This window comes from Ischnura elegans, chromosome 13 (assembly GCF_921293095.1).
Source record: "Ischnura elegans chromosome 13, ioIscEleg1.1, whole genome shotgun sequence".
In the NCBI taxonomy this organism is placed as follows: domain Eukaryota; kingdom Metazoa; phylum Arthropoda; class Insecta; order Odonata; family Coenagrionidae; genus Ischnura; species Ischnura elegans.
Genome location: NC_060258.1, coordinates 18,738,780 through 18,810,868, shown reverse-complemented (window position 1 = coordinate 18,810,868; position 72,089 = coordinate 18,738,780). Strand labels below are relative to the sequence as shown.

General features: G+C 36.8%; 1 protein-coding gene and 2 long non-coding RNA genes across 5 annotated transcripts; 2 read left to right on the top strand and 1 right to left on the bottom strand.

The window, feature by feature from the left end:
* Positions 1-17,671: 17,671 nt before the first annotated feature.
* LOC124170445 lies at positions 17,672-23,236 on the bottom strand. 3 transcript variants are annotated; one of them, XR_006867458.1, is made up of 3 exons: positions 23,001-23,236; positions 20,420-20,608; positions 17,672-18,337 (listed from the first exon to the last, which is right to left on the bottom strand). It is a non-coding gene; the product is annotated as an uncharacterized LOC124170445 (long non-coding RNA). The 3 variants fall into 3 exon arrangements; XR_006867460.1 differs by lacking the exon at positions 23,001-23,236 and adding an exon at positions 22,775-22,978; XR_006867459.1 differs by lacking the exon at positions 23,001-23,236 and adding an exon at positions 20,709-22,319.
* Positions 23,237-24,371: 1,135 nt separating this feature from the next.
* LOC124170446 lies at positions 24,372-25,185 on the top strand. Its single transcript, XR_006867461.1, has 2 exons — positions 24,372-24,447; positions 25,142-25,185. It is a non-coding gene; the product is annotated as an uncharacterized LOC124170446 (long non-coding RNA).
* Positions 25,186-31,925: 6,740 nt separating this feature from the next.
* LOC124170442 lies at positions 31,926-55,120 on the top strand. Its single transcript, XM_046549168.1, has 4 exons — positions 31,926-32,072; positions 33,128-33,209; positions 52,214-53,668; positions 54,663-55,120. The coding sequence occupies exons 3-4, from the start codon at positions 52,385-52,387 to the stop codon at positions 54,666-54,668; spliced, it is 1,290 nt and encodes a 429-aa protein (XP_046405124.1). The 5' UTR covers positions 31,926-32,072; positions 33,128-33,209; positions 52,214-52,384; the 3' UTR covers positions 54,669-55,120.
* Positions 55,121-72,089: the final 16,969 nt, after the last annotated feature.

The window sequence follows — 72,089 nt, the reverse complement described above, 5'->3', positions numbered from 1 at the left end:
ACCAGGTTCCGTGGCATTTGTTTTTTACGATAAAACCTCCGAAAGATATATAAGAAATAAAACCTCACGTTAAAGTCGTTAAATAAACCGAGAACTTTGGTGACAATGCGCAACGCCACTGGATTTCCCACACGATTGCATGAGCTGACGTCACTTTCCGGCTGGCCGATGGAATTACGTTTTGAAGTGGGTGTGTTTTTGGAACTGTTTCGGTCATTTCTTTTCTAAATTCTTAAGAAAATATGTGAAATGAGTGCGTTAAAGTGGCCTTTATGACAATTTTACTATATTTTACGATTTTTAGTTAGTGTTTTAAGGGATATTAAAATTTTGTCCAGAGACCTATTGAGAATGGATATCTTTAAGAGCGACATGGAGAACATTATGTTAGAGACGAACTATATTTCCCGGTCTGACATAAGCGATAAATTAAGATAGATGTTTTACCGAACGGTTAGACATGCGAATTCGTTTTTCCCCCAAACCGTAAAGGATTTCATTAAATGCTCTCCGTAATTTCCTCGGAGCACTTCCTTTTTATTTATTCAATGCCCTAAAGCCCCCTGCCACACGTCGTTTAGGCGGCTTGCGAGAAATCATGTAGAAATCATGTTGAATTCATCTTTGGACGCTGAGTTTAGCCACGAGAGTTGAAATGCTTGAAGAGCGATGAGAATTTGGTGAATGGGCTAGAATAACTTCTTTATGACTTCATGGCATACAAAAACTAAATGGCAACTTCAAGTAATATGTTTGCGTCATAGAGCCATCAGCGTTACAAGATCCGATTACGGATATTTGTATTTTAAACTCCTTTTTTAAGAGGCAGTAAAAGAATTCCTCCATAATTCACGATTTGAGAAAAAAAACACGCCTGATTGTCTCTAGGATAAGTACAGCACTACTCTCTCGATATTTTTAGGTGTATTTCATAATCGACCAAACACTACGGTAATTTTTCCTTAACCAGCTTTAGTGTCAATATTTCCTATGGACATTCTCTCGCTCAGTTTGCTATACGAATTAGCAATGACTTTTCTTTATGCCCGTAACTCAAGGACTCGGGACTCAGACTCATGTGCAGTTGACATGAATTTGAGTTAAAACTTTAAATATTCTTCGTTTGCATTCGAACCAAGTGTTCCATTCCGTTCGACATTTACAGGACGTAATTGTTGGTGAATATTCATCCCAAATTTCTAAACGAGACTCGTTATCATGGAATATAATGCGATTAGGTTGAAGTGTATCCAGTTTATTATAGTTGTCTATTGTAACTGTTTCATAATATTTCACAGTACTTGCCAATTCCCAAATCAAATGTTTGAAAAAGTCTTCCTGCGCAGTACAAGGTTATAATGAGTGAAATAATTGATAAAATAACACATAAATATTTGTAAAATTGGAGTATGCTTGGTGGGATAGCATCCCACCAAGCATAAGTTGATTTAAGGGTATGGGAATGTGCCTCCCCCCCCCAAGACGCTTAAGTTATAAACATGCATTTTAATACGGTTTTCCTTAATTCCATTTTGTTTTGTGTATTACGGAGCCTAAATCTTCAAGTTTCATACTTATAACTTTAAATATTAAAGTGAAGAGAATATTTCTTGAAGCAATTGTTTATAATGTTGTTTATAATCTCAAATGTGGGAATACCGTTTGCCTGTCAGACCTCTGTGCTCCCCCCGGAAGATATCCATGATCTGTCCTTGCCCTGTATTGCTTTATCCAATGAAATACTGAAAGACTAAAATGTTTGGAATTAATGGAATTTCGATTATAAAATCTCCTATCGCTAAAATAGATGTCTGCACGTGCTAATAAAGTATATAGCTCGCGTAAATGAATCATAAATTCACATGAATCTCTGCTCAGAAATGTCGAGATGAGATAAAGCCAGCCAAAGTACGATACATACGATAGAGTTAGAAGAAGAATAAGAAATGTATACTACAAGTCGTGTTAGTGATCAACGGGGTTGTTTCTTCAGTTATCAGTGCAACAATTTTCTCGGTAATACAGGATTTATTCAAGGGTTATAACATATTCTCCAATATATATGCAATGTCTAAATCTATTTCCCGTGGATACAAGATGGAGAAAAAGAATCTTGCCTACACTTGCCTATCCGACATCTGGAGGGTTTTAAGTTGAGCGGTGCACCGCTCCGCTGAGGGCGGCTGGCCGGCGCCCGGCGGGAGACAGTGGCATTATCGCTCAAATATTCCTGTATCGGTGGTCAAACTTGCATGGCGTATACTTAGTATAATCCTGCATCCTGTACGATTACATAAATCAAGTGCTTCACGCCTATCGTATGCACACTTCTCGTTTGTGCACTCACCTTCAAATATTCATGAAACCAATGAGGGCCGGTTTCCATGCTCTTAGTGAGAAACTATATGAGTGATCAAAAGCGACTACTTAAGTCCTTATGCGAGAAACTTACAGTAACCACAAGATGCTTTTATCTGCAAAACTTTCCTCATATTTTTATGGAGAAGAGATCCCTTACATGCTGTACAGCGTTGTCAGCACGTTATTCCGAAATAAGGTATTGGCGTTAAGAGAAATAAATGCTCCCTAATGCCAAGAATTGTTCACAGAATCGTTTCAACAGCCCATAGACGTAGATAGGATTGAATTCGGAGGGAAAAATTCGTCTAAACTCACCAATGGAGCGTGAATCTTGCAAGTGCATTTTTTAATAATAATGGAATGAGGATGACGGCCTCCCTCACCAGAGCCATTGCATGGATGTGGTGAATATTTCCCACTCAGTAATAATTAATGATTTTCTTAGTGAAAAAGTGCTGTGCTCCGAACTGTGTTAACACGGCTAACTCGAGAAACCTCTCCTGTCCAGATAATTAAAGCACTTGCTTTGGCAATGTTTGGCATTCAAATTTCACGATACGCCGGAAACTCAGAGGCGAGTCTATATAAGCTTGTATATATTTTATTCAATGTCAACTCATAATTTCCGGTTTATTATTGGTTAAAATAGACAACTTTTAGAAATCACATTCATCGTTACAGCCGTAAATACTCGTGTTAAATTTGAATTATGGGTGCCGCAATTTTTTTCGTACCTTGCGGTGCACAATAAATATACAGAGAGAAAAGAATATTAATGAGCGAAGAAGAAGGAATAGGTCGTGGAATATTTGAAAACAAGATATAAGAAAACAAGAGAACAAGATGAAATCAAGCATGCAAAAAATATTATGACGCGTTTTGTGATAAGAATGTTTTCTCGAAACACCTGAGAAAGTGGAATCAAAGCTCGAGGACGGATGAGCATTTCAAAGAGATGTTCAAAAGCCGGTTGCAGAAGGAAATGAAATTCCCTCCAGAAGCGTATCAATACCTCCCTCTCGCATCTAGTGAGTGCAAATGATTTCCGTGTATGCACAGTCGGCGAATATATGCAGTGTATAAAAATAATCACTCATTAATCTCAATCATCATATTTTTAAAAGTGAAGTTTAATTCAGGATTTCATTTCAGACAAGATGAAATTACGTATAAATATAAAATTATAATCAATAAGTAAGAAATATTGGACCCGTTTCCATGATTTTGAAAAATCTACGAATAAATGCTTTATGTGTATGAAATGTAATTATTAATGTGATCTGTAATTTTCACGACAGGTATCGATGAAAGGGCCAGCTTTTTTCGATTTTGGACCACAGTGCGGTGCCTCTATCCTTTTTCCTTCCTCTCCTCCCCCTCCCCGGGTGATCGGGCGTATAAGCCACTGGCTTGGTTCCCGGCCCCGGTGTGTTGTATCCTCGGAGGGTTCGCCTTGAACTCTAAAACTCTTCACCCAACAAAGACCTTCTTTCCGGTGTAAGGGTGAGCCTCGCGTATTTTTAAATACATTCTTTTTCACGTAAATGAATCTTATAAATATACATAAAATCTGTGCTCAGAGATGAGTAGATGACTAAGTGAGTCATTCAAATGACGATACAGACAATGGACTCAGGAGAAGAGAATAAGAAATATGTACAATGGTGCCGACTCCATGGAGTCCGAGGGGGCCCGAGCCCCCCCAAAAATTCGTAATGGCGGGGGGAGGAAAAGATGTCAATTTTCGCCGGAGTGTCGAGTCATTGAGTTTTCAGAGTTCTAATGTTCATCACATGACTCTTCTTAAATGCTAAAAAATTTAAAACTCCCTATTTATAAATTTCTCGGAGCAAGACCCCCAATATTATTTATAACTCAGCATCCCTGAATGTGTACCACGAGTGGTTTTAGTGATCCCAGGGGTTGATTTCTTCAATTGTCAGTACAACAGACAATAATGTTATAATCCACAAGAGATAATGTTCAATTACATGTATTCTAATGAGTAAATCTATTTCTCATGTTGTCCTCCCATCTACCTTGGGGATTCAACTCGCAAAGGATATATTTCCGTTGCTTCTCTAAAGCGGCATTTACACCAGATAGAGTGTGCACTAGATAGACTCACTCTTCAGTGACAAATGGCAGGTGAGGGCAGATTCAAAGTGAGGGGGAGATAAGATATCGCCAATGGAGAGATTCACGACTTCAATGCCTCACTTTGGACGCTATGTTTAGCCACGAGAGTCGAAATACTTGCAGTGTGGCGAGAATTTTAGTGGAGGGGATAAAACGTAATGACTTCATACTACCAACCCAAAAACTAAATCGAAACTTTGAGTAATATCCATGATGGGACAGTGTGAGGACTGTGGTTCGTGTTATGTTGGCCAGACTGGTAGAAGGATTCAAGACAGAGTGGAGGACACACAGAAGAAGTTTCATATTTAATGACGGAAAATCACGTTTGGCTAATCACTTTGTCATGAATAACCATTTTAGCAATTTTTACATAGGTATTTTACATTGTATGGAGAAAGGGCTTAAATTAGATTTTATGGAAAAAATTGAATGGATGGATTTTGTAATGATGTTTTATTTTGTACTGACTCACATATGGTCATGAATTTCTTCGCAATTTACTTTCATGCGCTCCATACATTACTCATACGAAATGTCAACCGTCTAAATAACCGGCCAAGGACGAAATGAGAATAACTTTATCTGGGTAATACACTCACTGTCATTGAGATTATTTACTTGGAAAAAGTGCCTTTTTAATTTAACTCGATATATGGTAGTTTGTCCTCAACTCTGAAATTTCATGATCCATGTAAAAGAACCTATGGTATTTAGCTTGCGTAGCACAAGCACTGAGATCCTTTTGCGATCACAAAGATAAAGTGACTGATTTTCTAGGTGAAGTCGTGAAAGGAATATTTTTCAACCAATTGGAAGGAAGTATTTTTGAAAAACCCCGTGCGAACTACTTCGTATAAATCGCTTACGCAGATGTCGAAGAGAAGCGATCCTCGAAAGTGCGAAAACCTCTTTCTTAACCGAGATAATAAAGCAATAAGCGGCATTTTTTCAAACAGACTGCTATGTATCCATTATAGAACGTCTTAAATGCTAGGTAAGAATCGTAACACGGAGGTTGGGGTCACGGGCACAATAGGGATTAACGCGGACCGCAGTGGTCGCAAATATAAAAAGCTGGCCAAGATAAATAACATCGTGATTTTACCTAAATTAGCAACAAAAGAGGTAGTCCCTAACTGATTTTGTTCATCTGAATCTGGCATTACTTTTACGACGTCTCTTCATTTTAGCATTTTTTGGCGATATTTTGGTGTCCACGGAGCGCTTAAAGGGTATACTTTTAAGGTGAAAAATATATAAATTGTAGTGAAAAGCCATGATGGAACGTGCGACTTGAATTTGACATGATTTCATACCTGCGACTTGAATTTGACATGATTTCTTACCTGCGACTTGAATTTGGCATGATTTCTTACCTGCGACTTGAATTTGACATGATTTCTTACCTGCGACCATCAGCATATTCCGTGAGATACCAAAATCGGAAAAAATTCTCACATTTTTTCGTTTTTTGGCTTCCATGTATTTAATAGGTCATATTAGATGAAATAAAATGAGTGATGTTAAGAGAACTGGGGAGAATAATGTTTGAATTTATATTAAGTCACTTTCAAGTATCACAAAAACGAATCATGAAAGAATCATCGGTTGATGTCACCCCATCGGAGTCGTTGTCGCTCTGCGAATCAATAAAAATTAGCAGATATTTACCTCACCTGAAAGGCTGGCGTTATTTTTTTGGAATTTCTGATGATAACATTATCAACTTATGTACTACTATTAATGTATAATTCACATAATGACAAAATTTATCATTCTGGGACAAATGGGTCCCTTTGGAGTACATGAGATGATTAATATATTATGCGGTTTCAAAAATATTACTTATTACAGGAAAGTTTACATGAAACATCAGTGTCACAGAATGCAACTTAATATTTGCTAAAATAGAGTGAAAATATATTTATTAGCAAGGGAAATGTATGAATATACATGATTAGCATCTGCCTTTGTTAACTGTGGCACGATTTTCATTTCACTTAAAATATTTAACTCGCATGTAGCAAAATTTCATTGTATATAGTATCTTTTTGAATATTCTTAAATTAATAATGTTTTTACCTCAAAATAGATAAGGGGGATTACTTAGAAGGAAGGGAATGTTGAAATCAGTGTTAGAGGGCAGAACGTTAGGTAAACGAGGGAGAGGAAGGCAGTGTGGGGTAAAGAATAACAAAGTGGACAGTAAAAAGCGGAGAGAGACGATTCCCACATTCAATTCGGTTAAGCAATTAAACAAATAATGAACAATTAACACAAAAAAATACATAATAGAGAAGCCTGGAAATACAGGTCACGAGAGTCGGAGCAGCGGTGAGAATGCGTTGATCCGGCGAGCAGCATGCAGGAGAGGGCGAGCAGCATGCAGGAGATATGCGAACAGCAACGTGCAGGGGTAGGCGGGCAGCATGCAGGAGTAGGCTAGCAGCATGCAGTCCGGCGGAACACTCAGCTACGCTGGGGTGGGAGAAAGGCGAGACTGCCTCTCGGGCCACTTATTCGCCAACTGCTCGTAGACTGCAACTGAACTGCATTGCTTCTCCGCAAAGGAAAACGCCAGGAGAATATTAGCGCCCTCCTCGGGAACACGGGGAAGCCTACAGCAGGCGATAATAACTGAAGAACGAAAACTATAAGAAATAATACGCAACAGGAAGAGAATAGGATTTTTATATATAACAAAAGGGAGTAGGCCTTATTGCAAATTGGGTATTTTCCTTCATCAAAGACAACGAAAGGCATTGATAGTGATTCGTTACCCACCATTAGTGTATACATAATATGTATACAAATTTTTTGATTTCAGAAATCCCAGTTTAGACGAATGTTAATGGTCAATTTCAACCTCATTTGAAAAAGGCCAGGTTGGCGTCCATGCGATGCCACTCCACGTAACGTCACAGGGACCTAGTTTCCATGCAAGTAGATAGGAGTTTTACGTCGTCTGAGATTACAAATGCATGCATGAGGCACAGAGCTCAGGGAAACATCTCTTAATAATCACCTATTTAAACTGCCTATGGTCGGAATCTTTGCTTCGTTTAATAGAGTGTTAATTATCTTTATTTAAGCCGAGGGCTACCTGCTAGCAGGGTACTCTGCTACCTGCTAGCAGCCTGCATCGTAGCGGCACTCATATTCTCGCACCAAAGTGGCCTCACACTGCGGCAACCGGAACCAGAATGACATCACACGGGCTTTTCCCAGTATTCATACTTAGCCGTCGCATTTTTGCGCTTTTAATAGTTTTCACTTTTAAGTCAATCGCGAAAAATAGGTATCGTCATTTAAAAATCTAAAATCAGGAAATGCATACTCCAGAAGTAATATTCTTTCGATTTAGGCAATTAAAGAATAGGTATCCACCCTATTCCACCATCATATGATCTTGCTCTTTCCCTGCGCACTATGCTGGTGCAGTCTTGTTGTGTTTTCCACCGGATGAGGTGATTGTAGGCCGACGTATCGATGGCTGCCTCTGCTACCAAAACATGGGCTTATTCATCCAATGATAAATCCAAGAAAACTTCACCAACAATTTCACTATCAGCTAATCCTTTGAATCCAACATTTTCTTCTCCTCTTCTGTCTATAATTTTCCCATCCTTTTATTTGTTTGAAACTGCCCAATGTTACGGTAATGTAACTTATGACACTACGGTAATTTTCATAAATATTGTATAATACATCCATCCTTGCTTACAGGGACTGTACCTTAATCTTACTCAATTGCATCCTGACGTTTATGCAACACGCAAAACCATATTTGTATCGCAGCGCAGTCTAAAACCTAGGATAATCCTATCAAAGCAGGTCAATCTGATATTTGGCCAATTCTCCTATCGTTAGTCCACCAATTACACGTTTTATTCTCGTAGAAGTCGATTTTTATCGAATCTGAGAGACTTGGTCCACTTCAGACATATCAAAAGTGGTAATAGGAATATTTTTCTGATGAATATGCCGTAATGGTGCTAATAACATTGGAAATTGATTGCTGATATAGTAAAAATGGAAAAATGTTGGGTTCGTCGTTCGTGGTCGATTATATCTACTCCTACATTGTCTGCTACTTCAATGTTAAACAAAAAAACTGCTTTCTCCAACAATATAATCTCCGCATACACCTTTTGTCCCATGGAAGTCCTTGGTTTTACTTGATTGCCTGAATAACATGCAGATTTAACTTAACCATGCATTATAAAGCCCAATCTTGGGACTTGACCAATGCCAAGTCCAGTTTCTAAATGTCCAGTTTAACCACACAATAAAACAGCCCTTAATATGAAAACGTTTACATCCCAAGTTAACAAGTTTTTTAATTACTGTCTCTGTCAGATAATGCGTGCATGCATGATGCATGTAATACATGTAATCCACGCACAAGACAAAATGTCTCTTTCAAATCCAAGGAACTACGTAAAACATGTGAAAATAATGGGAACCCTTCCTCCATGTTCAATATTATTTAAAAAAATAAAATATCATAGCACTTTTCCACGAGATTCTTTAGTGCGTAGAATGCCTTTCGGCTCACTGAGCCATCATCTGGTACAAGACACTGCAATACATTTGAAAATCTCCTTTATACCCTTGAGAAAAGGGAGGAGGGAGGTTGGGGAGGATTTGACATCTTTGAAGAAGGGGGTGGGAATGGGTGTACAGAGCAGAGACTGTGGGAGAGAATACGACTACGGGATGTGGGGAAGCCACGTTGGAAGGAGGACTATAGTCATAAATGTAAAATAACGACACGTGGGGAAGAAACATGGAAAAATGGGAGGGGGGTTGAGAAGAGTGAAAAATAGGGTAAAAAGAGAGGCCGCGTGTCTTTCGAAAGGGAGAGGAGTAATTAGCGACGCAGGAAAAGAGGAGAGGGTGAGGAGTCCCTTTGGGTTAGCTGCGAAGGAGTGAGAATTAACCACCATTTTGGTGGGTTAGTGGTTATTACGAAAAGCGGCTCAAATGCTGGAAATAACTTCATGGTTAATTAAATGCAGGAGAGATGAAAAAAAAATCATTTTCGGCAGACGTTGCATTTCTCGAAGAATGAAGACGAACTTAAAGCTATACAGTACGGTTATAACAATTAATTACGATCAATCTAAGTGCGATAGGGATTGTTTATGTAAATCTTTATTCATAATCTAGAATATTACAAATTGATCTACAATCATTGCTCTCAACAATCAAATGAAATGTCCTCCTGGAATACATAGACGCAAATGGCACAAAGCAGTTATTCCTTTTTTTTGACATTGTTCGACCAATTTTAAAAATGTGAAAAAAAAATCAGGATTATGCTTTGATGTCGGGGTAACAACATATATTTTTTTCGGCATGTCTATTCTTTGCTAAATTTTTAAATATAATTTTGAAAATTTCAAACTCATGTAAAAGTTTAGTTTTCGGTCAAAAAATTTTGAAAAAAAAATCAGGATGGTAGAACATAATAAGGTATGCCTTTTAAAATTAAGAAAAAGATTTTACAAAATTTAAAACTGGAGACATGGTTAAAAACCGAAAAATCGTGTTTCAATTCTTTTTGTTGTTAATTTCCATTGTTAGGGCCTGAAACTTTGGGGAAACATAATTTTTGATGCAATTCAAGTGTATATTTTTTATTTTTCAAAACATCAGGGGGCACTTTTCACCATCTTAAGCGGCTAGACCAGTGTCTCCCAAACTCTTTCGAGCACCCGCCCTCGTGGGTCCATAAACCTATACTCAACACCACCCTAATCGGTATATTCAAAATAATAATCAGAATCATATACTAATTAACCAAATGACGAACATTGTAACAATTAATTTAAAATTATTGACTAATTAAATTTTTATTTAGAATCCAATGGATGTATTGTTTTTTAAATCATTTATGCAAATGATTTAATACACAATAAAAGGAAATATACTGAGAATATACTTTTTGATATTTAAATAAATAATTTAAAGAAAGCTTTTTTAGAATTTCACATGTCTTTTTTTACTTAAATTAAGCAATTATATAGCATGAAATTTTCAATTCATAGTAATAGAATGACCAATCATGTTTTGTTAAAATTATTTCAACAGTTAAGTGACTTTTTATTATACTTGTTCACGGTCTATAGATATCATTTAAGAAGATTCTATAGCTAAAATCAATTACATATTTCCATCAAGTAAAATTTTAATGAGAAGGGTTAGCTTGATGATATGAAGCAAGTTTTCCAGCGTCCGGTTTAATGTTACCTAGTCATTGCATTTGCAAACCTAAAGTCTGTTTCTCTGCTTGGAAATAAGCTGAGTGACTGCACTAAAACCACGTTCCACCGAATATGAAGTCGGAAATGCAAGGAGTTTTTTTAACCACCATGCATAATGCAGGACAATGATTGGAAATCTCCATCTGTAGCCAAAAGTCTTGATAATTTATCTTAAACTTTGGTTTCAATTCAATGTCATTTTGTGGTCCAATTAATCCTTCCTCTAATACCCCAACTTCCTCAGTATCTACAAACGGATTTACCACCCAGTCAGGAATTTCCAACAAAACAAGATCCTCAAATTTTTGCGTCATATTTTTATGTATGGTAGCTAAATGGTTGCAAAAGACGCTCAAATCATCAGCACATGAACCAGCTTGCTCTTCTAGCTCAAGCAGGGAAGGGAATTGATACAGCTCACGGCAACCTATGCTGTGGTTAAATAAAATCAACTTGGAAATAAACATAGTCACCACAGATTTTGCCTTCATAAGATTTTTGTCGCTTCCCTGCGATTGTAAATTCATTTCATAAAAGTTCAGTCAAAAATGCAACGTTACTCCTAATCTCTATAAGGTTGTTGCTGAGAAAAGCATCTTTCTCCTAAAAAAATTGCACGACAGTGTTAAAAGGTTTATAGAAACGCCTTATACAATTGCCTTTTGACAGCAAACGGACTTCGGTGTGTAGTAACATACGTTTAAAATCTTCGTCGTTCTCATCACACACCTCTCGAAAGAGTCAATCGTTAAGAGCATGGGCTTAAATTTAGTTAACTGCTATAATTACTATTTTCAAGGACTTGTGAAGGGTATCACTCAGTTTTTGACCTCTAGATGTTGTCGGTGAATGACAAAAACAAAATAGCAAAGACAATTGATACATATTTTCTCAAGTATACAGTACAACCATATGGTGACGACCAGTCATTGATGGAGCTCCATCTGTCGCAATCTTACGTGTACAAAGTATAAGGGAAAAGGTCCTCGTTTTGAATAATTTATTACCATTTCATGAAAACATAAACAGTATACTGGCCGTTTATTTTTGTAATATACTTCGCCATCATAAAATAATAATAGGAAATATTATATAGAAGTACTACAACGATATCATCTGAAGAATGTAAAATCACATACCAAAACAGCCTAGGTAATATCGCTGGAACCGACTTCTTTGGAAAATGATCATTCTAGTAAATATTTGGTGCATAACTACCGAATCTAGTTATCAGATGACCTAATTCCTCTCCGCATTCACAACCGTTTTTTTTTTCACACTGACCTTTACTGCTGAAGTTCTCAGTGTCGTGAAGTTGTACCAACGCTAGACCAAATGGTACTAAACCACTTCAAACGTTTCCTTTGTGCAAGACAGGGTTGGAAATATTTTTCAACAGTTTTTAGTTTAAAATAATAGAAAACACATGGTTAAAATTACTTCCAGACGTGGGAAACAAAGTAAACTTTAGAAACGAAGATGGAAAACAAAGACAAAAGGAAGGTTACGGAACATTCGCATTTGTCACATTGTCAGGAACATAGCGGCGCCCCCCTGCCATCCCCTTTGCACTTTTCGCCCCCATATACTACAGCAACGCCCCCCAGGGGAGAAACTTTGGGATCCACTGGGCTATACCCTGTGCATCTCATCAAAATGAAAACATCAAAAATTATTTTAAAAGACGGTTAAAGTAGGTAGTCTATTTGACTAGATTCAACACTGATGCCAATCTTTACACACTGAACTTTTGGTGACACATTTGACTCTTCCAACACAATGTAAGCGGTAAAATATAAATAAATACATTTCTTTTATGAATACAGACAGAATATACGGTTTGCGGATAATCCGTGCATTATTTTAAACTCTCGCCCAATTTTTTATGCGATATTTATAAAAAAATAAAATCTGAGGCAAAATCATCGAAATTACTACATTTGAATGCTAGGATACACCGGGCTCATTATTTTTGTTAGAATTCCCTTCGTAAAAATAGAAGCGATCGCTCGCTAGCTGCATTCACGGGATCACCGTGTTCCCATTTTCCAAGCCTCGCAGTGCACCACCGCGCTCCGTGATTACGGATACACGTCCCGCAGCAGTTGCAACCCGGGAAACTTGAGTGAGATATGACTACGTGGCGTGGTGCCTGACAGCGTAGTTTCCGACGTCGAGCAGTTGTTTTGATGCATTCGTGCAAACCACTTTTCTGTATCTTTGATTACACAGCCACGGATATGTGATTTTCGAAACTAGGCCTTACATGGAGCATTAATAATACGAGTACAACCATGTAATCACCGCTAAAAAGATAGCAAACTTGCAAAGAAAGCTAGGAATTAGTCCGGGAAGCACTCTAAAACAGGAGAATACCTGCCATTGCTTTCAGGGTGAATGTCAAATCAAATTCAGGGTCAATGTCAAATTCACCCTGAAGACGATGGCAGACTTTTCCCTCGAAACGTCGGTGCTGAAAAACTCTTGGACAGGACTGGAAACCCTGTGAGAACTCTTCCTCCTAAATTTTCATTTCTAAGGAATTATATTAGGCCTGTTAGTGTTTACCAGGGGATGGGGGAGAACAGCGTATCACCGGTTTTCCCCTCCTGTATCTATTTTGGGTTGGAGAGACAGCCGATTGGTGTGATGTATGGTTGAGGCAAGCCATTGGAAGTCGAGGAGAGGAAAGACACATGGTAGGATGAGGTGTTGGAGGGAGGGAGAGCTATGAAAAGTGGATTCTTATACCTCAGCACCAACTCCCCATGGATTTCCCGTTGCCATGGACGCAGCTAGGAATTAAGGCTGGGGGGAGGGGGGAGGTTTAGGCACAATTAATACTGGGGTGTCTGGGGGTGTGGAATACCCTCCAGGGTAAGCGGGAAGAGTGGGGTCACTCCTTCAGAAAAATTTTAAGATATATAGTTCGAAATGGTGAGTTTTACGGCTTTCAGAGGGATATTTTATTAATTTTTACTCTATTCTGTAAGTAATATTAATCTAATTAATTAAAATGGATTAAACTTTTAAAAATTTCTGAGCTCTGGGGGGGGGAGGGGGAAGGTTTTAACCCCCAAAACCCTCCTCCTTGCTGCGACACTGCAAGGTGCAGGCATTCCTCGGCCATACTTGCTATTTAAGTCTTGATCTCCAGGTTGGGCTGGTTCAGAGGTCAGAATTCGGAGACTACAGTTCCACCTGAGATTGTGTCTTCTAATCTCAGGATTGTTGGCCAATGATGACGATAGATGCATAATTAGTGGATATAGAAGTGAGGTAATGTTAGGAAATTTCATTACGTAGCATAAGGATGGCACTGGTGAATACTTTTTCCACCAGGTGAGTTGCTTGTAGGCCAACATTTCCTCAATTACCTCTGCCATCATCCTCCGAACATAGTAGGACATCGCCCTTAGGCCCTGATGACAATGGCAGAGATGGCTATCGAATCGTCAGGCTACAAGCAACTCACCCGGTGTATAACCCAAAAGTATTTCAGCAGTATCAAGTGCTGGGAAAAAACCCAAATCATAAACGGATGTCACCTTTGAATTACTCGTATTATGTACTTCTAAGCCGAGTAGAAAGAACAAATCTCTTTCATTTACCGTATCCAGCATTCAGAATGTCCAATTTGAATCAAATTCATTTGGATTGTATTAAATTTATACACACCTGGGCATTCTCCTCAGGACAAAGTTCCTTCTTGGTCAGTGCGGATACAGGTGGGGGCGCAAGCCGCACCCTTGTGGGGCAGCCATGGATTGCAGAGCCACAACTGTAATTTTTCATATCCTATGATGGCATCGTCTTGTACATGCAGTGCTTTATTTGGGCCGGTATGGCGTACCCCTTAAAATCCAAACTAGTTGTAAGCGTACTGGTTAAAATACCTTTGACGCCGGAAGAATAATACATGTTCAGCTGTTGGATTTTTTGTGAGTAACATCTAAATTTTTTTTCCCACTACAGCACTGCATATACGAGCATAATAACTTCAATTAAAACATTTTGTGTGACATGGTTATTTTTTATTACGTTAGAAGTAAAGGTAACGCAACATATCTTTTGTGCCCCCCCCTTGAGTTCTTTCTGCATCCGCTAAACTCCTCCTCTGCCACCTCCGATACTCTGTTATTGCTGATGTCTTACTTACGGTATACTATGGTGCTTCTTATTCCCTGATGTCGTATAACATAATTGTTTGGGGCTCATCACCTCACGCATCCAAAATATTTACCATACAAAAAAGGGCAATTAGAATTATATTTAAAAAAACCTTATGATGCTCCCTCCAGCCCCACCTTTAAAACTTTGAAGATCATCCCGTTACCATGTGTCTATTTATTATCTCTGAGCAAAATATTTATGCGTAAAAGTCTGGACATGTTTGAAATTGACTCTGGTTTTCATAATTATGGAACCAACAATAGGAAAATCCTTCACTATAATACAGTGAGGACAAATAGAACTAAATTAGGTCCAAGAGAAATGGGACTCAGAACATACAATAAACTTCCGCACCATTTAAAAAATCAATGTGAGTCATTGGTGTTGTATAAAAGGAAGTTGAAGGCATTCCTGCTTGAAAGGCATTATTATTCTGTTACCAAACACCTGACGGACTCCACTATCTAGTGCTTCATTTTCATGTTTTGAAAATATATTACATGTGAATATACATGCTTGTACATAACATTTCAACTATATGTTACTAATCTACTAAATTGCATGAATCTCCCTTTTCCCTTTTTTTGTGTCTTATATCTTCTTGTAGATCCTCGGACAAATAAATTATTATTATGATTACTATTCTTGGTCCCAGCCATCATCCAGTCAAAGTCTATCGCAATGGCTTCTTTGTTTTGGCCGTCCACCTCTTCACCTCGGGAAGCAGTAGAGGCATATGGCAATCCACAAACAGCACCATTTATGACTGAGATACCTACATGCAGATACGTCTTTGAGAGTTTGAAGGTGAAATAAAATTTTAGTTGTCTGAAGAAAATATTTCACTCTCATTCTCTTGAAAAAACATTCTTCCCGTGATATGATGAAAAAGAAAATAATATTTCAAATGTAAAACAATTGGTACAAGGGAGAGGTAGGAATGAAGAGATGTGAGAAAAACCAAGGTTATGGTTGCTTCTTAATGAGGGTGATAAAGTTCACATGCAAGTCACGTTCAACAAACAACGAATGCATCATGAAGTGTGTTAACTGATTAACGGAGGTTTAAATGCATCTTTCCACCAGTTGTACCATTAATCTTTGCATCCATGATTAAAGAACACACAAATGGTAATTACCACACTTTTAATCCAAATCTCAATTCCAAGTCTAAAAATACCAAGGTACTTTTTATGTGAGATATTAATTATTAAAATTTGTAAAATTAATGATGCGCTGAAACACTATGCGACCATATTCTCATAACAATGATGTCATTTTTTTATGTGTTAAGGTTCTTTGTCGTTCATTTGGGTAAGCACCTCCACAGCGTACACTGAGTTTGGAAAGAAACCATGGAATGTCTTATGGAACTACGTTCAACGTGTGTACGTGACATCATGTACATCTTAGAATTCATTAATTTCTCGGTTACGCTGACCACAGAACTCTATAATATATTCCCTTACCTTGAACTACCTACTAGCATTTCTCACTCTTCGTTTCTCGCTTCTGCGTTTGATTGCAGATTTATATTGACGTAAACATTAATGGAGGCACATAAACAGTGATGATCCTTGTAATATTATGACATAACTTGCGGAAACAAAGTCACTAAGTAACAGTACATATACTATTTACAAAAAAATGGAAAAACAGGATTATTAATTTTCAATAAAAAGTGATAATTTGGACATTCAATATGTTTGCAATTTTATGGCAACCAGAGTGATGTAAATATTTTCAAAATCGTACGTGAAATAAGCTCATTATGACCTATCACGTGTTGGGAAAACTTTTTGGAAATTCACCACACACAGCGATTCCTCGCTTGATGAATAGTTGCAATAAGACACAGTAAAAACTTGTACCTTGGAAACATATTAAATTATACTGTGAAGAAATGCAAAGAAACCAATTTTTAACAAACACTACGAGAAACATATAAAAACCAAATGAATTTGAAGTAATCGTCTGTTATTACAATCAAAGATTTGATTTTCAAGCCGAAAATCGATTTCCATCAAAAGTATTAGCTTACAGCCCTAATTTTCAAGAAAATTATTTTAAGATAAACCTCACATATGCTATTCTAAAACCTCACCCAATCAAAGGTATAACTAACTCGCATATCTTTATTGGCAAAATGTAAATGACTTGTGGAAACATTGAGATAATCAGTGCTCTGCTTATGAATACATTGATTCTACGGAAGAAAAAATATGTTGATAAAAAGTTTTTTTGCTTGATATTTTCTACTACGTGCCATTACAAATAAACGTTAACTTCTTAAAGGAAATCTGCAGATTAACTCCCCGAACTTACCTATTTGTAATTTTTAAACTTCAAGAGGGTTAAAATGAAGGTTCATTTTCCTTAGCAGGTACTGTCAAGGAATGGTCCATAAGGGGGTAATTTTACTCTCCAAGGAACTCAATACAAGTTAAACTACTTGTATCTTGTAGAACCTCATTAGTTTCCTCGGAAAAAAAACTCGATCCTACACAAGTTATTTGGCTAAAAAGTACATGAAAGCACTTTCAAGCCTCATAAACTTACAATCAGACTAATATGTTTCGTAAAGGGAAGCAGAGTTATGCATGGTGGACGAAGCAAGAAGGATATAGCCAATAGAAAAGCACAGGAACAGATAGCATTCCACAAAAAGAATAGTCTATTCACAGCTGAAAAAATCAAGTATAGAGGTGAGAAAACAAAGCATAATATTCAACACACCAAGCTAACTTATTTACGGGCAAAGCATTGAGAGCAGCAGAGAAGTCAAGAGTGGAATCATTGAGAAATGTGGTGCTCCATTGAACTGCACTGCATTCATATTTGTTATGCATAATTTTATTTCGAAACTTAACGTGCGACGAAAACATCCACAATGTGGGCTCTTGGGTCAGTTCTCGAATTTTTTCAACCTTTAGTTAACGCACTCTCTCGCCAAATAAAATGATAGTTATAGCTTTCAATGAAAACGAATAATAGCGTATACTTTGATCAGCCACTCTTTTGCAAAGTATTTACACATGCATACTTTGAGTCGAAATTCTTTTTCCCACATTAATCGCTACCTTCTGCCAAAGGAATTTTTTTACATTATCACACGGGCAATTGTCTTGAATTGCTTGCTTGAAAACAAACAATTTCTCTGAACATAAATAATATTTCCAAACAAATATGATCCACCACTGACGTTTAATGCAATATCCATGGACAACATAATGCAATATTTATCATTTGGACTTAATACAAAATTGTTACAAATAAGAGGCGACACAACAGCACTTTCCACACGATTCACTATTGTTACATTCAATTTTCACAGCTGTTCATTCCATCCTGCAATTCACCACAACCTCCGTCTGCATTTTCCACGTCAGCACCTGAAACATCGAGATTATTCCATCATAGTACATGAAAGCACAGGTGTTACGTCGTAACCTTCTTCACCTCCCTAACAAAAAATAAACACTGATATTTAGGGAGTCATATAATTTAAAGCTAGCGAAAGAAAAGAACGCTCATGGCTCATACAGTAAGGCTATATCATCACTACAAACACAATAGAACTTGATGCATATTTATTATATAATATTATCATTATTATTACTATGAAATAATGACCCAACCCACCTGTATGGAGCCATTGCAACATCTATCCAAACAAACAGCTGATTTCTGAATGAGATTTTAAAAACATATTATATAAATTCAAGGTTTTCAAAAAAAAAATTCACGTAAATAAAGCCATTACTCTTATTTGCAAGACAATATTATGTAGAAACAGAAAAGTATATAAAATCTCCCCTCACTCATTGGTTGCGAAAACTGTTCAGAAAGTTTTTCACACGGAAAGCGCTACATTTTTTGTGTAAACTATTGGTAATATATATAAAAAAACCCATATGGGAGGTGATATAAAGATGGCTGCTGATGAACTATAACAACACAAAGCGTGGTTGAATTCCAAGTCCCAGTTATCGCACACTCCCCTTGTTAGCCTAGCTTTGAAGACTGAAAGAGACTAGCAGTGACGTGAACGGATGAGAAACAGCCATACGCATTATAATTTTTATTGTACTGCTGCATTCACCCAAAATTTCTTTTGTCACCTGGATATCTTGCACTTGCATAATATATCTCACCGTAAGGATCGCTAAAGGGCTTAATTCAAACAGACAATCCCTTGCGGCACAAAGACGCCTTCTGAACAGGGGGTCTCTCTTCGGAACTGGCAGCGTAAGTCGTGAACACTCGCAGCCCATGGGTTAAGTAACATATTAAAGTTCATATAAATAGGAAAGTGGTGAGTAAAAATACTATGAAAAGTGACAACTTCACAGTTCATTAAAATTCAATAATATGTTATGGTTCTATTATCTATTTAGTGAATTCATTCCTTGAAACTGCTCTAAAATATACCTTGTCAAACAACCCTTTGAAAAAATCATCGGGTTATCTTTTACATTCGGATGCCATTACTTTATTCAATATTTATATAATCATTTTGAATGGAGCATGCATAGAGTTCAAATCAACTGATAAAAATTAGGACTTTACAATAGGGTGGTTTCCTAGTATTATGTCATAGCCTAAATCGAAGGATTATTACACCTGGAATACGTATTTCACGCTTTTACATCTTTAAATGATGATATCTATTTATCGAGATTAAATGAAAAGTGAAAATTTTCAAGCGCGACAAAACGCGACGGCTAAGTATGAATGCTGGGAAAACCCCGTGTGATGTCGTTCTGGTTCCTGCTGTCGCCATGTGAGGTGACCTTGGAGTGGGGCTTTAAGCGCTGATAAGACGCAGGATGCTAGCAGGTAGTAGAGTACCCTGCCAGCTGGTAGCACTTTGCTTAAATAAGGATTATTAATACCTTATCAAAGGAAGGAAACTTTTTGACCATGGACAGTTTTAATAGGTGATTATTAAGACATGTTTCCATGTGTGAACCTACTCGTACTGAAAATAGGTCCCTGTCACGTCACGTGGAGTGGCATCGCATGGACGCCAATCTGGCCTTTTTCAAATGAGGATAAAATTGACCATTGCCATTTGTCTGAACTGGGATTTCTGAAACCAAATAATTTGTATATTATGAATACACTAATGGTGGGTAACGAATCGCAATCAATGCCTTTCATTTTCTTTGACCAAGGAAAGTACTCTACTGCAAAAGAACTGGTTCAAGTAATCCAAGTATCAATTTATTTTACCTTTTATATACACTTCACGTTAGACGAAAGCTTTGAGTGTCACCCCCCCCCCCCCCTAAGATCAGGGTCCTTGGCAAATGCCGACCTGGTCAGACCACCACTGAACACTTAACATCACGATTTTGCAGAACGTGTGCATAGTGTTAACTGTGGGACACTTGTTAATTGGCTTAAGCCCCTCTCATCCATCAAACTAAGAATGGCACTTTCAAACCGACATTTCAAAACAGCTCACTCACCAACTTCATCTTCATCAACTTTCACATCCTGCAGCTTTTCTTGCATTTCCTGACCAATCACCAAGTGGAGCTCATTCTGCAAGGCGGAGCGTGATTCCAGGCACTGCTCCTTGAACGTCATGAAGCCAGTTTACACGTCCAGGCAGACCAAACACAAACACTTTGTGGAAAGCCATCACACAGGCCAACCTACAAAAGAATAAGCCAAAAACAAAAGGGCACCATGAAATAAGCGGTCATGCAAAAAGCTAAATCTTATATGATTCTATCCATTAAGAATGAAATTCACCATGAAAGATCGTTTGGTTGAACCGGGATTTGAACCAGAACAATGCAATTGCCAGTTCCACAACCAATCCATCATTTTCGAATGTGATTCTCAGACTGAGTTAAACGAACAAGAGGTTGAAGACACTAGTCCACACATTGGCAGACAGAAGTCCACATCCACAAACAACACTGCAAGCTGCATAAAAAGGTGTGTGGTAGGGGGTGTTAGGACACCAGCCGTCCAACCACGCATAAAAAGCAAACAATTAAACAAAATAAATAAAGCGACTAATGATTGCAAATTTTATGAGTGCAGAGAGACTGGTCCAAAAAATCTCATTCCTTTTCAATGAACATTTCACATACGCTTCACGATAGACGCGAGTATTGTGGGGGCCCACCTAAGCGCAGGGCCCTCAAAGATTGCGGAACAGTTGATCTGGGCAGACCACCCCTGGGCATCAATACAGACAACTTCATTGAAGGCAATTGTTTCAATTAGGGGTGGGTGAGAATTTATTGGTGGAACGTAACTGCAATCTATCAGTTGAGAAAAAGGCAATGAAATTTTTAAAAAATCATAAAATATAAGAAGCAAAAGACATTGTCCCCCCTCAACCTTCATTGTTCATTGTTTCTGTTATTGCGACGTTCTTATGCTGGCAGTAGATAGCGAGCAGCGTTTTTTTTATTTTAGTTACTTCACGACAGGTAAACACTTGCTTTGGGAATTTTGAGGAGTCAGACTCCGTCGCTTGGGTTGCGACATTCAAGGATGGTGAGAGAGCCTGAGTATTTTCTACTTGCTCTACATACTTCCTCCATTTTATTCATCTTTCATCATCCTGTCCTATTTCTAACCCTCCCCTGAAACTCAGTCATGAACTGGTGTATGAGCCAGTGAGTAGCTGTCCGTCGCCACCTACTCTGAGAGAGTCAGTAAACTAGAATTAAATTATTCCTCAACCCCTCCCCTTTCGAGTGTGGGCGGAATTTACCCACACTGACCCCCACCATATCACCGACGGCCACTTAGGACTCCAGGAGCTAAGACACATAACATTATATTTCAGCTGATATTGTTGGTTTTCGAAAATGGCTCTAATGAGATGTTCCCTCTCTTGATTATGCATAATTTTTGCACTAAACAGTACTTTTAAATAAAAATCAACAATATTGGAGTTAATTAAGGAAAAAAAAGCCATTAGAATATGTAACACTATCCAACAATTGTACTTTAATCACTCGCCATGGTTGCTTGGTTGCTTCCCAATCAACTTTTTAAATAAATGTCTAGCAATTTAACAGAAGATAACAAACCAATGCAGAAGAAAGACATTTTCAAAATTCCAGTCTCCATATTACTCCTACCGCATTAAAAACATATTAAAATTGATTTTTCCCCGCAATTTATACAATGGCCATTTTTTTGGTGTTACTTGGAAGTCTATTTCTTGATAAAAAGGATCTTTGAAAATCTAAATTGACCAAATTTGTAATAAATTAAAGGTTCTACCACACACACAATTTTTAAACAAAATCCCAGGTGTTCATGCCACAGTTTTCAAAGGGGCCTGCTTGAATTTTAGAGGAATTGAAATAGAGCATCACTAAATGTAACCACTATCTCTTCCGAAAAAAAAATCGCAAAAAGTCGGGAGCCCGGAAAATGCATAAATACCATATTTTCTATTACATAAAAATGCCAGTCGTGCGTGATTTTAAACACTAAGCCTATTTCAGCCCACCCAGAATTTGGTATTCATTGAGGCTTTCGAGAGACTGATATGTCATTGTACCATGAAGAATTAATTAACTAAATCTAGCAACAACATCAACAATGTGGTATTCCATTGTTAAGTCTGGCATTTTTGTTCACCAAAAGTCTACCATTTATGGAATACAGGTTCACAGAAGGAAATGTAACCATAGTAAACACTTGAAAAAATAATATAGAATAGTAAATAGTAGAAAAGTAGCAATTAGCAACATATCCTAGTCATCATATGGATATGTTACAAACATCGATTTCGCAACGGTGATTCAATTAAGTTCATGAAAATATTAATCTCGAATTAGGGTAACCTGCGATGTACTGTTGAATGACCTTTCTTCTCACCAAGTTCACGAAAAAGTTCAGTCGCAACTATACAAAATATCTTTCAAATTCCATACAAAAATCGTTTTCAAGGGATTATTGTTAAACTTGTTCTGTAGGCTTATATTGTTTCTCCGTTCAAACAACAACGATGGCACATAGTAAACACCAGAAAGAAACAATAACATTCTACAGATGTACGAAACCACTAACCTCGATTCGAATCAAGTCCGTTACAATTTCAGCAGGTAAATAAATAGTCATGCCTTTCACTCACACATCACGGGATTATCACACTTGTGCAAGCGAAGCCTGATTAGATACACCTATATAGAGATAAACTAATAGAGATAAATTAGATAGAGATAAACTAATTGATATATTGACTAATGGAGAATACATTATATGTATGTGTAATGTATTAATCAAGAACCCTACATATAGGGTTCTTGGTAGTGATGGGTCGATCATGAACGATTCGATCAAAAAGATTGAATCACTAGGTGAATCAAATGACTCATGATTCATTTCGTTAAACAAGTCGATCATCAATCATCAATCACTCCGACTTCCGGTTTCATATCAATCATCTCGGTTTCCGGTTTGATTCAAAATTTGGAACGACCGATGCTTAATCTCTTTTCGTCAGGGCAGAAATAGTTGTGATAAAATTAAATACTATGTTATGAAGAACTGAATACTTGTGTAATCTTTTTCTTAAATGTTTTCCAGCAGTTATCAGTATTAATAACACCAATACACGTAAAAGGAAAATATTAAGATGACTCCTGTAGGAGAACGTTAAGAAGTAGAAGTTAAAGCTGGTTATATTTTATTGTGCCGTTCATAAAATTATCCTGCAGATCAGATTCATGCATAGTGTGTGGTGTATTTTGTGTTATATTTTGATCAACTATAGTTAGAAATTATTTTATTAGTGTTAAGAAACTGTGGTAGTTTCGCCTTCCCAAATATTTTCATGACACTGCTTCCTTCATTTTTGCAATCTAATTTACTCATCTAGGAATTCACAATAAAAATAGAATATGAAATGATAATATGGATAGCAGTCAGCGTTACCAATGCTCTTCGCAGATGAGGCAGTATTTATTCGATTATTCAAAGTGATTTATTACATCCATTGATTGAGTCTTTCCGATCATGATTCCTTTTGAGTCTTTTCAATCATGACTCCTTTGAGTCTTTTCGATCATAGTGATTGAATCTTGATTTGAGTCTTTTCGATCATAGTGATTGAATCTTGATTTGAGTCTTTTCGATCATATAGTGATTGAATCTTGATTTGAGTCTTTTCGATCATAGTGATTGAATCAATTGATTGAATCACTTATGTGACTCGAGTCAAAATGATTGAATCACTAAAATGATCGACTTTGCCCATCACTAGTTCTTGGTATTAATCATGTATTGACTAATGTTTACACCGGAAGCAGTTCTTCCTCTTTAGAGACCGGAGGAAGGGATAACCTTTTTGGCATACCTGACGCCAGCGCCACTGTGACGAATACGGCCAACGTCTAACTACTATTCTAAATACACCCTCAACTGTTTTTATTCAATGGAATCCAGCGGTAAAAGGCGATATAAATGAAGTAAAAGCGATCATATAGGTATACTGTCTATTTATAAATTATTACAGGTAAATAAAGTGCAATTTAATACTAATTATAGCGATAAATTCCAAAATATGCAAATAGGTGACACAAAAATCGGGCATGTAAACATTTAAATCTGGGCTATTGGAAAGAGGATTACCTTCAGGCATACCTCAGTTTTCATTGTAAACATGAAAATATAAAAATATATCCTTAGAATGCAAAATATACTGAGAACTTTTGTTATTGGAGATAAGGTAACCTTCAGGCATACCTCAGTTCTCAATATAAACATGAAAATGTATCCCTCGCATGCAAAGTATACGGAGAACTTATGTTGTACGAGAGAGGATAACTTTTAGGTATACCTCATTTCTCAATGTAAACATGAAAATCTATCCTTAAAATGCAAAATATAGTGGGAACGTTTGCTATTGGAGAGAGGATAACCTTCAGGCATACCTCAGTTCTCAATGTAAACATGAATATCTATCCTTAGAATGCAAAATATGTGGAACTTTTGGTATTGGAGAAAGGATTAGCTTCAGTTCAATGCGTCAGTCTTTCATGTAAATATGATGACCTATCCAATTTTTGCAAAATTTATTGAAATTTCTTTATTTTCATGGTAAAGATAACCTTATAGGCATACCTCAGACCCTCATGTTAATATGAAAACCTATTTCATACACATAACCACAAAATGCATAAGTTTTTTAAATTCTCTTTATATTTTAGGTTGGAATAATCATCCTGGCTTTCCTCAGTCCTTCATTTAAACTTAAAAAGAATTACATACCTATGTATTGAATGCAAAAATATGGAAATGTCTTGATTTTGAGAGGTTGGGAAAACCTTCAGGCATATCAGTCTGTCATGTAACTATGAAATAATAATTGTCATTATTATCTATTTTAGAATGAAAATAATTTAGTTTAAAGTGAAATGATTCAGTTAAAACTGTTATTATTGAAGTCTTGGGTGATAACCAACCAGGCATACCTCATTCCTTTATGAAAATGTAAAAGCTTTTTTCAAATTCCTCATTCTAGAATTCAATATATTACTAACACTCTTAATACTGGAGGCAGGGATAACCTTCAGTTATACATGAGTACTTCATGTAAAAAAGGATAACCTACTTATAGTACTATATAATCTTAGAATGGAAAATTTAATCACATTATCGTTAATTGAGGCTAAGATGAACCACTAAGCAAAACCACCAGCAAACCACTAAAGTGGTTTGCTACTCCTGAGCCCGTGATAAAAACATTCAAACCTATATGATATCCTAATTCTTATTAATTCAGAGGTAAAATATACACCCTTTATAGGTAGGCGTATGCCGAATTTACCATCTCTTCCTCCATTAATATTATAGGTTCATTATTATTTATATCATCCGATATTATATTACTATATATCTTTTATGGTTCATTTGTTCCCTCCCTTAGGACAAGTATCCTTCAGAGAATAATATATAGGTATACACCTTTTATGTGTATGTAGTATGCCTAATAAGTTCTCTTTTGAAAATAACTTTTATGGTGGATAATATCACTCCCTTAGTGCCTACAAGTATGCCATGCAGAAATTGATATATGTACACCTATTATGTAGATGCATGCCTAAAAAGTTATCTCATACTACTATAACCTGTAATGGTCAATTCGTTCACTCCCTTAATACAAGTATGCTTCAGAGATTAATATATGCAACCATTATTTGGATGTATACCTAAAAAGTTATTTCCTCCTCCAAAAATATTTTGTTTGATTTTTCACACCCATAATATTAAGCTTGCTACAGAGATTAATATATGACCTGTTGTGTGTATGTATTCCTAGAAAGTTATCTCTCCAAATAATATATGCATTTATGGTTGAATAGTTCATTCCCTTATTTAAAGTGTGCTACAGATATAAATAAGTACACCTATTAGGTACCTAGATGTACATTAGAGTTATATCCTATAAACCATAAAATTTTATGGTTAATATTTTCACACCATAGGCGCAGGAGAAGGATAACAGAGGTGTGAATGGAAGGATTTCAATGACTCCTATATCAAGAGTTTTCAATAAATTTTCATTTTAAGGTTATGTACGTGAAATAGTTTTTCATGTTTACATGAAGGAGTGAGGTATGCCTGGAAAGTTATCCCTAATTCCAATATCAAGAGCAGTCAATTATTTTTGCATTATCAGGAGAAGTATTCATGATTAAATTATTGAATGAGGTATGCCTAAAGATTACAATGTAAGGATATATACCTATATATGGGGATAAATCACTATAACCTGAGGATATATCCCTTCCTCTTAAAGTTTTAAAGTTAATTTTTTTAAACAGAAATTTCATATTTAGGTCACATTATTGATGCTGCAGGAATTAGGAAAGATCCTTGCAAAGTGAAAGCTATAGTTAAGGCCACCAGCCCTACTGATGTATCTGAGGTTAGATCTTTCGTTGGTACCTGCAGTCACTATGGGAAAATCGTTCCTAATATGTCGAAAGTTTTAGGTCCATTGTATAAATTGTTGTGAAAAGGAGTAAAATATGAATGGAATGATAATTGTGAGAGAGCTTTCATTCAAGGTAAAAGAATTATGTCATCAGATGTGATATTAGTGCATTATAATCCTGATTTACCAGTAAAATTGATTTGCGATGCCAGCAGTAAGGGGAATTGCTGGGGTGTTGGTGCATATTTTTGAGAATGGTGAGGAAAAACCTATAAGCTTTGTGTCAAGAGTTCTATCGCCTGCTGAAATGAATTATTCTGTAATTCACAAAGAAGCCTTAGCAATTTATTGGTCAATAAAAAAATTTTCTCAATACTTGTTGGGAAGAAAATTTATTTTGGAGACAGATCACATGCCTATGTTAGCAATATTTGGTGAACATAAAGGTATTCCACAAATGGGAGCTAATGGGTTGCAGAGGTTGGCGTGATTTGGGTCTGGATATGACGATACAATAAAATACGTTAAAGGCAGCAGTAATCTGGCAGATGCATTATCTCGACTACCAGTTGATGAAAATGACATAAAGGATATAGCTATAGCTAATACTCGCTATAGCGAATATTTATTGGAGCACCGTGGAATCTCGTTATATCTAGGTTTTTGTTTGTGGTTGCTATTGATGGATTGTTATGCCAAGGAGGCTGATTTGTGTGTCATAATTTATATTCATACACAGTCGGAATTAATAATTAATAAGGAGTTGTCTCCATTATAGTAACTCAGATTTCCTGATTTACAACACTATGTAATATTTGGTTTTAAAGAAAGGCTGAGGTATTTCTGTAGGTTATCCTGTCTTCATTTACCAAAGTTCTTAATAAATTTTGCCATCTTTGAAATGATTTTAATGTTTACATTAAATACAGGTATTCCAGAAAGTTATCTATCATCCAATGACTAGAATATTGATATTAGTTGTCTATAATTTCCATGTTTACATTAAAGACAGAGGTACCCTGATAAAAATAAACTCCTCCATTGTGGGGAGGTCTACCCTCTAATGAGGGTAAGGGAAGGGTCAGATTATCCTTCCTATACCCTTCAGCAAGTATTTTAGAACATTAGCGGGTAGGCATTATCCTTCCTGGAGTGAAGGAGAAAGGTAGAGGAAGGGTTGGGCCAGTCTCAATGAAGGGTAGAGGAAGGATAGGCCTGCCCTTCCTCTACCCTTCAGCAAGGGGAGTCAGAGCATATTTGAGAACATTGGCGGGTAGGTATTATCCTTCCTGGAGTGTAGAGGGAGGGTAGGACTAATATAAAAACTAAAAATCCATATATTAATATGAAAATTTAAAAAATCGCTAAGCAACTCAATTAAATGAATGGGGATGAGTTGTAACAGTGATTTCTAAAATTATGAGACAGAAAAAAGTTAGCCTTCATGTGGTATTAAAACCCAGGACTCACATATTGGGGGATGCTGAAGTAGCGCCTTAACGACCTCGGCTTTCAAGGTACTTATGTGCTGGAGTTTCTCAATGGGATTTATAGTACAAAATCTTTGAGAATATCTTTTGCACCTGGACCTATGTGGAAGAAAGCAGTGACTTTTTTCTACCATACCTATTTCTTTTCAGAAAATAACATCGGCATTCAAATACCGAACATCACTCCCAGGATGTCACATTGTCAGCCACACAAATAGGTTACATCCTAATAATGTGAATGAAAGCTCTTCTGAATGAGCTATTTTCACACACTTATAGAAGCTGTTGAGTATATATTATTGCTTTCCTTAGGAGACTTTTAAAGATAAGTTGTGCAGCCCATCCATCTTTGCTTTCAAAGACTGCTTATGTTCTTGTACAGAACTCAATACTACTCTTTAGCTGGTGAACGTAGCTGAGGAGACATTTTCAGGCTATATTTTCCTCAGAAATAAATGCCAAGTCCCAAGGAAAGGTAGACGAAGGATATTCCTACACTTGCCATTCCATTAATTGAGTTAGAGAAAGGATTGACGGATGGCATGGGAAGGAGTTCCAAGGAATGGTAGACGAAGGATAGCCCTACACTTCCCTTGCCCTTAATGGCATGTAGAGGAAGGGTAGACGGATGGTAAGGGAGGGAGTTCCAAGGAAGGGTGGACGAAGTATAGGCCTACCCTTCCGTAACCCATAATACATCTTGGACAAAGGATAGAGGAATGGTAAGTGAAGGAGTGCCAAGGAAGGGAGGATGAAGTATAGGCCTATCCCTTACCTTACCCTTAATGCAGTGCAGACGGATGGTAAGCGAAGGAGTTTTCAGGAGGTGTAGACGAAGGTTTGTTCTTTCCTTCCCTTACCCTCCTCAGAAAGTAGGACGTGGTTTGTACAAGGGTAACTACCCACCATATGATGGCTACTACCATTCCTTTACCTTTCCTTTACCCATCATGGGGGAGTTTATTTTTATCAGGGTATGCCTGACGGTTATCCCTACTCCAATAATTATAATTGTACATAAATTGTCCATTCTTAGGATAGTTTTTCACATTTATATTAATGGCTAAGCTTTTCCAGAAAGTTATCTTTCAACCAAAAGCTAGAATTTTTATAATAATTGTCCATAGTTAGTCATGTTTACAGTAGAGACAGAGGTATGCCTGAAAGTTATCCCTACTCCGATAACAACTATTTTACATAAATTGTCCAATATTAGGATAGTTTTGCGCATTTATATTGAAGACTTAGGTATTACGGAAAGTAATTATCAACCAAAAGTTAAAATTTTGATGTTAAATGTCCATAATTTGTCATGTTTACACTAGAGACCGAGGTATGCCTGAAAGTTATCCCTACTCCGATAACAACTATTTTACATAAATTGTCCATTATTAGGATAGTTTTTCACATTTATATTAATGGCTAAGCTTTTCCAGAAAGTTATCTATCAACCAAAAGCTAGAATTTTTATAATAATTGTCCATATTTTGTCATATTTACACTAGAGACCGAGGTATGCCTGACGGTTACCCGTACTACAATAATTATAATTTTACATAAATTGTCCATTCTTAGGATAGTTTTTCACATTTATATTAATGGCTAAGCTTTTCCAGAAAGTTATCTTTCAACCAAAAGCTAGAATTTTTATAATAATTGTCCATATTTTGTCATATTTACACTAGAGACCGAGGTATGCCTGACGGTTACCCGTACTACAATAATTATAATTTTACATAAATTGTCCATTCTTAGGATAGTTTTTCACATTTATATTAATGGCTAAGCTTTTCCAGAAAGTTATCTTTCAACCAAAAGCTAGAATTTTTATAGTAATTGTCCATAGTTAGTCATGTTTACAGTAGAGACAGAGGTATGCCTGAAAGTTATCCCTACTCCGATATCAACTATTTTTCATAAATTGTCCAATATTAGGATAGTTTTGCGCATTTATATTAAAGACTTAGGTATTACGGAAAGTAATTATCAACCAAAAGTTAAAATTTTGATGTTAAATGTCCATAATTTGTCATGTTTACACTAGAGACCGAGGTATGCCTGAAAGTTATCCCTACTCCGATAACAACTATTTTACATAAATAGTCCAATATTAGGATAGTTTTGCACATTTACGTGAAAGACTGTAATATATCTGAAGGTTATCTTTCTTCCGATAACTGGAATTTTGATATTTATTGTGCATTGTTTGTCGTGTTAGCATTACAGACAGAGGTATGCCCGATGGTTATCCCGTCTTAAACGCCTAAGTTCTTAATAGATTTTGCAATCTATGAATTGATTTTCATGTTCAAATTAGAGACTGAAGTATGCCTAAAGGTTATCCGTACGCTAACAATTATATTTTTTTCTTAAATTGTCCATTATTAGTATTGCATTACAGGTATGCATTGAAGACTGCGGTATTCCTTTAAGGTTATCCTTCCTATGTTTCGGCTTTTAATGAGTAGGACTTCAAAATGTGTGCCATAATTCTATATTTTCTTTTATAAAATTAAAAACATGTACGTCCCACGGTTTTTAATCATTCCTTTCTATCTTTTACGGCATCATACTTGTACAGCATTTCATTTTGAATATGTTTGGCGCCCGCCGCCATTTTCTGTGACGTAGGTATGCCTGTGAGGTTATCTCTTCCTCCATTCGGAACGACTCCTCCGGTCCCCAATGGCATTTCATAGATCCACACCCTACCCCAGCCATTTTGACTCGATGAAGTGGCTTGTGACGTCACTTAAGGGACTTTAAGGCATTTTCCCAAGTACTACAATGAGAATCTATTTCCTGAACAACATTATCACTGTAAAGGCATCTAAGATGATATTACTTGACTTTTGCATGTCTTTTCTCCACATATTGACTTAATTTAGACAAAACTATCATCATTTTCAAACCGAGAGTAATCCTTTTTGGGGGCTTGTCAGTTCCATTGTTAAAGTACATTTATTGTCATCATTTTTCAAAAACTAAATATGGCTCTTGCAGTCGTGTTTTTAAAGAACTTTTCCCGTGATATTTTAGTGTGAGTGATTTGTTTCTGTTCTGATTTCGCGGCGTAAGAGGAAATTCCGGTGTTGTTAAATGTGTTTTTATCTTCCATTACACAGCATTATTTTCAATAAAAAATATACCTATTAAAAATAAGCTCAAAACTATTCCAAAAAACTGAGTCAGTATCGCCTTCAAAAAAATCTGTAACTGAATATCACCATTGTAGTGGTAAACTAGGATATTTTTTTAATGATATTAATTTCACTGACTTTTTTTATTCAGTCGAACTTGCCGGCTTACTATAAGCCTGGCACTGAATTTGACGAAAAATTAGAGATATATATTGTCAATTGAGTAAATAATTAAATTTAAAATGTATTTATAAATAGTGGTATATCAATTATTGTCGTCACAACTGCCGTATCGTTGCCAGCTGAGAAACAAACTGCCGCGCTTGCAGCGATTCTTGAAACTTGTAACCCTTGTAACTTTCAACGGTCGCAACGTCTCTACTTGCGTCTTGACTTGCGTGGCATTCTGGGTATTGTGCGATTATGTCACGTGTCACGAGTTCATTACTCATGCTCATGTCTTGCGTATGCATTAAGGTGTTGATGGTGTGACCGTGGTCTTATATATTTTTAATCGGATTTCCTGCTTTATTTCCCGTTGTTGAGATCATTCATCGTCCTATAATACGAGGTATTTGAAATCTGCATCCTGCCTTTGTGAGTTAACATTGCCATGTAATAAGGCAGTGACTTGTGTTGATATGTTTGGTACCTCTCATTTCCAGCATGATTCTTGTTATTTGAATACTTTCTAAATGTATGCCTCACTTCAGGTTATCTTATGATTGCAATTCAGATCTTGAATGCATTTTAGGTTAGGCATTGAGATTACGCATAATTCCTCGTTGGCGAGTGTATGTTCGTTTACTCGTTGCACTTTTGTCGTGTTCTACGAATTGGATTTTTTAAATCTCACCGTCGAATGTGCTTCGTCTATTACTTATAATCTTGTGATTTTCAGGGACTTAATATATTTATATTGTTTATAATGTTGATAATTATATGGGCAGTAATGTATGACTTATCCATTATTTAACTCTTGTAAAGTATCCGGACCAATGAACATGTTATTATTATCATACCCTTAATTATTATCCATCCCCTCATTAAGATTAGTAGTGTGTATACAATTAATTCGATAGGCGTCGCTATGCTTCCTCCCACCCGTTGTTTGTTTAGAATGTGAAGTATGTTTTGAATCCTAAATTTGGTGAAGAGACGACGAAAATTTGTATTCGACAAAAGTATACAGTCACCGCCTTATTTGTATTGAAAATTATGCCATTGCTGCGCCCGTTGTGCCATCATTCTATGTCTGATTTTCAACTATTTCAGTCGATGTTTGTCGGTCTCGTGTAAGTTTTAAAGTGTAAATGTTGTGTGTAGAACATTGACTTGTTACTGGGGTAAATGTTTTCTGACTATAATGAAATTCCATGTGCGCGTAGGTTGTGGAATGTGCAATAATTCGGCTATCCTTATCTGTTGGTCTTGTCCTCTCTCTATGAAATTGTGGCAATGTTTAATTTTTATTCACCGAGATGGGGCTGTAGTCAGCAAGTTTCTGCATGTATTCGTTTTTTGCCATTTTCTCTGGTATAGCCATTATGTTCGTGAAATGACGTAAACGTACTCAGTTCATCTGCCAATTTGTTAATCTGCATCTGTCTCCCATTTCCTTTCCAGGCCCAATCCATTTTCATTCACGTGAGGTTTTCCAACAAAATCGGCAGAAAGACTTCCCTTCCTGTATTTCTTGAGTCTGCAAGTGGGTATTATTATTAATTTATCGAAATCCTGTTTTTTTTTTTCGTCTCCTGTGTGAGAAACTGCTAAATTCCATTCGCTGCAATGCCATCGTTTGTGTTTACATCACTCATCTCACCCAACTGGTGTCCCAGTACTGCTTGCAGGGTTGATTGATTTAAATCGCGATTTAAAGCACTTGATTTCTATTTTTTAAGTAAGGTGATTTGAATCATAATGAGATCTATATGTTTGATTTATTTGATTTGATTTGATATCAAAGTTTTTATGCCCATATACAGGGTAATTCGCCTCATTGGGGCAGCTGCTTAATTGGGGCAAAGTGCACAAGTCACGGTATGTCCCAATTAACAGGAAACTACTGTATATTCTGTCTTAACGAATGTGCTAACTTTGTGAAAACATTGTTTCTTCTTCTTCTTCTTCTTTGTGCCCCGCCAAAATTTGTGTTCGTGTTGTCAGCACACAATAAGGGTTGATTGATTTAAATCACTTGATTCTTATTTTAAAAAATTAGGTGATTTAAATCATAATGTGATCTATATGTTTGATTTTAAAGAGTCATTAATATAATTAATTAATACAACGAATCGACAGTTATCAGCACAATGGTGGCTCTTAAATAGAAATGATACTGTAGGAATGCATTTGACATGAGAATTAAAAAAATGACTTTGGTTAGAATACTAGAGTATCTGTTGAAAATAAAAATTGTTCTTGATTTAACTTGTAAGCGTAGGCACCATACAAAGTTGCAATTACAGAATTTTTCTAAACTTCATATGCTTTAGAACCGCATAATATAGCACATTTGATACTTCCAATGGCAATTTTATATTATGTTGGTGTAATTTTTAATTTGATGCCATTGCATTTCCATAATTCTCTCCCCTGATTGACTAAATGTCGTGCAGTTCAACCTCGATAAAACGACACCCCACGGTGCACCAATAAACACTTGCTATAGCGAATTGTCGCTTTACCGGAGGTGGAGCAGATAATAGCCAATATACCTGTTGCGAACAGTTATACTGGAACAGGAGTGGTGCGGCGACAAAGAAATTTCTATCTGATAAACGTAAGCATAAATCCAGACGAAAGACGATGTTTTTTTTGCATCACTAAATTCCCTTACTCAAACAACGACTAACTATTCAAACAATTTATAAGCGCCTTATTGAATAAAAATCATGCAAATCATGGTTTTGTCAATTATTATGCCAATGCACAACCGACGAAGCCGTTTTTCTATGCACTTAAGTAATCAGTGCATCTACGTAACCATTCTATAATTTTGGTTTTTTCCACTGAGAATTCAAAAATTAACTAATAAAACCGTATCGTGGTTATTTAATACATCACATGTTTCCATTGGTGTATTTTATTGATGTATATTATTATTGGTGATTCTTCCACGACTTCGGGTTTTTCACTGCCGGCATCACCAGCAATTATGACAAGAGATAACGCTTTGGTGCTTTGCATTAGTATAATCAACCTTCCTCACTCTTGAAATTCCTGATTGGCAATCTATCCTTAAATACTTTGCATTAGGCTTAGGCGTAGCCCCTTTCTCAGAAGTTCCCGCAGATTGGAGTGGGCAAAACCACACGAACAAAGCTTCTTATAACTCTACATAGTCTGCATTCCTTGAGCGCTTTTGTTTTTCTTAAATCGGAAATGCGAATAGGAAGATAAATTAATTTCAACACTCTCATATTACTCCTTTATTTTTATTTTCTCGCTTAGACAAGTTTGTTGTTTTTTGGCCATGGTGTCTGCCATCAAATGCTTTCTATTCACGCAACTCACGAACGTGCGGGTAAGCTGCCGACTGCTTTCTGCCGCCCGAGGAACAAAAGAAGATAAGGAATTCGCGAATGCTAATGCCACAATATTAACTACTTATTTATCGAACGACAGTTTACCACATAAATTTGAGACTGAGCACTCCATTAACTTCATTTCTAACAGATCGCTAGCAATTACAGAGATGAAGGAGTCTTGATGTAATTTTTTCGGGCGGTGAAACCCTTGCTATGGCGAGAGCCAACACCAAAAGGGCCTCGTAAAAACGAATTTTTTAACGTGCATATTATAGGGTCAATTGGCGGTGCATTGGCTAACTCTTGTAATGGCGGGGGTCTCGCTATAGCCCGTACTCGCTTTAACGAGGTTCCACTGTATTAAGTTTAGAGTATGTTGCCTCTTATTGTTTCTGCAAACGATCATTCTCCAATATGCTGCCCAAATAGTTAGTTTTGCAAATAACTGAATTTTTGATGATTGGGGAATCATAAAAATCTCATTTAAATCAATAAAATCTGATTTAAATCAGTAAACTCCGATTTAAATAAAAAAAATCAACAAAAATGATTTTTTTGAAAAAAATCATGATTTTTATCAACCGTGACTGCTTGGCTTGATGTTTTGTGTTTTCTTGTTGTGGGATAAGTTAACAATGACGGCAATGAATGAATATATTGGCTTGAGGTTTTTTTATTTGGTTAATCCTGCCAGATAATTATAGCATTTGTTTTAAAACTGGTTAAGGTAGTAGAGATTGTCGTTTATAGCATGTAGGTAATTATCGTGGAGTTGTCTAATGTGTAATGACTGCTCTGCATTTTCCCCACCTACCGTCGACTTCCGTTCGTCGCTCGCTGTTGCTGACTCGCAATCCCGCGGTAGGAGTGAACGCTCATCTCGAGGGGTGGGGGGTGGGAAGGTGCTGACGATGGGTCAGCATACACGAGGCGGACGACGGTTGCGCGGATGGGACACGCAAGAAGGAGGAGGCGTCAGTCGGTTTGGTAGAGTGAATAAAGCATGTCGTAGAATGTACTGCTGCCTCCTTAATTCATCATCCCATTCCCTTGATGCGTCTCCGACGAACTCCTGATAATCAATCGATTTACATATGTGCAAATATCATTTGTGACTTTTGTTGTTGTGGTTGAATTTGTTTTTAAGGTATTTTTAGAGCCTTCAATGACACCATTTGACCATCAAGTTTTGAAGTTTTCTGTTATCAACAGGATTACATATCCGGGTGTGTATCAAATGTTGGAGGTGAAGCGTATAATTTAAAAGTTATTTATTCATATTTATTGGCCGAGTGGCCTTGAACATCTATAAAATATGATTGTTAACATTATAGGATTTTCACATTTTATTATTTTCATTAGAAAATCACCATCTCATGAATGGTAACAAACTTTTGTAAGTGATATACGAGAAGATACTAATGAAGGCTATTTACACTGTACTTAATGGAATTTAGTAGCCCAATTAGGGATGTTTCAACTAGTGCTCACCTCTTTTCCAATTAATTAGGGGTTTTAACTGTGCATGGGTTTAGTTATAGGAGACAGATCCAGGATTTTTCAGTTACGGTCCTCAATATCTGTATTTTGATCATCTGATATTTTTTGGAAACTGTGCACTTGGAATGCTACTATATCACTCTATTAATGTAATGAATTATCTGGATAAGTTATTAAATTGCAGCTATGTATACCTTTTACGTCTGAATGAATGAGGTACTTGTTACATCGCCAGAATAGCTTGTAGACAGCCGATCGTTGACTCACACATGGTGGGTAAAGAAAACTATAGGTGCCTGTCACCTTTATTGCTGTGCGTTTGGTTTTATTTGTCAATTTAACAGGTAATTATATGAAGGAAAAGTATTAAGCATCACTATTAATTAGTTTTCAACTTATAAAAGCCATATGTTATAGATGAGCTATTTTTTTAAATGCTGGTGTTCAACAATGATGCACTTACTGAGGGATTTGACTTTGTTTGTGATATGCACTCCGATTGTCTAGCATATTGTCATTTGTGTTTTATATTTTCCTTGCTTAATGAAAAGTTGACAGCATGGTCAAACATAATTAATGCTTAAGGATCTGTGATAAAGTTTAGTCTAAAGCTCAGGCATTCGAAGACGATATGGTAGTTTCCTTCATCAAAGAAAACGAAAGGCATTTATTGCAATTCATTACCCACCATTATGTATTCATTATGTACAAATTAGAAATTTGGCTTTAGGAATACCAGTTAAGAGGAATGTTAATGGGGTAATTCCATGTCAGTTCACCCAGGCATGGCACCCACCGACTCGGATTTTGATGAAATTTTTGTCACTGGCTGCTACCACCTATCAAATGACCCATGTAAAATATTTCCTCTCTCACTCTCATAGTTTGCAAGATATGAGGAGTTGAAGTTTGAGATGTTGGCTCAGAAGTGGTGCTCGTGGGAGTCAAATTCCAGAGTGCAGGGCACAGGGTAAAAATTTCTAACTCAGAAACCACAAAATATATTTGAATGAAATTTTGACCCCTTGTCTATCCAAGTGCATAGCTTCCATAGTAATGTCTTTTATTCCCCTTGCATTGTTATCTTAGCCAAAATTATGTCAACAGTTGTTTATTAGCCGATTTTTTTAGCTCAAAAACATTACTACATATTTTCAGAATTATCACCAAAAGGCAGAGCAGTTAACTCATCCAATTTTTTTTTTAATTGAAGGTTAATATGTGCCCCAATATACTGTGAAATAAAAATGGTGGTGTTTTGACTGCCACCATGAGTATTTCAGGTTTTACTTTTTTTTCTGCCCCCGTGAGAGGGATTTTGGACACGTACTGTAAGATAATAAGTAGAGATGGGTCGAATAGCAGATTTCTCGAATTCGAATATCGAATTCGAATATTAAATCATTGCTCGAATATTCGAATACCTCGAATCTCGAATACCTCGAATAATAAATGATGAATGCTGGAATGTTTGACTCGGTTGCCTATGCAGCAGGTAACACAAGATTTTGGGGAGTAATTTTGATTTCCTTTAAATGATTCGAACAGGAATTTAGCTGATTAATGAATATTTTAATTTTATGGAAACAATTTGGCATATAATTAATTCAACTAACATCGCTTTACCCCCACTCCTGCTGCCAAGTGCTAGCTGACAATCTGAGGCATTTTGCAAAATACAAGCTCTTTTCCACCGGATTTTCTTCAATTATTTTCAGTCCATCTTTGGGAATTCTCACGAGATAAGAAGATGAATTGGAATTGCTATCAGGGAGAAACCAAATATTCTGAGAAAATATCCCTTTGTCTGGGACTGTATCAATAAAGATTTATAGCACCATTCATAAATTGAAACTTGATATACGTTTTCGGAAAAAAATACGGCATCAACTTCCGAGAAGCTCTGCTACTCATATCGAGTTTCGCCAGAATGCTAAGTCTCCGTCGTATTTTGACATTTATTTCTTTGCGTAAAATGCTTAAATAAACTCAGAAATATGTCGTGTTTGGTCTTATTCTTTTTGAAATTACGCGCACGTTATTAATATTTCAATTCAATAAAGGTGTGACATCAATTGACGAAAGTCATTCTTAGACACCTTTTGTGCTAATAGATGACTCATGCAGCGGTTGACCTCCACAGAAATGGGGAACTTCGAAGCTGGTAGGAAAAAAAAGGTCAGTGGGGGAGAAAAGGGAGGGCCCGAAACACGTTTCTATTGTTCTCGTGTAACTTGGTATTTTTTCGAAGCTAAGGTCTTCGTAATATGATCCCTGCGCGAGCTGTTACCTTTTTTTTATTTCGAAGAAGAGGAAAGCCTCAGAGGGGGGGCTAGTGCTGAATGGAGGGGGATACCGGATCTTGGGAAATGCGCTAATGTAAGTATCCCACGGTACTCACGCAGCAGTTGACCTCCAGAAATGGGGAACTTCGAAGCAGGTAGCCAGAAAAAGGTCAGTGGGTGAGAAAAGGGGGGAGGGCGTGAAACACGTTTTTATTGTTCTCGTAACTCGATATTTGTTTCGAAGCGAGGGTCTTCGTAATGCGATCCCTGCGCGAGCTGGGACCTTTTGTTTGATTTCGGAGAAGAGGAAAGCGTCAGAGTGGGTGAGGCGAGTGCTGAATGGAGGGGGATAGCGGATCGTGGGAAATGCCCTAAGGTTGCTATCCCACGGCACGGAGGTTCTCCTGGTGGGGGGAATCGGGGATTTTCGGATTTTTTCACCCGACCATTTTCGGTTCCCCTCGACGAACTCTTTTCACCGCTAAAATCCACCAATTTGATGTAATTCGACAACGTGAGTATCACGGCGCTGCGAGCACTAAATGACTACAGTTCTCTACATTTTTCCGAGTCAACTACCAACGACGTGTGTGCGACAGTGTATGACGCGAAATTCAAAGTATTCGAGGTATTCGAGGCGGTACTTTTCGCATAACTATTCGAAACCTCGAATATCGAATACTTTCTAGTATTCGAGGTATTCGAGTATTCGCGGATACTATTCGCACATCTCTAATAATAAGTATAAGTGTATCCATACCTTCATGAGGATATATGTGAAATATTGGTCAGTAAATCTAAGACCAAACATGTAGTCTAGTGAATGTGGCTCTTGTTCATACAATTGTTTTTAATAACAATACTTGGCTTGAACATCTTCAATGTGAACATCTCCTGAACATCTCTGGAGGCTCTCACGGGTAACTAGACGCTTTACAGTACCACCAATTCCATCACATGGGGATTTTCCATATGGGTGCATAAATTTCACTTTCACATCATGTTCTTCCTCGTGTTTAGAAATCACTAATCCAAAAAACCAGTGGTCATCATAAGCACATGCAATGTACAAGTTTATTAAGATCTGTGAAAAAGTGATTAAATGAGTCCCGCTGAACTGGAGTTGTACAAATTAAGCCTCAATTTCACAGAAGAAGTACGGTCTTCCAGACCCTTGGTGATGGAAGAGCTGGCAGAGCAAATGGTATTACTTATAGATATGCAGTAGGTTGTCACCAATATCCACATTCCTTGATGGCAACTGGAGTATTAAATTTCTATTTCACTGGGAGAGATAATGCTGACATTATGTGCCCTTCTCCCCTGCCTCACATATGATTGTATTACATGACAAACTTGAGAAGGTAATACAATCCCACCTATTCAGCCTCACTTTCCAGTGTTATTCCATCTCCCCAAGGAATAAGAGAATTAAGTGCAACCTCTACATTAGGAAGAATAAAATGTTTCAATGTATCACAGTGAGGGCATGATAAATCAAAATAGATTCTAGGGTACCACTTTTAGTCTTCTTGTGTGAAGATGCTCCATGGGTGTCCAAGTTTATTCTGTGTGTACGATCAGTGTATATTTACCAGTACATTAATTGTGTGTGCTATGAGTTAGGCGTAGCTGCTCATCATGAACTTCGACATTAAGAAAGGTTAGTGTCTCCACTATGCTTCAAAATGAGCAAATTGTTGAACTGTGCAGCATTGGAAAAGTAACTGCATCTGATTGCCTCAAAAAAAGCTACACACCAGTGGTGCAACTGAACAAAATTGAGATCATGAGTATGCTTCAAAAACAGCTGTTATATCTCAGAAGTGATACCTGGGGAAGTCCTATCCAATGTCTGCGAACATCACAGAATATACTATTTGAAAAAGTATGAAACCTACCAAATACAGTCCTGATCCTTTTAAGAGCCACAAGAAGAAAATATCAAAATCACTGAGAAATGCAAGTCTTGAATTTGCAGAAAAGGCCTGTAAAATCCCAAATCTTCAGAAATTAGTGCCAGGAATGAAAATATGCCAGCCATGTAGGGTGGAAGTACAGAAACAATCCAGGTTTGGAAATGAGTTTTCTGATGTTGAAGCAGTAGATAAAGACAGAAATAATAGTATTTTGAATTTTCAAACAACAGTATCCCAAGAAAAATCAACTGAGCTACTTAACAGAACGCTGCAAGATATAGAGTCACCTTTAAAATTTCATGGCATATCATCTCACAGCAGGTCAACCTACGCTAAAAGGAAAGTAGAGTCAGCATGCAGTAATTTTAAAAGGAAAGTTAAAAGAGTTCTTGATAAAGAATTATCTCCAGAAATGGATGACCCAAAACTCCCAAAAGAACTACTTCAGAAAGTTCATGATATGGATGTGCTCATAGACTTAATCAAACAAAAAGTTGACACATCAAGCACTCATCAAGGAAAGGTACATCTGTTATCATTGGTACCAACTGCATGGAGCAGGAAGAAAGTAATGGAAGAGTTTCATGTGACTTGAGTACACTGCCTGCCAAGCAAGAGAACTTTTCAGAGACAATGGAAAATTAGCTGCACCTGAATTGAGAAAAGGGAAGGCAAAAATAAAACATTACAATTAGTTAGGACTTTCTATGAAAGTGATGAGTACTCCAGATTGATGCCTGGAAAGAAAGATGCCATTAGTATCTCCAAAAATGTACATGTTCAGAAGAGATTATTACTTGCTAACTTGCAGGAATTGTATCCCACTTTTAAATTTGACTTCCCCAGAATTAAAATTGGCTTTTCTAAATTCTGCAACCTAGGTCCAAAATGGTTTGTGGTAGCAGGATCTCCTGGAACGCATTCAGTGTGTGTTTGCACAATTCATTAAAATGTCAACCTACTGCTTAATGCCTGTAATAAAGAGGAAACAAGCCAGGACCTAATTGGTTATTTCGTGTGCTCTAGAAATAATAGGGACCGTATACTGCGACATTGCTCTAAGAGTCCTTCACGTGAAAAATTGAAAAGCTTACTGCTGAAAAAGTTTGAAGAATGTGACCCCGGAGATGAAGTTTCATACAGTCAGTGGGTTTCCATGGACAGATATCAACTGGTGAACTTCACTGCGACATTGGATGATTACCGATTAACTTTAATTGAAAGAGTGGAAAAACTGGTGCCCCATTCATTTATTACGAAGGTACAGGCAAACTACCTTACGCAAATGAAAGAAAATCTTGGACCCCATGAAGCAGCTGTTCTCTTTGACTTCAGTGAGAACTACTCGTATGTTATCCAGGATGAGGCACAAGGGTATCACTGGACAAGTGATAGTTGTACGGTACACCCTGTTGTGATTTATACTCAAGATAAACTGACTAAAACAGCTTATTATTTCCAGTGTATGCATCTTGAAAGATGATTTGGAGCATGATGTAGCTTTTGTTTATGAAACCCAAAGAATAATATTTTGCTTTGTTAAGGAAAAATTTACTTTATTCAAAAAATTGAGTTACTTTAGTGATGGTTGTGCAGGACGGTACAAGAACTGCAAAAAATTTCTCAATCTTTGCAAGCATTACCAGGATTGCTCCTTAATGTCATCATGGACATTGTTTGCTACAAGCCATGGAAAATCCCCATGTGATGGAATTGGTGGTACTGTTAAGCGTTTAGTTGCCCGTGAGAGCCTCCAGAGATGTTCAGGAGATGCCTTAAACACATTGAAGTGTATTATTTAAATAATTTTATTTAAATTAGTATTTCCATTTATCCTCTAATGCACAGTAAGAGTCTAATGTATTTTGATACCAATTTTTCCATAAACTAAACACTTGAAAAATGGGTAAATTCCAGGAAAAAAGCATCATTTCACATTTCTGAGCCATTTGGACTCTTTTCCCCTCAGCTGCCACAAGCCAAGTATTGTTAATAAAAACAATTGTATGAACAAGAGCCACATTCACTAGACTACATGTTTGGTCTTAGATTTACTGACCAATATTTCACATATATCCTCATGAAGGTATGGATACACTTATACTTATTATCTTACAGTACGTGTCCAATATCCCTCTCACGGGGGCAGAAAAAAAAGTAAAACCTGAAATACTCATGGTGGCAGTCAAAACACCACCATTTTTATTTCACAGTATATTGGGGCACATATTAACCTTCAATTAAAAAAAAAATTGGATGAGTTAACTGCTCTGCCTTTTGGTGATAATTCTGAAAATATGAAGTAATGTTTTTGAGCTAAAAAAATCGGCTAATAAACAACTGTTGACATAATTTTGGCTAAGATAACAATGCAAGGGGAATAAAAGACATTACTATGGAAGCTATGTACTTGGATAGACAAGGGGTCAAACTTTCATTCAAATATATTTTGTGGTTTCTGAGTTAGGAATTTTTACCCTGTGCCCTGCACTCTGGAATTTGACTCCCACGAGCACCACTTCTGAGCCAACATCTCAAACTTCGACTCCTCATATCTTGCAAACTATGAGAGTGAGAGAGGAAATATTTTACATGGGTCATTAGATAGGTGATAGCAGCTAGTGACATAAATTTCATTAAAATCCGAGTCGGTGGGTGTCATTTTGAAAATTTCTGGGTGATTTGACGTGGAATGACCCAATGGTCAATTTTAAACTCACTTGAAAAAAGCCAGATTGGCACCCATGCGATGCCATTACACGTGAAGTCGCAGGGACCTAGTTCCTGTACGAGTAGATAGGAGTTCTACATCGGGCATACAGAAAACATCTCTCAATATTCACCTCTTAAAATTGCTAATGGTCAGAAAGTTTCCATTGCTTGATGCAGTATTTATAATCCTTATTTAAGCCAAGCGCTACCTGCAAGGATGGAAGGGGAGACTGGGGCACAGTGGGACAGTTTTATCATTTCAATTTTAATTCCTGCAGAATTATTGGCATCTTTGCTCGGAGAGTGTTCTAAACCTATGTTTTAAAATGTATAAAAAATCTGCAAGTAATACAAGTAACTTAAAATAGTTGAAATGCTTACATTTCTTCTCTGTTCAAAAGTGTCCTAGGTTGGGGCAGAGTGGGACAGAATTATTCAGACATTAGTCAATTAAGTACAAAGTTTAAATTAATTGAGCGTACAAATGAATTTATTCACATAAATTGGTTAAATATACATTAAAGCGAGCATAATAATCAAGAAATTTTTATCCAAGATTCATGAGCAGATATGAAATATATATTCTTATATTTATTAATTTTGAATCACTGCATACAATGTTTTTCATCAAAATTTAATTATTTAAATGGCTTAAGTTTTGTCAACTGTCATTTTTGGTAAATGTAGTCACTCTATTCTAAATCTGTTGCTATTTTTTCCATTTGTATTCCCTTTTTTTTAGTCCTTAAATGTGGAAATCTTTAATTTTTTTTTGATTTTCAACTTAGATTCTTTTTACATCCTTTTCTTATGAGCTGGCTATTTTTTTCTCCCTCTTATTTGATGACATTAATTTTCCAGTCTCTTTTTAACTGGTGTATCCATAGGGATCTCTCATCTTTTCTTCTATGTAGTATTTTTAGATATTATGTGGGTAGTTTTTGGGAAAGGGCTTCTTTCCTCAGGGGGTGACAACATTGCCCTCTAAAATGAAGTTTTCTCCTCGTAATGTCCTGGGCTATGGAGATTCTCCTCAGGTTCGAAATGAAATTTCAAAGGTGCAACAAAATGATCTTTGGCAATGGCTTGGTTAAGGTCTTTGTCATTAAAAATACTTGAGTTAACAGGGCATATCCTGGTTGAACCAACCGTATAAATAATATTGTTAGGGGTAAATGATTTTTTTTACATGCTGTACCCAATAACTCAGCCAAGTTGCAAATTGTTATTCTCTCTCCGAGGTTGTGCCTATGCCATCCACATTCAATTAAATATTTTTTCAAAGGGCCAATGACACAGTAATTTAATGGCTGTGGTTTGTGACTGCAGTGAGGTGGCAAAGTAAACAGCACCACCTCATTCATTTTTACTAACTCATTAGCATTGACAGGAATATACAATTCATGGTTGTGTAAAATTAGCAATGCTGAATTTTCTGTAGATCATTTTGCATGATCGATGAAATGTTTTAAAACCAGTAAAAATAAATTAGAAGTCATCCATACAGAAAGCTTTGAAGCACCTACTGATCGTATGGGACACTTGAACAGTATTTTTGGGAAGAATTTTACTCTAGATAAATCAAAAAATGGAGGAATTGTATTCACCTGAGCATTTATAATATAACACAATGTCATTGAGGAGCCTCTTTCAGAGGAGGTAACTTCGCCTTCTTGTTTTTCACCTTTGGAGGCAATCACGGTTCATTTGAGTTGAACAGTAGAGGAACCACTTTCAACATGATTGTATTAACTTCCAGTGGAAAATACGTGTTTCACATGAAGACCTGATAGATCGAAAAAAATGCACTCATAACTGTCCTGTTGAAGCCCTTGGTTCTTGCCAGCAAGGTTGCCTCTAGTTTGCAAAGGCTTATCGAAGGATTCTGCTTCATTAAACTGTAAAACCAATCATCATCATCAATTTCTTTCTGATTGCAGAATGGCGGGTACAGTGACTCCTTATTTAACGTCATCTATTCGTCCCTGAAAAACTAGACGTTTGGCAAAACTACGTTAAACGATGCGGTATTTCCCATAAGAAACAATGTAAAAAGCTTAAATTGGTTTCTAACGATCCATATCTTTGTAAAGAATCCAGAATTTCCCGGATGTGAATCGAAGGAGGCCAGAAATCGGAGTCGTTAATTTTAAAAACACGTTGCGACCTACACCTGAACCAGGCCAAAGATATAAATTAAAGGGCAAAAATGAAAAAAAATCTGGGACTCAGGCGCAAGAGGATGAAAAGAGAGTCACTTTTCACGCTGATATGAAATCTTTAACCTGGCGGAAGTCACGAGAAACATTCATCACCGATTATTCACTTCAGCACAATAGCAATTTCAGCACAGCACAACAATTAAAGGTTGGGAATGAGGCATTATTAAAAGAAATATGCAAACTAAATTTAGAAAGTATTTTAATGGCAAAACATCACAAATTGTCTCTTAGCGTAAGCAAAGAAACAACACAAATGTTAATTGTCTAAATCTGATGTTGAGGGTTGGGGTTAGGGGGAATTAGCGGCACTCCTGAAGTAGTAATCAGCGAGGGTTTTCTGGGTGGCGGCCTTATTTTTATCTCTGTATAATTCTCTACGGCAAGCCATACCACTCTCATTCGCCAGACACACTTTTGCACCCTTTTCACCCTTTTCAGGTCAGGATTTCGATCTCTGAATATATTCATAGCACACTCAATGTGTTTCATAGCCTCCCTAATGTCTTTCGCTGTGAGTTGTTTCACTACTGTGACTTCGCCAATATCTTCCCCTTCCAGACTCTTCTGATGTTTCATCTGGAGAAGGTCTTCTGTTGAGAGTTTCTCATCATGGGATGCCAACAGCTCCTTCGCTTTATCCCCGGAAATTTCCAGCCCAAGGTCTCTCCCAATCTTGACAATCTCGTCGTTGATGGCTTCCGTATTATCCTCAAAACCAACAATTTGTTCTGGAAGAACCTTCCTTCAGCTTTGTGCAAAGTTGATACTTTAACTTCATTCCTGGCATGCGCAATATTTTCTATTGCATTTTTAATATTATATGCCTTCCAAAATGCACAAGGAGTAATGTGCGACTCATCTTTGGTTGCAGTCATCGCCTGCGAAAAGTTCCTGCGTAGATAATAACATTAAAATGTTTTTATTATAGCCTGGTGCAGGGGTTGTAGGAGTGCTGTGGTGTTAGGCGGTAAATAGACAACTTTTACATTTTCACTGTAGTCATTGAGATTGGGAGGATGACCAGGGCAATTGTCCAAATGGAGTAGTATTTTAAAAGCTAGATTCTTTTCTTTAACGCTTTACCTCGGGACAAAAATGATCTGCAAACCATTCTGCGTTACCCAAGCTTTTTTGTTGGCTTTCCATATGAGAGGCAAACGGCCTTAAGATAAACCTAGGAGTGCCCTGGGGTTCTCAGAATGGTACACCAACGTTGGCTTAAGTTTACAACCTCCCGATGAATTTCCTCCCAATCGATCTTTGGCCATTTTGAACCCAGACATGGTCTTCTCTTCCATTGAAATGCAGGTACTTGTCGGCATGCTTTTCCAAAATAACCCCGTTTGATCTGCGTTAAACATTTGTTGAGGCAGGTAACCTCACTCCTCCACAATTGCTCTAAAAGTTTCCATAAATGTATTGGCAGCCTCACTGTCAGCACTGGCTGCTTCACCATTCATTTTGACGACTGGCAGTGAAAGGCTCAGGAATGCTGAAATCTTAAGTGAGGTCACAATAAATTGCCATTGGTTTCCTTTGAAATCTTGATGGGTCTACAGGCTGTTTTTTTAGCATTTCATTCTCATAACAAAGAGTAAGCAACCATTCCATTTCCACTAAGACTGGGCTTCTGCTGCGAGATAAATGTGCGGCACTTCGAGGAGTGGCAACTCTCCCAAATTCTTTAATTTCCACTTTGTTTTGTTTTCTTTCCATGACCCATTCCATATAGAAAAAAAAGCCCATCATGTGTTACGAGTTCTTGGTGACAGTTTTTCTTTCAAATCAACGGCAATCACCTTGGATCAACACAAGGTGTGGAAGGGGGCAAGCCGTGGTCATGCAAGTCATAGCATTTTATCACAGAATTGGCGAATGAAACGAAAATTTTAAGTAAATTATGAGAGCGATTTATTAGTTTTCATAATCATTTGCTTAAAAATATTATAATTTTTATTTAAGTTCCCTATCTCATCCTGATATAATTTTCTTCGACAGGAAATTTGTTCAGAAATTTAGTTTTTAACTACATTCATTTAGGCTTTTAGGGGTACAGTTGCCCCCAAAGCTGGGTACACTCATGTTTCAAATAACTTTTTTATCTCAAAATTGATACGTGTAGATTATGCATGAAAAGAGACATATGTTTACGAATAATTAAGCAATTAAAACATATTAAAATAAACAAATAAAATAGGCATCGCAACATTTTATTAGCGCTTGATTTATTGCTGTCTCCAAGTTACAACCACTTGCGGTCTCATTGTCACACCACTGGTTATGTGACAAAAATCATGCGTCACTGATTATGGGTTAATCTTTAAAATATCATTTATAACGTTCTATCATCTTACTATCATGGATATTTAAAAATGCAATTCCTCTATGAAAGAGTTTCACCATGGAATCATTTAATAAAGACCTTCTGTTATCGTGAAAAGAGAGAAAATTTTGGACAGGCGATTCACTAGTAAATGATGGAAAATATTGTTATTGATTTTCTGATTATTTATCCTTAGCAATATTCAGTGAGAGTTAATTTCCTCGAAAAGGCTTTTTCTCCATCATTTGGGTCCATTTTTACTATTGAATTACGTCATCGAAACTGAATTTTCTCAGCTACGAAAGAGTACTAAAATAAATAAATCTTTAAAATGAAGTCGCGTGCATTTAATGTCTGGCTAAATATGTATAGTGAGTTCTTGCTAGTGTGACCTAAAGTTTTCTTTCAGTTAATGCAATTAGCAACATTCCCAATACCCTGAAAACATTACACTGAAGTTGAAAAGTAAGGATATGAACCCAGTGAGCTAAATTCTTCTAAGCGATGTGATAGTTATATAGAATTCTGAAATGAACAAGATTGATCAACATCGCCGTAACCATGGTGAGCATGTCAGGAATGTGAGAGTTATAGTCTATGTTACTCCCCCTCCCCATAGATGTCTCCCTTATATCTATTCATATTACGCATCACATTATATCCATTTCGCAATCCGAGATGAGAAAGATATCACACAGATAATAGTCTTGCATTATTGGAATCCACATGCAGCTAAATAAGCCATCTACTGTGACGGATCTTTTCATAATAGTTACGAAAAAATACTTTTTCAATTTATATATCTTTACAATTCGAGACTCAAATGACCGATGGCGGCGCTGCTGTCAGTGACGTCAATTTACAATATGGCCGCCAGAGTGATGCTAAAATCAAAACAATCATTAAGCTTTGGCATACGGAGAGAACATAAACCATAATATCAAGAGCTAATAAGATAGAAATATTCTTTTAAAACCTTCGTAAGGTGTATTTCTCGGCTTCTTTCGTCCGTAAGAAGATCTAGAACTGAAGAAAACTGCTCGACGATGTAACTAAAGGTGTTTATAATGTACCTAGTCATTACGAGTCAGGTTTGATTCTCGACTCTATTCGACTCGTATCGCGTTACTTCCTAGCCATTTCTATGGAATACACTACAAAAGAACTTAATAGTATTTCATACACAATCTGCCGCTTCAATACATGGAACCATAATCCATTTCAGGCAGTTTTCGTGTTGTATTAGGGTGCCACAGCCGTCTGCTTCAGTGATGTGGATTGCTGTGTTCACCTATATTATTATAATATTTCCGGATAAGAAATGAACTAAATAGTTATGTGATGTGATATACCATTGGGAAATGAAATTGTTTGGTATGATTTAGAAATTTAAGGACGACATAAGGATCTTTACTGTTGATGCCCTGTTCTTGGTAAAATCATGGAGACAATAGTTCTTCATTCTTTATCCCCATGTTGGAGTATTTACATACGAGTTACTGAACGGCAAGGTTTCAGATAAATAATGTCTTCTTCTACTAATTTAGCATATATTCTGAGGTTTCAGGCGAGATGGAGTGGAAACGTGACATAATAGAATTAAAAAGCAGGAGCAATTTCCACAATAAAATTGTGGAAATTGCTCCTGCTTTTTAATTCTATTACTAATTTAGCTATATTTTATAATTTTTTAATAATTCCTCAGATGAAAATGTACAAGTTGGTGTAATTAATAGGTTGTAATTAATAATTTGCAAAAGGCTCGTATGTATGTTAGGTTCTATAAATCATGTGCTTAGAGTAACAAAAACTCATTCATTTGCTCAAAGTATTGCATTCAGAACTGGTATACCCTATTCTCGAATTTAACAGAGTTATATGGCATCCTTATTATAAAGTGTAAATGATTACAACTGAAAGGGTACAAAGCAAATTTTAAACTACTATGGTGGATTCAATACTAAAAATACCCCATACAGAGAAACAATTCATATTTTGGATATCCAACCGCTGATGGTTAAAAGGAAACTGAATGACCTGATATTTTTACATGAATTATGTCATAGTATGATATGTTGTATTTGTCTTAATAATACATATTAGTTTTAATCGTTCGGCTAACTCAGAAAGGAATTGCAATATTATCTTTGTAATATTCTGTAGAAACAATATTACTTATAGCAATCTTATTAACACCAGTTTATGGTTATTCGACAGAGCATCACATGAAATTGGCTGGGTTTTGAATTTAAATTGGGTGTAACAGTTAAATAATAATCGATTGAATGAGTTATTGTAACTGTCTACGGGGAAAGGAATTTGAGGACTAAGTTTCTTTCCCACTATTACATTTCAAAGTCGAAATGAAACTTGGCATTGCCTTGAATTGGTGAAAGTCGTCCATTTCTTGTCTGAAAGCAGTATGTTCTGTGATTATGTATGACTTCGAATTGACACCTGGAATCAATCAAAATAAGCTAACAATGTTTACCATAATGCATATATTACTAATTTACATCGTGAGACGCTGTCAAAAATCGAACGTTCAATGATACAGTAGGTTCATCCTTCTTGCTATTGAAACTTAACGTAAATCTTGAGTTACTATACTCAGCAACTTTAGGTAAATTGTTCAATAGCACATCGCACACAAAATAAAAAAACACATTTATCAGACTAACACGGGCAAATACCATCCCGCTCATAATAATGGCGATGTAAATATTGAGTATGTTAAATTGAAAATCTTGAAAACAGCGATCACGGATATCGGATACTTTGATGCATTGGATATACGCTATTTTTCTACTTTTTTCTGCGTAACCTGACACATGAACGATTTTCAATTGAAATAACACTATATTAATAGCTATAACATGTAAAACCAACGTATCTCCATTAAAATCGTCCTAAGCAAGAGCTTTCTACTCCTACCTACGTGCGGGAACAACAGCCGTCGCCTCGCTTTGAAACAATTCCACTTGTGCTGCAGTTATTACAGGGTCGTAGAATTACAGAGTATTTAACCTCAAGTAACGGTAATAATTGCTTTGAAACCAAAAAGTAGGTATCACCCCGTAGCTAGTCAATAAAACAGTGTAAAGGTCTCACATACACTATTCCTCATAGCACTACCGCGTCTTGACCATTGTTCCTCTGTTTCGAGCGTTCTCCGCCAGGTGGTGTCTCCCTTGGCTGGAATCGCGAATGGTTGCGCATGCATATTTAAAATGTTGTCGATCAATCTATACTTATAGGTACAATGCCAACATTTTTATTTCCTTTCATTTACCTCGCGCTTATTCTAGCAGTGATTTCCTTAGTTCATCGGGAGAAGGCACTTTTCAAATGAAATAGGCTTATGTTGGTGATTATGGCAATTTTATCTTTAAATTTGTAAACAATCTCTTATTTTTTAAAAAGGATAGGCTAAATATTTACAACTCACCTATCTCTGGGCTTAGTAAAACTTTAGATTCATTAATGAAATTTTGCGCTCTCGTTATAACCTAGTCAGCAGTTTCACCAGGGAGTCATCTCTTATAGGTTTCCATGGTTTTTCTAAAGCTTTGAATTTTTATAATAGTTGTGTCATAACTTTGGAGGGTTGAGGGGATAGATAATCCCACAAAACCTCAGAGAATAAAAAATTATTATAAATATTTTTCCAGTTACGAAATTTAATTACTACCTTTGCGTTGAGTTAATTTTTTAAGGTCAAAGTGATTTAAAACATATGTCCAGGCCTGTGTTTTTTTTTCAATTATATTCCCAGAGGGGGGTCGGAGCCCCTTGCCATCCAAACCCCCCAAAACATATTTCTAGTTACTTCACTGATCAGAATTATTATGTGACTAAGTAGTGAATCGAATGGAAGGGAAATTTCCTTTTTATTCTTTATTTGGTAGTTAATAAGGCACTCGCTTTCTTCTGTCCTTTAAATACCGTCCCTTAAATCTTTTTGCATAATCAGATTGCTCAGGTAGGCTGAGGATTTGAAGTTTAATCATAACAATGATGAGTGCGTGTAATGGCTTTGGATAGATACCACTTCTGTGCATTTGTCTTTATATTTTGAGTTGCATAGTATATTAATACTTGTTTCTCAAGTCAGACGTACGCTAGTTCTCTAGTTTGAGTATTAATATAAGTTTTTATGTAATTATTACTCTTGCTTATTTTATGTAATAATTTCATATTCATTCCGTTTCTTTGCAGTCATTATTTCATCCTTCCTTGTAAACGCTGAGATAGTGTCTTACTTCTCTCAGACCATCGCCACCGCGCATTGTTTCCATTAGTGCCTTCCTGTCTGCTAAGTCTATCAAACATTCAATTAAATATTTCATTGTTCCGTTGAAATCGGCTAGCAACATTTCTACTACAAATATGGAGGAATTTGTTGAGGAGAGACTCTTTGCTGGAGTGTTGACTGGTTCATTTCTCCAGAATAAAGAGCTACTGGAAGAAGTGGAAGATGTGGATGTTCGGGGCATGAGGCAAAGAACTCTCTTGCATGTTGGTGTGAGGCTTGGGAAGGCTGATTGGGTGGAAGAGCTGCTTGCAAGAGGGGCAGACACAGATCTTAAGGATGACTCTCAATTGAACGCAGTTTCTTCTGCCGAGGAGATGGTGCGGCGTTTCCCAGAAGAATTGGACCGCTCCTTAATTCTAAAGTTGGTAACATTGGTTCACAGGAGGGACCAAGCGATGATGCACCGCCCAGAGTCATCATCCAGTAGAAGCAATGACCACATTACACCCGTAGCTAGGAATAATCAGGATATTGAATCCCTCAAGTCCTCTGTGGACGCATTGAGGCACGAGATGAAATCGCTAATGTGCCAGCTGATCTCATCGTTGGAGGAACTGAAGACGCAAGTGTGTGGACGAGACACATTGTTGCGATGCCTGGAAGAAGCGGTGACGTCGACTGTGGAAGATGTTACTTCTATAAGGTTTGAATTAGGAGGGGAGGCTGCAATCAGTCCAGCACAATTGGATCCAGCCGCAGCTAGACAGGAGTGTGTGGACGCCATGTTGCGTAAGACTACTTTTGTGTTTGGAAACGGATTGGACAAAATGCGTAGAGTGTATGAGGGAATTTATGATGGAGATGATTGCATTGCGTGTATTATAAAATATTTGTGTTTGGATGATCGGGTGAAGGTGATCGTGGACTGCAGTTCTAATTGCATTGGAAGGATGAAGGAGGAGGTTGTGGAATTGGATGGGACTCAGAGGAATGGGAGTGATTTTTATAGATCATTTTGTGATTTTGAGAGTGACTCGGTGTATTTGGGTGCATATGGTGATGAGGCTAACGTATGTGCTAGGTTAGCTTGGGGCCTTTCTCAATTATCCCTGAAATTAGTCTTTGGTAATGAGGGGAGGCCGTACAGCAAGGGAGACGTGGAACGTGAGAGAGAGTGGATGAGGGCTGTAGAGGAGGCGGTGGAGGAGAGGGGGGGAGGGGGATTTGATGGGTGGATCATTGATGCATTGAATCAGACGACGGAATTGGCAAGGGTATGTCACCTCGCAGCCACTGTCCCATGGATAATCGCTTATGATGGATCCACAAATGGAAGAGATTATCTGCAGAAGTACTACCCTCTCCTCCTCTCCATGTATTCAAACCACGTGATGCCAACACTGCTAGCCAAGGCGAGGGTGAGTATTACTTTTTATTCCTCACACTTATACTTCCCCTTCCTCTGTAATATTGAAACAAAATGAATAACTTCCTTTTTATCAATTGGCATCCCTTTTTTAATCAATATCCAGAAATGGAGCAAATACATAACTGCACAGGCATTGCAGTCTGGAATCTTTTTTCCTTGCTATTATGTAAAAGAGAATAATACACATTGTTTGCAATTATTTGGGATGATTCATTATATTGTTGTCTCGGTTAAAACATTCAAATAATCATTTAAAACTATACAAGCAATGCAACAATTAATTCATAAATTTAAATATCAACACAGTTTTGAATAACTAATAAATTTGTTCGTAATTTAATTTTCCAATATTTCCCAAAAGTGGGCCGTTAATTGGAGATGTTTCGCTTGTAGAGGCGAAATGAAACTTCAGGCTCATCAAACATGTCCTTTCTCTGTGTTCTATGGGTAGTATGATTCCTCGTTGGACAGGTGTTGTAATTTTAACATATTTAGCATAGGAATGAAGTTTTGATAAAATATTCTATCACCTGATATTACAAGTTGAATATATCCTTTCAAAAGATAGCCCATAATATAGCTCTAACATGCTCAAAGATGCCATTACTTTAAAAAAGTGACTGTTCAAAACCATCAAACTCTAATGGATAATTATCATAGTTTAAGTTAATATGATACAAAAAATTGAAGATTGTCAATATTCAAATCCATGATATATCAACCTAGTGATGGACATGTAAAATTGAAAGAGCAGTAAATCCAATAATTTTCACTTATAAAATAAATAATTGTTTTTTGGAACTTAGATTTATTTGAAGATATTTCATAATTATTGGTTATTATTATTCCAATGAATTTCTGCGAATGGGAGTAATATCTCATACCACTATTAATATGGACCCAATGGTGACTTAGCACATTGGTTGTTATTGCATTCTTTTTTCATGGTGGCATCCATTAATTTCTGTTTATTATTCTTTCAGAGATGAATTTGGCGTGATTCCTTTTAAAGGATGCAATGAAGCTGGTCCAGAAGAGGAATATTCCGTTTACCTTCAGTAGATTTTCATGAGGCCTTTCAGTTTTTGTAAAATTGGGTCAACTTAAGTACTCCCGTGTTTCATGTAATAGTTACTCTTATCTTATGTTAACAAACACTCCTATTTTTATTGATTTCATGTTTAATACATGGTACTGATTTTATTAGAATGGTAATCACATTTTGAGAGGTGTGTTGTTACAATAATGTGGGCACATCATTTAATCGCAGTTTATTTCAGTTTTCTACTGATTTATTTATTTTTTTATAATATCTCACTTTACATCTCATGTATGCATATGTAAGTTTTTTGAAGTAACACACCATATTGGTTTAAATATTTAATCTTTCTCGTTGTATAGCTTCAAGCCATCTTCAATTCAATCTATTTGCAACAGGGTCATTCCATGTCAGTTCATCCAGGCATGACACCCACCGACTCGGATTTTGATGAAATTTGCCAATTTTCATCCTTCCATGCTGGAATGAAACAGTGTAAAATATTTCTTGGCTATCTCTAATAGTTTTTTTTTCACGACCATTTGAAGTTTGGGTGAAACTGCAGTTTTTCAATGAATGTGGTCTCCAGAGGCACTTGTACCTCCAGAGGGAAATAATTTGTCTCAGCCATAGTTTTCATCCGATTCTTATGAAAATTTGCAGGTTTACTATAGAAGTCATGAGGATTCCAAAAACTAATTGAAAAATATCCTAAGGAATATTGGAAATTCTCTAAACTCGTATGTTTCATAAGATTTTAGAAAATTTTGCGTCAAACACATGGTTCTATAAAACATCAAATTTTTACCTGAGGCAATATCTGAATCAAGCTAAATTATTTTTTCTAATATTCTTTAAGGTATGACCCACCACCTGTAAAAATAAAATTCATGGCTTTTTGCTTGCTTTGTTATTAAAAAAAATGTTATGCAAAAAAATTCCCTTTTCACGACTCTGGTCGTCAGTGTTGGGTCCTCCTTCAAGTGTGATGAAATGCTTGTGTTAACTGTTTTCTATATCTAAGAAAATATTTACAACATATATCTAGTGCAAAATACATTCAAAAATTAAAACATTTTTTTATGTGCAGGTTGTTTTTCTCCCAATAAGAAAAATATATTTTTGAAATAGAATATTTTAAGGAATTCATAGCACTTACCCATCATTGCTGGGGAAAACTTGATTGTTGCTATATAAAACACATCAAATACAGGATGCATGTTAATACAAGTTAACTTTCTCCATTTTGTATTGACAAAAACCTCACGAATGTGTTTTACTTCATTAATGTTGCACAACTTATAAATGAACTATCACAATATATAGTCACTTTTGTCTGTGCATCAGTTTGTAGTTAAATAGGATAGTATTAAAGGTCTTCAATGGGGCCTATCTCTGAGAAAGCTAATATTTCAGTTACACTAGAGTTTCATTTCTTTCCCAGTAGTGGTAATTCCAAGTTTTCCTTTTAAATCCAACAGCCGTCGGTTCACACGTTCAATGTCATTCTCCGATAAGTAATGCATTCGTCCTGAGCCTCTTGTGGTAGGAGTTTCCACATAACAAATAACATTATTTACAGGAACATTGCAAATATCTTCTTTCTCTTTTGGCCAGTAAAATGATAAAGAATTTCACTTTTATATCACCTGCATCAACATCCTTTGACATAAGTAGCCCAAAAAACCAGTGATTGTCATACAAGCAGGCCACAAAAGAATTACCGTATAGGCGTGTGTAAGAGGCGCACCTTTTTTCCCAGAAATTGCAGCCGAAAATGAGGGTGCGCCTTTTACACAAACTTATAAGTGAAGAGTGCGGAAGGAGAGGTCGAGGGGAAGGAGCGCGATCCCTCCATCTTCGAAGCAACGAGGCTACGAGCGAAGGAGCAAGGGACGAACACGTTCGATCTTGCATGTGACGTTGTTGCCTTCAAAGCGAAGGGGCGAAGGCGCAGCAATGTGATATATGCAGTTTGCATAGCCTAAAGTTTCCAGTCCGTCTCGTCTTGTTTGAATGCGCTTATGCTACGCTTGTTTCTTCCGAAATTGTCCTGTTTGGACTATTTTGAATATTAGTAGCCTTGTTGTAACTATAAACCTTTGTGTCAAACAATTAGAGCTTAAAAAACTTAAATTCTGTCAGGTATGCGTCGCGTTAGATCTCTTTCTTTTTTTTGAACCTCGTGCTTGTCATACAATTACTGAAGGCTATCGAGATATCTTCGGGCTCAGTAGATGACTCGCCAAGCATTTGGCCTCCAGAAACTGGGAGATCGATCAAGGTCAGTTGGTGAGACGGGGTAGGGGTGAAACACGTTTCCATTGTTCCCCTGTAACTCGATATTATCCTGTGGGGTCTCGGAAAGGAAAAAAAAATGGCCGAGGCATTGGCTGATGGAGGGCCGAGTGTGACTCCATTAAATCTACGAAGTGGTTATTATCCTACGGCGCTGAGATTGCCCCTATTGTTGTCCAAGCTCTTGGGAAGGTTCATGCTATGTGCCTGTCGTGTTTTGCCTTAAAATTTTACAGGGCTGCAATTCTATTGCAATACTCCTGCGAGAGCATTTAGACAAAATTGTTCGTGAATAGGACAAGCATCGTAGAGCAACGGTGTATGCGAAGAGAGGATCGGAACTCTTTGTACTCCCTCTTATGCCGCTATTACCGCCGCAGTTATCAAAATTTCCTATTTCAATTAGTATTAAAAGAGGGAATTTTGATAACTTTTGAAATTCCAGTCATACATCTGCAACACCGCGCCATAGTATAAAAAAATGCCGCAAATTTTTTTCTTCATAGCTTCGATGCTCAAAATAAGGGTGCACCTCTAACACGTGTGCGCCTCTTACACACGCTTATACGGTAGTACAAGTTTTTGTCAAAATTTCTTCCCAACTTGGCTTTATCAAGAAATTGTGGACAGAACTGTATGTGGTATCAAACCTAATTTTTTTTGTCGCAATAATGTATAGAAGAATGGTAGCTACGAGTACCTGGGATTGTTTTTACAAGGTACCAGTGAGTTTCTAATTGTTGCCGAATCATTGATCATTGTTCTTTTTTTAAAACGTAAAATGAAATTTTATCCACTTTGTACTTGCAGAACTCACAAACCTTTTCAATGGAAGTCATTGTATTACCCAGATCCCGCTGAAGGCTTTCTCTTGTAAGAATGCACTTAACTGTTCCACCTATCCCGTCACATGGAGATATCCCATGACTAGTTGAAAAAAAAGACCAAGAAGCATGCAAGTCAAAGTCCAGGTGATGATGGCACAGGTTTATAAAGTTTTTACAGTTCTTATATTGGCCAGCTCAACCATTACTGAAATATTGCACTTTCTTTACTTCAAGGAACTTTTCCTTTAAAAACTGAGTGACTATTTTTTGCATTTCAAATACGAAAGCTACATCATGTTCTAGATGGTCACAAAATGCACACAAACTTGACACACAGAGATCTTTCTTCAGCTGCCCACGAGTATAAATTACCGCTGGATGTAGGGAACAACCATCCTCATTCCAGTGATGACCCTGAACCTCATCTTGTATTACATAATGGTAGTTTTCACTGAAATCCAGCAAAACAATGGCTTCATCTGGCTGTAGGTTATTTTTTAGTTCTTTTAGGTATCTCGTCTGGGATTTGTTTATGAAGGAATGTGGGAGAAGTTTTTCCAGATTGTTCACCAGACTATTGATGTATTCATCCAGAGTCACTGTTAACCTAATTTATTGGGTCCGATCTGTTGTCACCCATTGTATGTCACTTCATCTTCAGGGTCCCATTCCTCAAATTTACTTTTCAGATGCTCCTTCAGTTTGTCAGACATACATTCTGAACAGTGCCGTAACATGCAATCCCTGTTATCTTTGGAACATACCAAGTAGTCAAATAGGTTGTTGTAGGTCTCCTCTATAGAGCATCCGTGGAGAAGAAGTGATGCATTCTGATGGATAGCACAGACACACACAGAATGGGTTGCAGAGGAGCCTGCCAACACGCACCATTTAGGCCACGACCGACAGAATTTTGAAAATGCTATTTTTACATGTGGGAATTCAAATTAAAAAGCTGCACACAGCTCATTTAGGTTACTTTAGAAGTAACCTCTTTTGCTTGTGGACATTTTTGGACACACTCACCTTATCTTTCATTCCTGGCATAAGGCGTGAATACTCGTAATTTTGGTAGAATGTCGGAATTAAGTCCCCTGCAGTTTGTTCTATGTTTTTGCCCCTCCTTGGATCTGGTATGGCTATGATGCCTTTCATTCCTAGAATTCCCTAGCATGCCGAATTGTATATTCACTAGCATTAATTTCGGTGGCTACTTTTTTCAAATCCACGAAGTCGGAGCTGGTGTTAGTAGCTGAATTATCTCTTGCTGACTGCCTGCTGTCACCAGTTTTTCTTTTAGTAACCCAACTAGCATATCCATATCACTCGCTTAATCAAGAACTTCTGAATCATACTCTGGAAGGAAATCTTTATCCAGTACTTTGAAAACCTTTTTGTTCAAAGTAGAACAACATTCATGAGGTAAAAAACATTCGTGAAGTTTTTTGTCAATACAAAATGGAGAAAGTTAACTTGTATTGACGTGCATCCTGTATTTTGATGTGCTTTATATAGCAACAATCAAGTTTTCCCCAGCAATGATGGGTAAGTGCTATGAATTCCTTAAAATATTCTATTTCAAAAATATATTTTTCTTATTGGGAGAAAAACAACCTGCACATAAAAAAATGTTTTAATTTTTGAATGTATTTTGCACTAGATATATGTTGTAAATATTTTCTTAGATATAGAAAACAGTTAACACAAGCATTTCATCACACTTGAAGGAGGACCCAACACTGACGACCAGAGTCGTGAAAAGGGAATTTTTTTGCATAACATTTTTTTTAATAACAAAGCAAGCAAAAAGCCATGAATTTTATTTTTACAGGTGGTGGGTCATACCTTAAAGAATATTAGAAAAAATAATTTAGCTTGATTCAGATATTGCCTCAGGTAAAAATTTGATGTTTTATAGAACCATGTGTTTGACGCAAAATTTTCTAAAATCTTATGAAACATACGAGTTTAGAGAATTTCCAATATTCCTTAGGATATTTTTCAATTAGTTTTTGGAATCCTCATGACTTCTATAGTAAACCTGCAAATTTTCATAAGAATCGGATGAAAACTATGGCTGAGACAAATTATTTCCCTCTGGAGGTACAAGTGCCTCTGGAGACCACATTCATTGAAAAACTGCAGTTTCACCCAAACTTCAAATGGTCGTGAAAAAAAAACTATTAGATATAGCCAAGAAATATTTTACACTGTTTCATTCCAGCATGGAAGGATGAAAATTGGCAAGTTTCATCAAAATCCGAGTCGGTGGGTGTCATGCCTGGATGAACTGACATGGAATTACCCAACATAAGTTTTCCTAATTCAACTATCAGAATTATATTTTGCCTTGTTATCTCCTTTGTATGCTACCCTTTAGTGAATATTGTTTTTTATTGGTTTATTTCTTTGACACTGATTGGCCCATGCAATTTTAAAACATTTCCTTGTAGTTTGCAGCAATGATGCTGAAAGGTTAACATGATGTAGTTCAATGTATTCGTTAAATATTATAGAGTTCAATCATCTGGTCTATAATGTAAATCTATGACGTAAAATTCAATTTTGTGCTAAGTTATAGCTAAACAAAGATTTTGATTCCTTTTTTATACATAATTTACATTTTTGGAGACATTTAAAAATTTCACAATCAAATAATACGAAAATCCTTAAATTTCCATTCCCATATGTTCGTGACTATTTACCATTTTCATTCAGTTTTGTCGATATCATATTATCATTTGTGTTAGGGATGATTATTGTCTTTATTCGTGCACGTATACATTTTCAACATTACTCTTATATAGTCAATATTCAGTTGCATAAAAGAATATGCATGTGCTTTTTTATGAACAACGATTAATGTCTCCTAATTCTTACGAGAGCTGGCTTTGTTTTGTAGGAGTAAATGGAGCGTAATAGATTATCATTGTACACATTCTCTGTAAATATAAATATTAAATGTAGCTATTTCTATAATGTCTTTTTGATGTCATTTTCATTTCGGAGTTCTTTTAGTCGTAGGCTCCATTTTTTATAATGGCTAATTATTTGTCAAATCGTTCAATATGTGCATGGATTTCATTTTATGTAACCGTATGTTACTTTACTTTTTAATTTTCAGCATTTAATACGTTACTCATTCGGTTCTGTCTGTAATTAAACTTTTGTTGAACAACATACGTATTCCCTCTGCTACGTGGGAGTACTTGAAATATGGTTCTAATTATGTTTTGTTTGTTTTCTGAAGGAGGTTGGATTTGTTGGTCATATTGTGTGAGTAGATTGTAATAATTTCATTATATTCTGTTTGGTGGTGTTATATTTTCTGGATTTATAAGATTTCACAGTCATGTCTGGTGCCAGGTTAATATTTTGAATGTTAATTGCATTATGATTTTTAACTTGTAAATATTAATCTTGGAGAGTGATTTCACATCTCCAAGTAAAAATGTTAATCACTTAACTATTCACTCTAATAATAATTGTTGCTTAATCTTCGTAGTTGAATTGAAAATGATCCTTACTTAAGTTATTCCGTTTTCATATGATTAATCTTCACTTTTACTTTTTTTCTTTTAAGTATGTACGTGCTTTAAACTTTGCAAGCAATTTCTTATTTTTTCAAAATATCTATGCAATTGTGACTGCATGCCTGATTTTTGTAACTCACTGGACTCCCGGAATGAATAGGTGGAATACATAGATCAGTGGATGAGTGTTAGTTAGCATTGATTTTTGTAACACTAATGTAAATTAAGTAACGTTAATACAGAAATGAAGCCAATTTTTATCCCTTATAAGAACCTGGCAGTATGATTTGCTTTTCCAATTAATAATGCATGTAAGCTTCTCTTGGAATCACCACCAGGTTTTATTCTTCATTTAAGTTAACATTTACCACTCAGACTTAACTCTCATACACAAGGATTCTGAACGTCGTCATATCTGTGAAAACAACTTCCTTGCAATTTTTCGTGAACCCATGCTGTGTACTGTTATTAGGTTGAAACAAACATTTTCAAAGGCAGTGTGAGGAATACCTTTACCTGAGATGCAACATTAATGATGTTGAATAGCATATAATTGAAAAAATGGTTTTTCAATTGAGTGAGGTTCATAAATCATCTTGGTCAATCTTATGCTACCATTGACATTTACAGATAAAATTACTACTGATCCAGTTTTGCAAAAGTTTATAGCTATCCTTGAAAAATATATTTCATTTATATTATTATGATAATTTTTATATGTAAAACTATTTCAACAAGAGAAATATGAATAAAATGTATAAATATTTTACCATGGATAAAAATGGCGTAATTACTTCACTTGTGCCAAGTATGATCAAGGGCTGGTGTTGGAAGATAGTTCGGGTGTTGCGATAACATAACGAAATTTAATTTGCATGCTTACTTTAATGATGGAAAACGATTAATGGATATTTATTCAATTTATTGTACATGGATACTCATAAGGTAAATTCCAAGTAACTTGCAGTATTTGTTTTACTTGAGCTAAAGTCAAAAAGAGACTTTAGAATATACGTAGGCAGTGTTAGACTAAATAATGAAGTTAATACTCATTGAATGCATGAACATGACTTGATCGCAATGCTTGTAGTGGTCTGAAATCGAAGAAAGCTGGCCAAAAACTATATCTTTATAAGTTTGTTTAAGTATCTCGCTGAAATATTGTGAAGGCTGTATAACGTGAAACTAATAAATATTGCCAAAAAATTGACTATGGGATTTCTTTAAACAAATTTGTGGAGACTGCAAAAATCCTAAAATCGATTATTTTGACCGCTTCATTTGAGAGGGCACATTTAATTGAAAATAATCGGTAGCAATAAATAATAAGTTTAAAATTAAACTGAATTATTTGAATAAAAATTTCACATTAAATGCATGAAATAACCTTTTAAACAGCGTTAATGATATAGTTATTTAACAGATAAACTTTCTTTCAACGTTTTTTCTGAGAGAACACTCTTAAGAAATCACTTAATTAAACAATTTATGTTAGAAAATGCAATCGAAAGCAAGCCATACAAAATTATTTATGACTCATGATAAATTAACATAATTGGGTAATACATGGGAAAACTCAAAGAATAAATTTACCTGCCCACAAGCAGTTTTCTTTGGATTCCGTCACTGTCCTCATCAGAAGTTAGCTCCTCCAGTAAAAGTAAGATTCATATGTCTTTGGAGACATTTCTTTATCATTATCACATACATGCCTATTGATATAATAAGGTTCAAAGTAACGAGGAGCCTTCGAAAAAGATCTCCCATTTCAGCCCAGCACAAAATTTTTTGCGTGTGATTAAGTCAATAGGAATATGTTGATACAGGTGCCAACATGAGCAAGAAGTCTCGAGAAGAGATTTATGCAAGTCTTCTGGGAACGGTGTATCCTTCTCTAACCAACGTCGAAATTTTATTTCAAACTCTACGATAGTTCTCTTACATTCTTCAACTTCTGTAAATACCGACTGAAAAAGTATTAGCTCATAGCCTTCTTCAAAATTTCCTTTGTCTTCACGCCTTTACCCAATTTTACCTATGGAGAATATATTGAAGGGCCAATTTACGTTTTTAATGCAAAGGTTTTCGATTTTCATTAACTATAAGGTCATGAATTTCTTTGGAATTTACTATCAAGCACTCCATTTGTTTCTCATACGAAATGTCATCCGTCTAAATAACCGGCCAAGGATGAAAATAGAATAACATTCCCTGAATAATACACTCACTGTCACATTTTACTTGGAAAAAGTACCTTTTTAAATTAACACATTCAATGCGGATGATATTTTCACCGAAACCTCCAGTGACGGATGGGTGATTTTGCTTCATAGCGGTGGTCTTGGAAGTAATACAACAGAATTTGCAATTTTTTTCGTTTCTATTTCAAGCAATTAGTAAAAAACCCTAATGACATACATGTATGCCACCCGTCACCAGTAATTGACAATTCACGCAACCCGCATTACACACATGCAATTTTCCTTGTATGAAGGAGTGAACTTTTCACATTTCCGTTTATAATACTTCTTCTACCATTGATTCCTTAGGTTAATGGCGGAAATATCTTGGAATTAGTCTTTACGTGTATTTTTTTTGTTTCAACGGCCGTAGATTTAATTTTTTCAAGTCACAGAAGTAGAACACACAATGAACGGCAAGAAAAATATAAATTTATGGGATAAACATTTTTTTAAATCTATATTACCCCAGAGTTATTGCAAAATTGAAACATTTCAATAAAAATTGTCACAAATGTTAATGATATATTTGAAAGCAAGGCCTTATAGCCCTGGTTGACCTTCACATTCTGGGCAAATTGCAGTCACTGTCCTTCGGGTGCCTTCACGGTTAGCGGAGAAATGAAGAGCCTGCATCATTCCTAAAAACCTATCACGGCACATTTTCTCCCGAATATCGGTACTTACACTAATTCTGACCTCCAATCGTTAAAAATCGTGTTAACCCTAATTGCGCCCATGTGGAGAAGAAGGCCCAGCCAAGTTTCCAGTTCTCCCTGTCTAACAGCTTCCAATCCATTATGCCCTTAGTGAAGGCCCTTGGTGAAGGATTTTGGAGGAAAATGCTTACAGCATTTTTCTCCGTCTATGAGAGGATTATTTCAAAGAAAATATCATTTGCAAGTTGAAATAATCTCTGGGAGTGCCGCTGGTAGGGAGGGACTCCAACCTTGAGCCTTAAAAATTATCAAGCAAAATAGTACAATTTGTGTAATGGAGTGTTGCATATGTGATTAATACCTTAGTTTTATGAAAATTAAGACTGTATCTGTACCTAACACTAGAATGTATTAATGACCTACAAAATGAAAAAAACCATAATGATCAGAGGACAAGTAATTGATGCAGAGCAATGACTGAGAAAATATGCCGTAAAATTAGGAAAAAAACCCAAATTATGTAAAAAAACGTAATTTGCAATAATTATTTTAAAATTATTAATAAAGTATAAAATACGACCTTTTGGACCGCATGGAAACATTTTTGAATAAAATAGTAAGTTTTGAGACGGGAATACACGTTATTAACAAAAACTAAGTCTGATAATAATTTTTGTGGTTGTACATAAGATATGAATAAATTAAAAAATAAGATAAAAATACTATTTCAAGGGAATAAATAATGGTTAAATGCCGTAATGCTTAAAATACCTCTGAGTCTATTTTTTTCCGCAATTTCGTTTACAAAGCTAAGGAAAGAAATAAACAAGTAAAAAAATACAGACCAATACTGTAGATAATGTAATGCAGTGTTGCATACGCCATTAATATGTTATTTTTTTATGAAAAGAAAGAAAATCTGCAACTAACCCAACACTTATGAATAACTCAGAAAATGAAATAAAATAGAAATGAATAGAGGATTGGTAATTGACCTAGGGAAACGAATGAGAAAATATGCAGTATAAGTAGGAAAAAGACCCAAAAAAAATCACCCAGGATAAACGTAATTTGCATTAATAAAAAAATGTTCCTAGCAAAAGAAATTCAAATATAACATCATTAACTGAAGCACCGCACTAAGATCATTTTTTTATAATGTAGTGAGTATGAAACGGGGATAAATATCTTCAATAAAAAAGTTAGTCTAATCATAATTTTTGTGATAGCACATAAAATATGAATAAATTAAAAATAAAGGTAAAAAAAACAAATTTAAAAGAATAATCCATATGTAAGACATGATTATGATATTTACGATAAGAATGATGAAAAAGAGACGAAGGAAATGAAAAGAAAAATCTCAACCTGCCAAATTGTTCCAAAAACAGCAGTAAAGTAAACAAAAAAACACTAAAAATGAAGGAACACGTAGAACTAGAAACGGACACTTCCGCAATGGTGTAAGGTCAATCCCGAACTGCGGGAGGGTGAAAACGTAACGCTAGGCGCGCTCGGAGCACCCTAGTGACCGGCGGAAAAACGTACTCCCGAAGACATACATTTATGTCATCCGCCTGAGTGGAAAAGCCCTCATGACATATATATATGTCATCCGCACTGAATGTGTTAAGTAGATATCCTTCACTACCAATAGTGGTCGTTTGGCCTCAACTCTGAAATTTCACGATCCAGGTAAAAGAAACCCTTGTTATTAGCTTACGTAGGACAAGCACTGGGATCCTTTCGGAATCAAGAAGATAACGTGACTGATTTTCTAGATGATATCGTGAAAGGAATATTTTTCGACCGATTGGAAAGAAGTACTTTTTGAAGAACCCCGTGCGAACTACTTCGTATAAATCGCTTGTGCAGATGTTGAAGAGAAGTGATCTTCAAAAGTGCGAAAACCCCTTCATTGACCGAGGCAATAAAGCAATAAGTGGTATTTTTTCAAACGGACTGGTTTGTATCGATTATAGAACGCCTTAAATGCTAGGTAAGAATCATACCACGGAGGCTGGGGTCACTGACACAATAGGTATTAAAATAGTCGACAGTGGTCCCAAATTAAAAGCCGGACAAATCCATTTAGTAGCTGTTGTCGGACAATAGGGTGGTTTCCTATTATTTTCTTATTGCCGTAATCGAAAGATTATTACTCCTGGAGTACGTATTTCACACTTTTAGATTTTTAAATGACAATATCTATTTTTCGCGATTAAATGAAAAGTGAAAATTTTCAAGCGTGCGAAAACGCGACGCTGAAGTATGAATGCCGGGAAATATCTCCGTGCGTCGTATTTCTGGTTCCCCCTCCCGCCCGGTGAGGTGACGTTGAGGCGAGGCTTAACGGTGATACGTCGCAGGCTGCTAGGGGGTAGCTGAGTACCTTGCTGGATGGTAGCGCTTGGCTTAAAAAAAGTTTATTAATACCTTATCAAAGGAAGAAAACTTTCCGACCTTAGCCAGTTTTAGTAGGTGATTATTAGAGATGTTTCCCTGAGCTCTGTGCCTCATGCATGCAATGGTAACCTCAGACGGTGCATAACTCCTATCCTCTCGTGTAGAAACTAGGTCCCTGTGACGTCATGTGGAGTGGAATCGCATAGGCGACAATGTGGCCTTTTTCAAATGAGGATAAAATTTGACCCTTGCCATTCGTCTAAACCAGTATTTCCAAAACCAAATAATTTGTGTATTATGAATACACTAATGGTGGGTTACGAATCGCAATCAATGCCTTTCGTTTTCTTTAATGAAGGAAACTACCCTATACCGGAATGGAAGCGCATATCTAAAGTTCGAACCCCTTTATAGCCACTTGAGAGACCATTTTATGGACCGTAGGCTTCTTTCCTGCGTTCAAGGATCTAAAAATATTTCATAACTTCTCTAAAAGTTGGTAATATAGATTTTTTTCAACGCCGACGAGGGGCCAAATAAGAGATAAGCCACCTCACTACGCAGTCTTTTTTTACCTTCTACCATCTTAAGATTTATTTTATCAAAGATGAACGCCCTACTAGCAGCACACGCTGGATGAATTTAGCAGTATTCTAGGCGTGAGAGGGGGAGAAGCGAGCGGGGAGGGGACGGGATCGGCCTACCGCTCTTGTATCCGCGACGCTGCGTGGGCGTTGAGATATTTTTTTCGCGAAGGCGGACTCACATAAAGCATTTTGTGGCTAAACGGTGGCAGATACGTCAGAATGCACGAAATTTTTGCACTAAAGGACAGTAAATCGTCGAAATCTCTAGGGAATGACCATTAAATATTATATTTTTGGAATTGTGACCCTCCCCCCCTACATTTCATTTGAGCGAGGGTCAGAGGTTCCCATAGAGGTCTCAAAAATTTCAGGCCTTATTTTTGATCGGTCCCACAACTTTTTTTCTTTGGGCCAGATGGATTTGAAAAAAAATCGATTTTTACGATCCGTCCTACTGTATATGGCGCAGACTGCGCAAGTGAGGGTAGCGGACGGAGAATCTGGGTGGGCAAGCACTGGCCGAGGTGTGAGGCAAGGCTTTCCTCTATCGCCGCTGCTCTTTAACGTGTACGCTAAAGAGATGGTAAGGGAAGCGTAGGACATTAGGAAGCAAATTGATTTAGCAAATGAGGCGTTCATGAACTAGCAGGAGCTTCTGAAAGGATCGTTATGTAAGAGTTTAAAGAAAAGGTTAGTGAAGAGTTTGATTTGGAATGTAGCTCTCTACGGTGCGACGACGTGGAAATTGAGGAAAGAAGACGAGAGAAGATTGGAGGCATTCGAGATGTGAGTCTGGAGAAGAATGGAGAGGGTGAGATGGACGGAGAGGAAAAGGAACGACGAAGTGCTGGACATGGTTGGCGAGGAGAGGTATCTTTTAGATGAGGTACGGAGGAGACAATGTATGGATGGAGCGAATACTTAGCGGGGAGGGGATGTTGAAAATGGTGTTAGAGGAGAGAATGTTGGGGAAACGAGGGAGGGGAAGGAAAAGAATAGAATTTTATAGAAATTGAATTGGAGTAGGCCTTAGAGTGAATTGAAGAAGGCAGCGCTGGAAGGAAAGGGAGGCTCCCAGATCACTTCTTTAATACTCCATGGAAACCTACCTTAATCCTTTGAATGCTATAATAATAATTATAATAACGTGTAAAATGCATTTTAATGCTCATGCATAGTTTTTCTATTTATTACGTGTAATCCTTAGGACTTTTCTCATTTGATACATCAGTGGAAATTATATTAACTCTAGTTCAAGCAAAATTATCGGTTGTTGTGAAATATTATCTTCGCTGTGTGGGTGCGGGGTAATGTAGCAACTCGTGATTCGATGATAAGCCGATGAATTTAGGTGATGGAATAATATATAGCGAAGCTAAAATATGTCGGAAAAGCGTCATATTTGTACTCATTCTTTTTATATTTGGTGCACATTCCTATTCTTGAAATCATACGGAGGTGAAACACTAATTGCGGAAAGTTATTGGTTGTCACCGAAGAAGACGGTACATATGTGAATCATGCCAGAGGCGGATCCAGGACTTTTTTGTGGAGGGGGGGTCACAAGGGTCTGGGAAATCTTCTCATATTTGAGATTAGAAACAAAATACATCAATTACAAGGGTCGTTCAATAAGTCCTTGGAATCTCCGAGAAATTGCTCTCTCAGCATCAAAAATAATTTTCACGAGAAAGAAGCACTCGTGACTTGTCAGCTGTTAATGTTTCTGCTGCATCCATCCAAAAGTTTCATTGTTGTTGCCGATTGTAGTGAAAAACTTTCATTTGTTTATAAAAATAGATAGCATTGAGTAATGTGCGGTGATCATGAACTCTTTTTCTAAAGGATCAATAACGAAATATATCTCAGCTAACTAGAATGAAGCTTATGGAATATCTGCTCCTGTGTTTGAAACTATTTGCAATTGGAGAAATGAGTGATGACGTTGCCGTAAATGCAAATGAATTAACATTGCCCCGGACGCTCTGTGGAAGTGTCTCCCCACAAAATGATTGATAATATTGATTGATCGTAAATTTTCACAGCAATTCCAAAGCAACTAAATCTTAGGTTAGTTAATACCAGTAGCTTTGTTCTAAAGTTAACTTAATCTGAAATATAACTGGACTAACCTAGAAGAGAGCTTCACAGAGCTTTAACTGCAATGCAGAAATCGGGCGAATATTCAACAGAGAAAGAAATCATTCGCCGTAGCCGGGATTCGAACCCAGATCCTCCGAATTACGGTCGAGTGCTTCAGCTAGATAAGCCACCGAACTGTATTTACCCATCATGGAAATTCGTGGACTATAACGGACAATGTGGTCTGGAGATCTGAGCTTGTAATGCCACTAGCAACCCAATTCACGTGCACTGCGTCACAACCGGAGAGCGAAGGACGCACTTTGAGCACGAAGAAGAGGCTTTCGCTCCTGACTAACTTAAGCTCACCGGCACTACTGTCGGCGTCAAAATGATGTGACCCTGTACTATGCGAATTTATTTTATGGACTTGATTGAATGCCATAATAATAAATAACACGTCATTTTCAATGAAATTTTGTTTTTAATTCATATTTATTTTTTGTTTTACGGAAAACTAAAACGTGTAGATACGCAAATGCTATAAATAACTCCGCGCACCACAAAATTAACCGTTTTGTCAGCTTCATGAATTTTGTATCTCAACCTTGGGAAAACTACTACGCCTACAACGTTGATCTTCCAGATTAAGTTGCAAAAGGTGATGTAGATTATTTGGAGGGGTTTTTTCGTATTTCAGAACGCATATTTTGTTGCAACACAACGAAAATGTTGAAACACTATCTAGTACTACAGTTTACCCCAAAAGGAAATAAAATTGATAGAAACACTTCTTAATTTATTTGCAAATTTTATGTGCCTTCTAAAAATACGAAAAAGCTATTTGATTAATCTTCGTTAATGATTGCCGCTTATTTTGGTAAATGAATGTTGTAGACGTGGTAGTTTTCACCGGGTGAAAGTTGCAACTTTCATGAAGTTCAAAACGGCTAAATTTATAGTGCGCGAATTCATTTATTGCGCTCGCGTGTCTACTTTTTTTAATTTTTCATAAAACAAAAAAATAAATATGAATTAAGAATAACATTTCCTTGAAAATGACGTATTAAACATTACTATGGTATTTACTGAAGTCCAGATATAAATTCGAACAATAGTGCGACATATTATTTTGACGCTTGCAGTAGCCACGGTGAAAATTTAAAAGAGTCACGCGCGATGCAAAAATTACGCGGGAACCACACGATATTGGGTCTTGGGCGATTAAAAACTTGTTCTTGAAACCGATATCCAAAATGTAGGAACGCCTAAATCTAAACAGGGTCGCCCCTATGAGTTGATAAAGCTAAAAAGAAACACAACGTTAAAATGCGAATCGGATAGTTAAAATAATGGGAGATCAATTTAAGACATTTACTGACGCAACTAAAACATAAAATTCATTCGAAGTTGGAACTTTGGAAAAATAATGTTTTTGGTCCACGTTCACCCATCACGCTTACCATATGGAAATAAAGTATATTTAGTTATTGATAAAATACATGTTATTAGTATATAAAATACATAAACATCCGCACAGCTGGAGTTATCTCCTACCAGGCAGTTATCGCATCATGAATCAAAAGATAAAAAGGACAAATACTTTTCCATCGCTCTAATTTTCAGCGTTGTTTACGTCTTTTATCTTCTTCGTATCCTTCTGATCTCTCGTCTCATTATCTTTCTCGGTAATTAATTCTCTGTCGCATCCTCCATATTGAGTCTTGTGTACGGGACCATGCACACCATCGTCCAACCTCACTTGTAATGATACCGAAATGGATTCAAAGTAGGGATTAGTCGATTCCAAATGTCGATTCTCGATACCACCGATTCTAGGGCACGGAATCGGAATCGAGAATCGATCGCCTAAAGTCGATTCCGATTCCAGGAAGATAAATGTTTTGAGCATAGACTATAAGTTTGGGGCATAAAGGCTGCCACACACCTAAGCGGCCGCGGTGTCAGCCTTGCCCGCGCGGAGGATACGCCCGGCACGCGGGTGCTGCGACGAACATACCTAAGCGGCCTCGGAAACATGAAAGTGTCGGCAAGAGCGACAAACCGACGAACCCTGAAATGGCGCGTGTTCATGAGCAACTCTCAGAGAAAAAAAATTGGAAACCTCGGGATCGGGAAGCAATGGATGCGTTTTCCGTTCGTTTATTAACCGCTGGTCACGGCAAATCAAATTATTGCGATTATGAATCACATTCGGAGAAGTCATCTGGACCACCAATTTTAAATTATAATGGATCGAAATATATTTTTTTTTTTATTTTCGAATGATATTTGAAGTCTGATGATAATAAAAACGTGCAGGGAGCGAGTTTTCCTATGAAAAAAGTTTCTTATAAATACGCGCTGAGAGCGGGTTTTATTAAACATTTAAATTTTTTAGACTAACACGCGTCTGCGTCAATAATAAAAAAATTAGGCACATTCGCGTTTGTATAGCCCAGTTTCATCAATGCAACCCTTGAGGAAGTTGATAATTGCTTGGCATAAGCCGCCGCTGCTTCCGGGCGGACTCGACAGGTAGCGTTCGGCCGCCACCGCGCACCCGCCAGGCTGCTCTAGTGTGTATGGACGCAATGAACGCTACATTATTGTTTAGCCACCGCGGCCAAACGAGAATGTAGCCACCGTGGCTATTGTTATTTTTAGGGATGGTCGGATCGGATACCTCGGATCCAAATATCCGCGGATATTGCCCTTCATCGGATACATCGGATCCAA

Excerpts from the sequence above, each read along its gene's own strand:
- LOC124170442 (XM_046549168.1), top strand. The coding sequence starts at position 52,385 with ATGGAGGAATTTGTTGAGGAGAGACTCTTTGCTGGAGTGTTGACTGGT.